The sequence below is a fragment of the Schistocerca piceifrons genome, chromosome 6 (genome assembly GCF_021461385.2).
Source record: "Schistocerca piceifrons isolate TAMUIC-IGC-003096 chromosome 6, iqSchPice1.1, whole genome shotgun sequence".
Classification (NCBI taxonomy): domain Eukaryota; kingdom Metazoa; phylum Arthropoda; class Insecta; order Orthoptera; family Acrididae; genus Schistocerca; species Schistocerca piceifrons.
The window spans coordinates 299422529-299494617 of NC_060143.1; the positions used below are offsets into that span (position 1 = coordinate 299422529).

The following is a 72089-nucleotide window of genomic DNA, read 5'->3' on the forward strand; positions in this document are numbered from 1 at the left end:
AAAGTCATAGGAGTTATACCTTGCATCTGTATGTTAAAAAAAGACAAAAATGTTTGTAGCCATATTTACAAAATAATTTTTAATTTGAATATAAAAAACTTGTTCGAGATCACTTTCATTTGTCATTCAGATGATCTATGGAACATGAAATTAATTAATTAACTACATAATCCCTCCCCCTTGTGGGGGAAATTTTGCTTCAACTCTGAAAAAAGATTCATTCCTACCTATCACCTAGTCTAATAAACAGTTTGGAACAGTTTTTATTCTCTCTACCAATTGATAATTTCTACTAGTTCATGTGTTTGAATTATTCTGCTGCTCGTTTCTTGAATATTTACTGCCGACTAAATCTGTACTGTGTATTGCAGTATTTTTTAGGAAATTTTTGTCAAGAAAAACTGATATTTTCCTAACAGAAAACTACTGAAATAGAAGGCAAATGACATTTATTTATGTACAGAAATTAGTTATTCTCTAAGTCATACCCAGAAGATTGTAATTGAGATGTTATTTATAACTGTATGATCTAAAATAGCTGTGAGTGTTATTTTGTGGGAAAAATGGACCAACTTTGCACCAATGACAATGTGGGTCAAAGTAGTTCCAAAGGATTTTCATTACTTGTTCTAGACCTGATTCAGCTTGGGATGAATCTTATTATGCTGAAATTGAGCAATGCTTAAAGATTAATGTTGTTATAATATGGTATGTGTGTAAACAGAAGTTAGGACCTCCCTGCAGTTTACACCATAGAAAACCTGATAAAAAGATGGAAATCGGTTAGAAACGGAACACTTGCTTGAGATGTCACAAAACTCTTCTAATCCAATGCTGGTACTAGTGAATGACCTAAGCAGAGGATATCCAGGCAGTGCTTGATTCTTTAATGATGAAGACCTGTTAAAGAACAAATTCTTCATGAAAGTTCAGACAAAGATTGGCAACCATACAAAAGAATTCAAATGGAAGCTCAGCAACATCTACTGATAATGCAGAGAGCCTCTCAAAAGTGCAAAACTGAAATCAATTAGCTAGCAATTGCCCTATTAATGGTTATTCAATACGAAAATAAACATTACCCTGGTGTTATTGCAAGTTTTATCGAAGCTGGTGCGATCATAAACATCTTGATGTCATGTCTCGGCAACTGGAAATAACGTGTAAACAAAGATATACTTTTTCATAAATTGGGTAGTATAGTTAAATATATGACTCTATCAAAATGTTTAAGCGAAAGGGCCATTTTCTCAGTGCCAGAGTTGGTCGATGGTGATGAATTTTGAAAAATATTTTCCTGTATTTCTCTGGTATAGATGCTGACATTTTGTCAGACTAACATAACTTATGAAGCTTTTTACTTTTCTTTGATAACAAAAAAACCTAAATTTTGTTCACGTATTGCTTTTGTCCTTTTAATACCAAAAATTACATTAATGTTGGTTTACTATAAGGTAAGACAATAAATTTTAAAGAGGGTAACATTGCCCAAACTACTGTCCTGTATCAAAATAGTGTATATATTAAGTGGAGCAAAGTAACCCACACCAGGGTTTGCTTTGCTCCAATTTTTAGAACTCTATAAAATGTGAAAAATAAATCTTTGGTATCTTTGTGTGGTACTCTAAGGGTTTCCACGTCAATCTACAATAGACTAACCTCATTTTCAGAGTCCTTTTACGAAACTGTTATGAATTACATGATTTTGTTTGAAAAACTGTCCAAAATTGAAGCAAAGTAAATGCGATTTAGAGTAACATTTCAGTAGTAAAAACTGGAAGATTGCAAGAAAAACTATAGACTTAAAACTTGACTTTGAGAGGTATTTATAAGATTTATTTTTTAAGAAATCGAAGATTATTTCAGCAAGCTAGGCTAGTTGTATTTTATTTTTTTCCCCTAGGACTCATGGATGTGTAAGTCAGAGATGCTAGCATTAAGTCGATAAGTGGAGACGACTGATGCCCGTAAACTTTGTGGTCATGTGATCCTTGTACATGTGGTTGCGTCATGAGTGTCATGTAGATGGAAAAGGTGATATTGGCAGATAGTAAACAAAGTTAAGTGAATAGTGAAGAAACGGATTGCGACATCTATACATATAGTTTTCGATATGGAAGAATACAATGGAAATGGAACTGTGAGTGCTACGTACTGTCATCTCTCCTGAAATAAATTTATTGCGTCCTACGGTGATGGCGTTACTTGTGCAGAAGTATTATATTCTTCTGACATTTTTAGGATCTCTACAGTCACCACGGAGTGCTGTTGAAGATTCATGGAAGTCATGGAAAAGATGATGACGGCCATAGTTTGGGCACCTTGAGTATTGTGGAATTTGTAAGTGTTACAGCTGGAGTGTAATAGTTAATGCACGAAGTTGACAAGGCTACTACCAAGTTACATGGTTGGCACATTGCACTGTTAGTCCATAGGCTAGTGATATGTTCACCAGAGGTCACAGGTCGTTTGTACCAAAATACTCAAAGGTCACTGAAAAACTTGATAAATTGTGTCTGAGTGTAAAGAAAGCAGATCTGTGTATAGTATTACGTTAGATCAACCTAGCACTCTAATACAAAAGTACAGACACTGCAACTTATGTCTTCTAATTAGTCAACGCTGTTGTGGTTTCTTAGTAATGGAGTCGTTCAGTTACAAAGAAAACAAATTGACCAACATGAGTCCGAAACATTGTTATTATGGAGACTTAAAATATTTCGTTGACATGTCGTCATACTTTTTGCTGACTGGTACACCGTATATTTCCATTGTTCATAAAACTTTTGACAGCTTGCGGTGAAAGCCAAGCAGGTACCATTTTGACTAGGGGAAATACAGTTTCTGTGCTGCGGTATTAAATATTCAAAGCTGTGCATTCCACTTCCTGAATACAATGACTGAAAGAATGTTAATGACACTGCCAGCATATCCTTTCTCTTCTTTAATTGTTGGTACACATCCTAACCCACAAAAACAACAGTTAAAACCTGGGCATCATTACCACATTATTTACATGGTCACTAATGCAGTGCTTACTGGAGTCATTCTGAATCGCCATTTTCCTTTCATTGAAGATATGGGAAGGTGTATCATTAATTTGTATCGTTTTTAGCACAGATAAATAGAACTTTAAAGGTGGGTTTGTATTCAAAATGAGACAATCCCCTCTCACTAAAAGTGAAAGTTGAAACCTGTGAACTGCCATTAAATTCTTCCCATACAAAGTTGCACTAGGTAGTCTGACACTAGCTGTTCTGAAGACCAAGTCAGCCTGTTTCTCGAGGCAATTGATCCCAAAATTATTTGTATTAGTTTGTCTTTTTAAGCTTATCAGTATCTTAATTTGTTTGATCAGTGTAAATTCTTTTAGAGGTTCTTAAGTTACACAGGTGTTTATGCAGGCTTCTAAAATAGTTAAAAGGTGATGATTCAGTTTTAATACATGACATGTCATTAGTTAATAGACTGTATTAGATTAAATATAAAGCTGTGAGGAGATACCTGCAGTTATGAGCTATTGAGACCCATACAATAAGCCACTTCCTTGCAAGCTGCTAATTAGGTAAACTTCTAATGGTTTGGATACTTTTTTTTTTTTTTTGAAATCTTGGATACTTTGGTTAAACCTGTAAAGCATAACCACGTTCTTTCTCTCATGTTGATCAGTTGACTACTCAGAAATGAACTCTTCAAAACAACAGCCTTCATAAACAGATTACAGGTATTCCTATATTAAATCATAGCTTTTACCTGTTTGCAGCGTGTGGGGACATTGTTTACAATCATGTAGCTCTAAATTGTGATATAATTTGATTATAATTACTACTACTACTACTACTACTACTATTTGTTTCTGGGAAATCCCATAAGACATTGGATATTGTATTCTCCTTCCGCCGCCCCCTCCCCCAATCCCAATGGCAATGGTCTTAAGCGCATTCCCTCACACCACAACCAGGTTGTTTTAGTATCAAATGCATTGGCTTCGCCAACTCACAACTGAACTCTTCCCTTCCAACCTAACCTATACTTTGGCTTAAGCTACAGATCAGTGTATCACCACGATCAGTGTATAGATATTAAATTTGTTGGCTTTGCCAGCTAATGACAAAACTGTGAATATATGCACCAATAGGTGAGGTGATAGCAGCTATTATCATTGTCACTGGCCAAAGCCAATAATTTGCGTTTTACCTGAAACATCTTTGAAATATGACAGATTGGGTCGACAGAAGCGTCCGATCCAACGCGTCGGCTTTGACCCGTGACGTAAGGGTGTTGTCGTGTGTGACGTCATGACGACGCGGAGTTTGGTTTGAGTGTGGCTGTCTCCAGTACTGTTTTATCTTATTTTATTTACTTTTCTGATCTGTTCGTTCTATTTCGTGAGATTTTTTTTAAAAAAGACAAAAAGCACTAATCAGCTACTGAAGCATCTTTATCTTCTATGGGTTGCAGGGGTTACGACCCCTGGGGAGGTGGGTGGGTATTCATGCATGGCTGTCTTCACTTACACGTTGTAGCTACGCAAGGCGTCTAAATTTGTTTATATTTAGTTTGCCCTCACCCAAAACCCCCCATTTCCCGCGCTTGTCCCGTTAGTGTCATTAGGCTTCTTGTGGAAAGTGTGTGTGTTTGTTTTTGTTTCCGCCATATTTGTGACGTCATGGGTCAAAGCAGACGGGTGGGATCGGACGCTTCCGTATTTCCGACAGATTTTATCACTTTTCAAATAGAGTATGCAAGGATATTTGCTAAACCATATTTAGTCCTTTCTTTGCAAGCAGTGCTCCCACTAATGTGTAGTTAGTGATGCATCAGACCCCGCTATCTGAGAGAATTGTGTACCTTAGCAAAGTGTTTCAAATGTTACATAATGATTCACAATAGTATGTCATCTCCATTAAATACTCTGTTCATATATTATTTTGCAATGCCCTTCTCTTCACCCAACCTTTCAGCCATAATTTGGTGATTGCACCTGACCATTGAAGGGCTGAAAGAATGAGCAGAAGAAGAATGATGTCAATTTCTGGATCCACATACTATGTACTCCATAAGGCACTGTGTGGTGCATGGCAGAGGTACCTGGGGGCGAATTTTTGACAAATGTGGGTATGAGACCAGTAATATGTAAGAGCAAATTTCATAAAATCAAAGATCTTTTTAAATGCCACAGCAGATGAGCACTAGGACAAGTCCTCTCTGATGGAATTTTATAAAGTATATTTATAAGGTGCTTAGTACGCTGTGTCAGCATTATTTGTGTATTAGTATCTGAAGGAGTTATTTCAATGTTGTTTCTTGATTTTATTATATGTATATTGTGTCAAATTGGAGGGATACACTCAAATTGTCAACTGTTTTCTCTGGTCACGATTTCGGATTTCTGCTTGCCCAGCAAGTAACAAATTAGTGCACACTCTTAACTTACCTGGAAGGAGTGAGAAGCCGTCACTGTATCCCATAACAGCAGTGTAGCAACTGAACCCACCAGGAGAAAGTAATTCCGAATATCCAAAATGCTTTGTAGTAGATAAAAAGAAAAGGTTAACATGCTACTTGGTAGTAGGAATTCAAAATGTCGTGTGCAATCCCACAACATTCTATCAAATCACTGCCTAGTAGTAGGATTGTATGTCTCTGGGAAACTGGTTGGAAGTAGCAAAAAACAAGCTGCAGGTAGTCAGCAGAACAATTGGGTCTGATAAGTGTTTCACCAATCCTAATAAATTATAGTGCCAGACAGAGGGTTAGGATAGTGCTCTTTTATACACAAGTCCTTTAGTGTGATGATCAAAATGGTATATGAAGGAAATGGTGTATCACTTTAAATACCATATATATTTAACTGGGTGTCTTTTATTTACTGACTAAAACATTCTCAACTTATCTGGGGATTTACTCTTGTCTCTGTTTTAGAAGAGGATGGTTAAATGTAGAGTATATTTTGAATTTTTTGAGGTATCTGACTTCTTAAAACATTAAGAGATAAGTTCCTTGTTTGTTTTAGTAATAAGCCAGCCACATCTAGGTTAAACAGGTTTATACTTCTAAAGCTCCTGTTGTTAATTAGTTTTGTACAGGCAGTTTTGGTTTCGTTTTACAGAGACGATGTGTGTGTCAACAAATAGGTAGTCTAGTGATAGTTATTTACTATACCAGTATATAAGCAAGTAAAGTCTTAAGCAATGTAGTCTTGCTTGTCCACATGCCTAGAGTATCCTAGCAGTTTGCTGCTCTTGTTAGATAACCAGCAACCATCCATTTTAGTAACAATCTGATGAATATTGTAAGCATTCTGCAGTTAAGAGAGGTTGCTGGATGCCCAAAACACTAAGATTTTCTTGTTTTAATAGAATGCTGATCATTCCAGTCTGTCAGCAGTCACACATTTCTGTTATTTTTTCAACTTTGTACTAGTTTTACCTGTTTATAAAGTTGAAAGAAGAGTACAGTTCTATATAGTGGTGTGTGTTGGTGGGGCTTTGGGAGGGTTGGCTCTTCCTGCATTTCTGTCCTATAAATACACTGGCTTGCCATCGGAGATGTAATAGTCATACAGCTGTTTCTCGTTTTTCCAAATGTGTCTAATTTTCCTATAGGCAGCACTTGTCTTTTCCTTAGTTGTGTGTGCATCTGTATAGTAGCGTTTCCCTCAAGCCATTTCTCGTTAGCTGTTTTGCAGTCTCGGTCAATCTCATTTTTTGGACATCTCCATTCCTTTTCAATGAAATTCAGTATCTTATGAGAGATACAAGAATTTCTATTAGGCCTCATCTTTTTTACCTGTTTGGTCCACTGCAGCCTTCACTGTTTCATCTCTCAAAGTTACCTGTGGTATCATCTCTTTATCTTGCAACCTTTTGCAAATTCTTTGCTTTTAATCTGCAGTTCATAACCAATAAATTACGGTCAGTGTCTGCATCTGCCCATGGAAGTGTCTTCCAGTTTAAAATCTAAGTGTGAAATCTGTCTTGCCATTATATAATCAACCTGTGACCTTAGTGTCTCCAGGTCTCTTCCATTTAAAGAATCTTCTTTCATGATTCTTAAATCAAGTATTAGTGATGATGCCCTGAGTAAAGTTCTCCCTGGTTAATTTCTTTCTCCCAGTCCATATTCTCATACTATTTTTCCTTCTCTTCCTCATGTTAATATTGAATTCCAGTCCCCCTTCGCAAACTTTGGTCTCCCTTAACCACCAGTATAATTTCATTTATCACGTCATAGGTACATTATTTCAATGTCATCTGTGGAACTACTTGACTTGTAAACTTGTAGTGTTACAGCGTGTGTTAGTTTCATGTCTGTCTTAAAAGGAGATGTCCCCAGCTGTGCAGTTGACTGTTTGCAACCACCTATAGGGTGGTGTAGGTTAAGAACCCAGGTATCTCTTCCTAAAGATGTTCACCTTGGTGGGCCCTTGTTTATGAGTAACAGCTGAAAAACAATTTATCCTGCTCCTCTAGAATATTAAATTAATGCCATATGCTCGACTGCCGTTGTAGCATAATGGATAGCTTGGAAGACTAGGAAACTGAAGTGGCGGCTGGAATTTTGTCACATTCATTAATGATTCTTTTTTTTTTTAAATTTCTAGTTTCTTCAGTATTTGCTTCAAATGTAAATCTTTAAATTTTCTAATCCTTTGTAAAGTCATTATAACAATTGTATTCTTTATTTGCTCTCATATTGTCTTCCTGCCATTCTTTTTTCATTTGGAATCTTTGTCCATATGGTTTTAATTCTTTTTTATTTATGTGTTGTAATATTTAGTCATTTAAAAATACTGATCAAGCAACAGAAAAGTGAAATAGTTATTAGTATTCATATTGACAGTGTAACAGTCACAAAAATTTTCCATTGTGAGATGTACAGTTTTTTGGTTGGTAATTGTCATACAAACATTTGAAACATAAATTTTTCTTGCACAATGGACGAACTATAAAAGCTATCTCTCTGCATTTACATAGTTCTTTCATCAAATTCAGTGGGAAGCACACTTCATTCATGTTATGAAATAATGTCTTTTCACTTCATCTTTGATCCATACCAGGCATACCTTATGTTTCGAAAGACTGGTGCACAAAGAATCCGATGAAGAGTGGAATGTGTTTTGATTACGTCCTCACATGTAGCAATTTCAGATTTACCTTGAAGTAATTCAGGTGTGCTCTGGCGTCTTTTAATAATATTTTTCACCTGACAATAAAAATATACGTCACATGGCTGACACAGGAGTACACTTTTGAGGAATGATTTTGACAGTGCGTGTAGCATTTCCAACACTGTTCACCAATATTTTGTTGTATAAAGTTTTGACCATCTTACCACTCCTTGAATAAACTAGCAACAAAGTCATTTTCTTTAATGTATGGTTTCATTACAGATTGCACATATTGTCTGTACAGCTTTCGTTAATTTTCCTGATTTTGAGCAGGTGACGGCCACGTTTCAGTATTCTGACTCCAAATTTTCAATTTCTTTAGCAACTTTCGGTCTAAATTTATTTCTGGCCTCCAGCATATGTAAGAACACTTGTGCCAGCAATCCCCTTGTGAATGTCAATGTATATTGCGGTGTATATGAATGTGTAGCTTTCGCCAAATCTTTCTTGCATTACACTGTTTTTGATCCCAGAAATTCCAGTGATAGATGATACGTTGATTTGTAATTGCAACCCATTTGATTGGTATTATTAAGTATGTTTGGATAGTAATTGCCTCTTATCAGTACTATTTGCTGCAGACTTGCAAAGCAAATGTGAGAGGAAAATGCAAAAAAATAAACAAAAAAGAATTGATTTGTGATTGGTAACTGCAAATCCACCAATGATTTTGAGCCCAAGGGAGAAATGAGAACAAATAAGAAAGTTAATACAATGGTTACAATAACTTGCTAAAGGCGTAGAAAATTTAAAAATAGTACATTTGAAGCAAATAACTGAAGAAAAATAAAAATTAAGAAAAAAATTTAAAAAAATATTAGGGATGTTAAAATAATCGAACCTGCCGCCTCCTTTATCCAGTCATTTACACTATCCATTATGCTACAACAGCAGTCAAAAATGAGGTGTTAATTTAATGTTCTAGAGGAGGAGGTTAAATTGTTTTGTGGCTTTTACTCTTAAACAAGCACCCCCCCCCCATCTGAAGTATACTGTTTAGAATTAAAATGCAGAGAACTGGCAATACACAATTCTTTGAGTATAAATGTGGTGGATGATTGCACTGGTACTCTCTTAATAATTTTTTATCCTTTTTTGTGTAAGCAAAATTGTTCTGTGAGCAGCCCACAAAAATGGGGGGGGGGGGGGGGGGGGGAGGTGTTGGCTACACTGGGGTCCTGGACAACAGTTGTTGATTTTTCCTATAGAAATTCACAGTTCTGAGATATTTCAGTTTGTTCCATTGTGCCTTACCACATAAATTCAAGCAGTGGCTGCCACTTCTAATACAAAAGAGAAAGTCTTGTTGAAAGGTTCATTTTCAAAAACTCTATAGGAACTTGCATACTTCATTTGCAGTAATATCCCCTTAGTATATTTCTGAGACTGCTTCCCGTAATCTGTAAAAACAATACGAAAAAAGGGAATTAACAAGAGTGTTCTGTTGGAAATCATTAAATTACTTAATTTTGAAGGATCATAGAAACTGTTACCAGTAACAAAGAGTCCATTTATTATCAAGCAGTGATGACTGTAACCCATAATAAGGGGAATAATTTTTTTTTTCACTGAATAGTTTTCATAAAAGGGCATGAGAGATAATGCGTAGCAAAGAAAACACACTAATTCAGAAACAGTGTTTCTTTTTGTGTGTGCGCAGAAAGTAAGATGCTACTCAGAACACGAACTTCAGAAATGGATGTAGTTGAGCTTCATTTACATAAAACTGTGGATTCCATTTAGTCCCAAATTATAGGTGCAGACATGCTAAATACATATCCAACAACTGAGAACTGTATTCATATAGTTCACATATACAATACTTCTCACTTGCGTATTAAATTTATTTTGGTTTTCAAGAAGAGAATTCTTGATCTGCCTGCTGCCCCCTGCACACTCACCCAGTATAAGGTGACCCAATGATTAAGAAATTTGGCTTACAGAATTACTGGTTTCTGAACAGTATTTGGTTTTTCATGCTTCACGTAAATTGCTTCAACTACCCTTATCCAACTGAATTAGTGCATTGTATATAGTGATGGAATATTGAATCAAATCATGACAGAGGCTTTCCCAGCTGGTGAACACAGCCTTGGGTAAAGTGAGTGAACGAGTAATCCAAAGGCTCAGCAGTAGATGGTTACTACACATCAAATATTAAGTATGTTAATATTTTCATAAAACATTTTGTTCTGTCTGTTTTGAGCTGTGGATTTTCATTGTATTATTGTGACAATTATTATATTATTGAGAGATTATCTTTGGATGGCTAAAGATAAAACAAGAAAATAAAAATAAAACTTGTCCAATATACTACACAGAAGTGAGTCTAGATGATCTTTGAACATATTCATTTGTCAAGTAATGTGTTTAGATAGCTTACAGTTGGTCAGCACTGTGATGTGAACTATATCAGTATAGTATTACCTTCAATTACAATTAACCTTATTGTTAAAAGAAGTAGTCATTACAGTTGCAAAGATTACAGTAATGTAGAAATTACAGTGAATTCCTAAGTGTATATCCCCTTGTCATGTTTTAGCGTTTACTGTATTATGAGGATCATACTGAAATTAGTGTGCTAACCTGTTTTTAGAACTGCAATTCTAACAAACTGATAAAAATATCTAAATTTTCGTAATCTACAGACTTTCCACTGTGTTGATATATTGTGATGTCATTAACTTATTAAGATTTTATTTTATTGTGTACTGTCATTAAATTCTTCATAAAAGGACAAAAGCTGCTTTGGAATTTCTTCTAAGACTGTCTTCACATTCGCCATAGAAGTGCCTGTGCAATACACAACAAAACATTTGTGTCCATAGGGCATTTATTGACCCAAGACCACAAAGTTCAGGGAAGAACCATCATGTTAAAATTTCATCAGAGTTTTCAAAATGGAGGAGGAAGTTTTTTTAGCAAATACGCCAACAGATGATAAAAACTAGTTCTCGTTACAAACCTGAAAGAAAACACCCGAGTATAGAATGGTACAATTTTGATTCTCCATCAAAATCGAAAGCAAGAACCATATGATCTGCTGGGAAACTAATCGGTGTTGTCTTCTGAGGTGCAGTGTATTGCGTTCTGTTTGATCTCCTCTATTCTGGACACACCATAAATGCCCTCCACTATGTCCAGGCATCTTGGAACCTCCATAATATATCATACCATAAGTGCCCTGGGAAGATAGTCATCTTGAACCATGGTAGTACATGATCTCTCACTGCTTGTGTCATTGTGAAGAAAATTAGCCTTCCATACCCTACCTTTTTGTCCCAGTTTGTCATTATACCGTCTTTATGCTTCTGTGAGAAAACAGCTGTTAGTGCAATACTATGAGATGTTGGAAGACATCCAGAAGCAGTACATCTACAGAAAAGGATTTTTTTATACATGGATAAGTGTGTGGAAAGTGTGCAAAGAAATGGAGATTGTTGAAAAGTAACAGAAAATGAAAAGTAATAGAAAAGTTTGTAGATTATGGTGATGTACATGCTTGCTCTAAGATAAAATAAAAATTATATCAACTGTTTGCTCATGACTTTCAGTACAATCCTCATATTTCAGGGTGCAGCAGCAAAACTTGATTACTCAAAAGATCAATGAAACAAAGCAAAAAAAAAGTGCACCACTTATTTCTTCTTATGTTTCTACCTATTTGGGAAATCAGAATTATACATTAAAAAAATATCTAGTAAATACCGTGTATTGTCAGTACATCGATTTCATCAATTTCTTAAGTATATAGACTCATTTAAAAAAAGAATAGCAAAAGGCTATATTGAGCAAGTGCTCTGATCTCAGAAAATAACCTATCAAGATCCAGTCTCCAGAGAACTTCCCTTTAAAACATGCATTGCATTTCTCATGTCTCCATTTTGCTGAAAAAATGCATTCCCAAAATCAATTTGTTAAAGACTGGGTAAGTAGTAGTTCTCAGATTGTTAACAAATTGCTAAGACTTCACAAAGCTCATCACAAAAAACACTAGCAAGTTCTGAGGCAACTTCTCAAGCAGCTCTTTCCATGCATTTTGCCGTGCAAAATAATTGTGTAAACTGATTTCTTGCTCAACATCCAACTTTTGCCGATGGAGACTAACATTATCATGAAGATAGACCTCAGAATGATCAGAAAGTTGGCGGTCAGATGTATGCTTACATACTGAGTGCCAATGAATTTTAAAAAATTAGTGTCTAACTGCTTCGATGTTTTGTAGTGAACACGTGAGCTGAGGTACCTGAATTTTTCCTCTTTGCACATTCCCAGTTGACTTGAAGCTGTCCACCCATGCAAAAACTGATTTTCTGGCAGAAAGAAGGGGTTTGTGAGGAATATTGCAGTGTGCACAAAATGAATGCTGCACAGTGACAATCAACTGGTATTTGAAAAAGTAGACCTCTGCAACAAACACCTGTGTTGCACATTTGGCCAAGGTGGTTTTGGTGCTGATGCAAGTGGTAAACGAAGTTACTAGTCCACAGCTTTGAATGAGACCATCCCCACTCTTGGCCTACAATATATCCCTTTACAGCACCCCATTCAAATCTGCAAGTTTCATTGCTGCACCCTGTAGTATTCATGCACTATACTACTTTTTAATACTGAGTATGAAACTTAGCCCACAGGAAAGGCTATTGAGTGGAAAACATCAGAGGTGTCTGTTGATTCCGAGACTCATGACCAAGATTGGTCTGTTGTACATACTGTCGGGAACCGTACTAGAACAGTGAGCTGTGAGTGTTACTTTTATTCTGGTTATGAAACTCTTACTTTTAAATCTCGTTAGTATGATCTTACGTAACAGTGTAGTTTTTCATTATTTGTTATAGCTTCAAGTGCTGATAGTCAGGCACAAAGCAGATGTCTTCGAATTCCTTTATCAGATGTCAAAAGTTTCAGAGTCACAAGAAATAAGCAACAGCTCACTGTAATGCAGAGAGATGGATCAGTACACAGTTCATTCTTCTTTCAGAATGGAAATGCAGATTGTTTTGTAGATGCGTTGAAAGGAAATTTAAAGACTGTGAGGTAAGATAACCTTTTTCTTTTATTTGTGAAAAAATAACTGTTGCTTTGTAGTTCTTTTCTTGCTGGCAACAGATTTGTGATTTCCATGTATGGTGAAAATCATGTATCACCATATGTTTTAATTATCTTCTTGCTATAATTATTATTGAAGTTTAAAGTATTCTGCAAAGATATTTGTGGAATTGAATTATGAATATTTGTCGGTCATGACAGATGCTTTGTAATTGATAAAATGCCTATAAAAGTAACCATAGGGATCAAAGAAGATTGTATGAACACATTGTCATAGTCACCTTTTTCCTAGACCCCATTTGCTGATTCCTATGTAATGCACTATTAGCTTTCAGATCACGAAGACATTGTTCATGAATATGGGGATCAGAAATGTGCAAAACTTGTAATTGTACAAGAATCTATGCAATACCTGTACTACTGACAATATGCTCAAAGGCAATAAAAAATATTCAGACAGCAGAAGTTTGATATCTACAGTCAGTGATATTTTGCTTGCAAAGCTGCGTATTTTTCCTTGTAACATTGCACAGCTTTGTAATCTGATGGCTCAGATATGTAAATATCAGCAGTGGACAAAAAAGAGACTGTGGAACTTTTTACATATCTAGAGAGCAGATCTCAGTGAAAATGTGATAGAAACTGCATTATGTGTGAACTTCAGTCATAGAAGACCATACAGCAGCAATGACTCCCAACCATTGTCAGGCTAGTAAAGAGCATGTAATTGCCGAATAACTTCTGGAAAAGATAGAATCCCCACATTATTCACTGCATTACTCACTCAGCCCAAAGACTGTATAAGAGTAAGGTGCTGCATGCTTACACCATGAAAATGGTAAAAGAGTAAATGGTTATAAATATGGAATTATTCTGGGCAGATTAGCTGATAAATGCTTGAGACACTAAGATTGTTGAAGATGGAACCACCATTATCGAGACAAAGGATATGCCTCCAAAGATCGTTTGGCAATGGAGAACCAAGAACATTTAGATTCCATTGAACAGGTATGGGTATTCCACAAACTTCCCATGATTGAATTCTTGAAGTGGCACATGTTCAGTGGTAAAAATGTGTGCAAAGTGCATTGCCCTGGTATGGGACTCTGACAGGACAGAAATGTCTGTGTCCCCCTAAAGTCTTTCACTGCCAGGCCAAGATATTTTCTTTTGCTCTTTTACAGACACGATTGAACAGAAGATACCTATTAATAAATATGAAATAATTTTAGCTAATTCAATTCATTCAATGTAATATGTCTTATTCTCATTAGGGATTGCATGTTGCAAGGTACTACTCCCACTCCCATGACAAAAATAGTGGTTTGCTGATTTTAATGTTGAAGTAGCATGTCTGAAGGTCCCCATAATGGATTATATGAATGATATTGAGCAATTGTGATCTGTACTGGAAGAATGGTTAAGGGCTTGCTATATTTCTTTAGAACCTCTCAAGAAATTATATTATTTTCTTTGCAAAAAAACATGTTAAAATGCCATGTAGTCATAAGGAATTCCAGTCTTGAATTCTGGCAGGTTTTTACAGTTTTGAATTTCAGGCTCTGCCATGTTAGGTTAATATTCATATTGATTTGCCAGACTCCAGTCTTTCCCGCAGCTTCTGTTGATCATAAGTGTAACAATCTGTTAATTCCTGCTTTTTGCTTGCAGAATATATTTCTCACAGTAATGTCATGTTTTTCAGGTCTAAAAAGGATAAGAATCTGTACTTGATTCTGGACCAGCCAGAGAGCCAAGTTCTAGATCGATCCTTTGCCGAGCTGGATCTGTTCACAGAAAATACAACTTATGCAGTATGGAAGTTTGTCAAAAACCTTCACAATCACCCTTATGAGACAACAATGGAAGCATTCAGCAAGCTGACTGATGTTTTGTGTATGTAATTGAGAAATTCTTTATTATTCCTCTCAATTTATATGAATACGTAATGACAAAAGGTAATGCCTTTTAAGGTTGGCAAAGCAGATATTTTTGTGTCTGTAATTCAGTCTCGTTCCTGGTGAACACAGAGCGAGGTGGCGCAGTGGTTAGCACACTGGACTCACATTCGGGAGGACGAAGGTTCAATCCTGCGTCCGGCCATCCTGATTTAGGTTTTCGGTGATTTCTCTAAATCGTTCCAGGAAAATGCCGGGATGGTTCCTTTGAAAGGACACGGCCGACTTCTTTCCCTAATCTGATGAGACCGATGACCTCGCTGTTTGGTCTCTTCCCCCAAACAACCCAACCCAACCCTCTTGGTGAACAGTTAAACATAATCACTCGTGTGTTGAAACACAAGTCAACAAAAAGTTTACAGAACAGTTGCACAACAAAGATCTACTCAAAATTGCTGTATATTGCATAGATTACTGCACTCATTTAACAATTTTGTTGTTCTCCATTTAGTTCACAAGTGACTTGTTAACAGATAGTGAATACAGTTACCACAGAATAAATGACACATTGTTTATAAGTTATGTAGCATGTGAATTCTCGAGTACCAATAAGAACAATTTCGAATTAAAAAACTTGAATTTAGGGTGTGGGAACCACTCGTGGTCAAGGCAAAAATCACTCTCTTGACCAAATGGTATTACAGTCAACCAAAGTAGAACTTTTGATGGTAATGGGTGGAAGTCACTGTATTCAGATCCCAAGTAGCCCTAGTCATCATGAAGGCACAACAGTCAGTCCAGAGAATATTCAGATATAAGAGATGTGGTGCAGTGCTGTCTTCAGTCCATTAGCTAGCCGTGGAGAGGAACACATTAGCTATCAAATAGAAGTGAGAATGGGTCTGTGACCACGTGACCGTTTTGTCGTAAATCTACTGGCTGATAGGCCCATGTGACCTGCCACCCTGTGGTGCACACAGCCACGCCACCAAACATAGATGAGTCAATAGTATGGAGTCATCCATGAATACATCCTGCGGGATTACAAGAACCAGACTAACATTTAAGTGCCTGAATCTCAGGTGGTTGTTAATGATAACTCCACACACACACACACACACACACACACACACACACACACACACACAGACAAAACTTTTTTTAAGCATTTGCACAGGAAGTTTAATGTTAACGACTATGTGAAATTGGAAAGGTTATTAAGGACTGTTAAATGCGAAGAAAGCTGGGGGTATTGATGTTGCTTTTGGTACAAACGTTCATTTAGTGAATAATATTTAGTAAACTGCAAAACGGTTTAACATTTTCAAAAATGTATGTTAATGATATTGACAACCTTTTTTTCCTTCCACGGGTTTGAAGTAGCACCTTATATTTGTGGACAATATGTTGCTCAGTACATAATCAGTTTTCTTTTGTACTGTGATGCAGAAGTCAACAGTGAAGGCTGTTTGATTAGTGAAAACCAAAGCTAATCAACTTAGCCATCTTCCAATCTGGACCAAATGATATCCACTACTAGTAACACTTGAACTCACTTCTGAATGTTGATGATTTAAAATACTAGGATGAAAACCTGCTTTTGATTATCTCATGTTTTGAAATTGTTTCCTGTACTGGTCACTGATTTGCTCAATGAAAACGCAGCAGCCATACCTTGTCATACATTATTACTAGGGACAGGAATAAAGTTTCATTTTTTCGTCATATTTAGCATTACTTTTTACTAAATTGGTGTTACTTTTAGCCATGTTTTTCAAATTTTGTTACTTTTTTTGCCAGAATCGGTGTTGTTTATTTTGCAAAACTCAGCCTTTCTTTCTTTTTTTCCTTAAATTTTGGTGTTTTCTTGTCAAATTCATTATCTTCATTCTGACTTCGATGCTTAGTTTACAGAAGTCAGTGTGTGTTTTTTTTAAAAAATATCGGCGCTGTTCTGGTTGTCACATGAAAGTTAGTTATGTGGGAAATGGATTGTCAGTTTAAGAGTGTACACTAACTTCAGATTTGGGAGATAAGTCAAAATGGAGTTTTAACATTCTCTGCCAGTTAAGAGTATTATTAAATTGCCGTCCTCAGATTTAAAATGTGTTTATATGGAAAAATTAAAATTTTTGTGATATATATGACTGTAGGCTTTCCCAGCATAAACTGTTGATGAAGGTTTCTCGGGTCTCCAGCCGAGTGATAGCATTGATATCTCATGACGTTTCGGGAAGTGTCGTACTACCCATCTTCTGGCAAAGTGTCGAGATTTGCAGAGAGCGGGCTTTTTATATGCGCGGTCACCCCCCTCTACTAGACCTCGGGTGGCTGTGGTGGACCAGCAGCGTGCGCGCAGTGGAACCCTGTGATAGTGGCAATCCATCAGGAGCACGCCCGTCAACGTCCTCCACCACTGACGTAGACAGAATGCTTACACCGAGAACCAAACATGGCTGCCGGGGGTGACTGCTATCCCCACCACCGCGCGCGCACAACTGGTCCACCACAGTCACCAGAGGTCTCGTGGAAGGGCGTGACCGTGATATAAATAGCCCGCTCTCCGCGAATCTCGACACTTCGCCAGAGAATGGGTAGTATGACACTTCCTGAAACGTCACAAGACATCAATGCTACCACTTGGCTGGAGACCTGAGAAACCTTCATCAACAGTTTGCGCCGGGAAAGCCTACAGTCATGTAGACGACACCTCTACAAGGAGGAAATACTCTGCAGCTTCAAACGGCTGCAGAAAGAACGCACCAGGAGAGCGAAACTTCTCAGCACACTGGCTTTCCTACAATGCTGTCGAGACAAGAACATTTTACCAAGGTTTGCAGTGATTAGATATCCAGTAAAATCTAAGAGGACCGTCCGGATATTATGACAAGCAGGCATAGCCTTAGTAAGGGAGCGCATTCATTTCATCGGAAGGAGCTTGACAGGAATGTGTGCATCCTCCTCACATGCCACCAACAACTGGCAAGGACATTACCAGCCTATCTGTGGGAATGGGGCGACTGCAGCACGTACTCCAACAGTGAGGTGCAAAAACGGGGCTCTAAATCTAAGCAACTCAGCAAATTCGGCAGACTAGCAGGGACTTAGACGACAAAAAGGGAGATGAATGACAACAGAGCTGTGGTCAATTTGATTGGAAAACAACTGGATGCTGCCACAATCGCAGTCCTCAAAAAGGACTGAATTTCGCCCCCATTCCCAGAATGATCCCGAAATGAGACATTATCAGCAGTGTGGATGAAGCAGTACGAGGGCTTCCAAAGAAGGAAGCAGAGGAAGTTAGACGGGGAACTTGCAAAATAATCAACAGATCTTGATTATCTAAAAATAATGTATCTGCAGAAGAACGAGCAGCTCTCCGGCCCTTAGAGATGATCCTGATAAGAGATGACCCTGATATAACGATCCCACCAGCGAACAAAGGGAACGCTACAGTGCTATTAAGCACTGCCAAGTACTGACAGAAAATAAACCTGCTGCTACAAGACGAGGCCTACAAGAGGCTGAAGAAGGATCCAACCCTGATGATGAGTAGAAAGACGATAGCTCTGCTGACTTACCTGAGCCAATGAAGAAGCAGCTGTACCCCAGAGCGCCAGCGATACCATGCCTCTATGGACTCCCCAAGGTCCATATGGAAGGGGTACCTCTGAGACCAATTGTGGACTCTCGGGACACTGCTCAAACCCCTTGTGGGACACTGCAGCACCATGTGAGAAACTCAGTCAAATTCGTAAAAATACTCAGGGACATGTGTCTACAAAGGGAAGACCTACTCGTGAGCTTCGACGTGACGTCACTTTTCATGAAAGTGCCCCTTCAAGATTCCTTGGCACTTTTAGGTCAGCACTTTGAACCACAAACAGTCAGCCTCTTTGAACATGCACTAACAAATACCTACTTTCAATGCAACCGGGAATTCTTCTAGCAGATCGATGGTGTGGCCATGGGCTCCCCACTGGCTCCTGCGATTGCAAACCTCTATATGGAACATTTCGAGGAGGTGGCCCTTCAAACTGCCAGACAAAAACCAAAGCACTTCTTCCACTATGTTGACGACACTTTTGTCGTGTTGGGACTTGGCAAACAGGTGCTAGACGAGTTTCTGAAACACCTCAACAGCATCCATTCGAACATCAAATTTTGCAATGGAAATGGAGGAAAATGGATGCCTCCCCTTCCTTGATACAGGGTGTATACAACCCAGGAAAACTGGGAGATCCAGGAAAAACCCGGGAATTTTTTCATCCGGGAGAAAACCAGGAAAAATCCGGGAATTGTTTAGAATTCTGGGAAGTTTTCATTGTTTTAGTTTTCAGTTAAATTTTTGTGATTTTGATTGGTAAGAACCAATACTCTAACAAAGGATATTACTGCATCCTGCTACTGCAGAATAATACTGTAGCAACAAAACATGGACAAGAGAGAGAAAAAAGAAAATAAAACTTAAGTTTCAAAGGAAATGCGCCATATACAACAGCAAAACAGTGCTCATACAAGTGTCTGCCAACAGCAGATTGTGTCAGAAGCTGTAGGAAGACTATGCAATGCTTTGTAACAACAAATTGCCTCCGATAAGCGTGGCGTGACAACTGTTTAAATTAGATTCGTTTGAGCAGTTGCGGTCGGGTTCTTGTGCATGCGCAGTTGAGTCACGTATGAGCAATACCTTCTCCTGCTTCTGGTTACAGAAGTGTGGCTGGGCGCCACTACTTAATATTGCCCCGGTTCAGAAATTAGTAAATCTGGGGCTGATGCACAGAGTAGTCTGGCTTGTGGTGGGGAGGTGGTCGTCTCCACGTGACTTGTGTTTACATTTAGTGATTTTGTTGTTTTCTCTTCCTTTATTGCTCTCACGTTAAACGATAACAAAACGGATTTTTGTGGCCGGGTGCTATCAAATGAATTAAAATACGTTCATGTTATTACGGAAGGCTAAAATATGTTGTTAGTTTTAGATTTTATTTCCACCTTTCTGACAGTCAAACATTAATCACTTTACAGAACAATGAAGCTATTTTTTCCGGTTTGCTAAAGAGATTTGGCTTTTATTAATCTTTTCTGTTGAGGCAGTCAATTTATTTGAAACTAAGTGTTTAATTTCACACTATTGGCTAGTTTCAACTGTTCACTGCATTTCAAGTGCATGTATGGCATTATGCCATAATAAAGAACCAAACATGTGATAATACAGTACTGGTACTCCAAGAAAATTTACATATGAATGTGCATTTTAAACCGAATTATGCGTTTTAGTATCGTTCACCATATTCCAAAGCTCTTGAAGTATCCTCTGATGTCTTGTTTCTTTTATGACATAATGTAAGATCTTTTAATGTTTTACACGTACGAACATATGGGCTTCCTGCTTCATTGTAGCTGTGCAAGTGCGGTGACGCTTGTTACCTGGCGCTCTCTTAAAACTGCAGAAATGAACCTATTTCTAACAGGTCGCGGGAAAATATTAGGAATGGTGGTTTGAAAAGCGTTACATTCAAAGCAGATTTCCTTTAACTTTAGATGAGCTATGTGCAAGAATGTATGATTAATTTCTTAAATCACAAAGCGTTTGACTCTCATTTAAAAATCAACTCTTTGAGGATGACCATTTAGAAGAATTTAGAGCCCAGATCAGACATTTATGTCGTTGTTAAAAATTTTACTCATTTGTGTGATGTATACTAAAGTGTAACAAGCACAAAAAAGATAATCATTATATGTAGAAGCTTAGCTTCTCTTCCAGCTTATTAATCTTCGAGACCAGTATTACATGTGAATGCTATGTATATTAATTTAAACCATTAACTTTTCTTATTTGTGTGTTTGCGCTACATAAGAGTGATCTTGCTATTTGCTGACTACATCACGTGTCCTATGCTGTCATCAGCTGGCGAGATCATGCGACATTAGCTATGACGGGCTTACAAGAGCCCATCGCAATCTCGATTTCAGTGCTTCGGAAAGTGACATGCAGTGTTTGGTGAATTCGAATTTATAGCTTCATGATACGAAAATATGCGGTGTACATGTTGCTGCACATCAAAGGTCTTTCAAAATGTGTTTTTCCCCCGTGAGTTTCGTTTTCAAAAGTGCCGAGAAATTCTACTCCGGTATAAAAACCGTAAACATTTAAAGGGTTGTTGAGTATTACAGTGCCAAACAAGAGTATACTGCCACTTAACACAGAAAAAGTGTATCTTCAACCGGGAGAAAGTGTATTTTTAACCGGGAAAAATCCGGGAATTTTTTTTCCTTATCCACGTATACACCCTGTGATATTTTAATTAAGAGGAAGGCAGATGGTTCACTATGCCATACAGTACATAGGAAGAAGACACACACTGACCTACACCTTCATGCAACAAGCTGCCACCATCCAGTACAAAGACAAACAGTGCTGACTACCCTGGTACGCCTTATGCGACAAAGACAGCCTACCATCCGAGCTGCAATACCTGAGGGAAGTCTTCCACCGAAATGGCTACAGTAAAACACAGATCAACAGCGCGCTTAAAAGGAAGAAGGAAGCAGTGAGAACCCCAGAAGAAGAAGAAGAAGACAAACATAGCATCTTGTTACAGTGAATATTCATATGAGTAACTGTAAAATATAAGGAATTACACTTTCCACATCATCAAAAAGGAGATTTTTATTAAATAACAGTTCACAAGAAGTACTCCAAAAATTGTGAATTTCAGATTTGAATTAAATTTGAAATATTTTGCCAGTATTTTTTATTTAAGTAATAAGACATTATTTAATCTTAAAAGTTTGCACACAAATAAATATGTTATTTTCAATGTTTATCACAATTTTTGATGGCCAAACCAGTTAATTTAATCTTATTTTAGGGCTTGTTTGAAAATATCTGTGCTTTGTATCTGGAATATTTCTTGTCAAATATGTTGTCCTTTATCTAATGTTTTGCAATTCACTTTGTTGTTTGATGGTACATTGAAATGCCAATTTGCCTGAGTATGTTAGATATTTTCAGTTATGCATGAACATATAAAACAAGCATTTTCTTTTAAATGCAATAAAAGTACTAAATGTGTAAAGCATGCTCATCATTCAGGTTCCACCACTGAAAAGACTGTTTGGGAAAAAATATAATAAAACTCTAGAAAAGTCCTGGAAAATTAAAGAAATTTAATCAGCCAGTAGAATGGCAACTGTGGTGGTGGTGGTGGTGGTGGTGGTGGTGGTGGTGATTAATAATAGTTAATATTATTATCTTCTTTCCTTTATCAGATCTTAGGTCTGGTTAAAAATGGAAAGTGACGCGGACCTTGATCAAGCGTGACTTCCTTTTAACTGTACGGTATATGTTACATTGCATTTAGGAACTTTCGGGTAATTGAACATATATCAATAATTACAGATTTCTGTAGTTGTATATATAAGTTCGGATGTAGCTGTATTGCATTGATGGACTGGTGGATATTGTGTGGTATGACTCCTGTAGTTGATAGCATAATTGGTATAATGTCAACTTTATCCTGACTTCCTCAGCCAGTTGGATGTATTTTTCAATTTTTTCTCCTGTTTTCTTTTGTATATTTGTTGTATTGGGTATGGATATTTCGATTAGTTGTGTTAATTTCGTCTTTTTATTGGTGAGTATGATGTCACGTTTGTTATGTGGTGTTGTTTTATCTGTTATAATGGTTCTGTTTGTATTCATCATTCTCCAGTACATTTTGTGGTGCATACTTGTATGTGGGAACGTGTTGTTTTATAAGTTTATGTTGTAAGGCAAGCTGTTGATGTATTATTTTTGCTACATTGTCATGTCTTCTGGGGTATTCTGTATTTGCTAGTATTGTACGTCCGCTTGTGATTTGATCTACTGTTTCTGTTTGTTGTTTGCAAAGTCTGCATGTATCTGTTGTGGTATTGGGATCTTTAATAATATGCTTGCTGTAATATCTGGTGTTTATTGTTTGATCCTGTATTGCAATCATGAATCCTTCCGTCTCACTGTATATATTGCCTTTTCTTAGCCATGTGTTGGATGTGTCTTGATCGATGTGTGGCTGTGTTAGATGATACGGGTGCTTGCCATGTAGTGTTTTCTTTTTCCAATTTACTTTCTTCGTATCTGTTGATGTTATGTGATCTAAAGGGTTGTAGAAGGGGTTATGAAATTGCAGTGGTGTAGCCGATGTATTTATATGAGTGATTGCTTTATGTATTTTGCTAGTTTCTGCTCGTTCTGTAAAGAATTTTCTTAAATTGTCTACCTGCCCATAATCTAGGTTTTTTATGTCGATATTATTATTATTATTATTATCATCATCATCATTCAGTTGTAGAGGCAAGTCACCTGTAGATCGCATAGCATTTGCAGACAATTTAGTGATATTAACTTGCGACATTTCCCAAAATCAAATTGAACTTTCCAAAGAAACTACGGAAATGGACCGTCTCCAAATTTCTTTTGATAAGACAGAGTATGTGACCTGCAACAAGGACAGGCTCCAAAATTTGATACACAGCAAAACTGAACAAGTTACACAATTTAAGTATATTGGTGAAACAATTAGGGAAAATGGAATCAGAACAAAAACAAATAAAATTATATACCAAAAGATGGAACTGGATACCAGTCTACCTAAAATATCTACAACAAGAAACGTATCCCCAAGCCCACAAAATTAAGATATTACAGTACAGTAATTAAACCAGAATACATCTATGGATCATAAAAACTTACTTAAACAGAAAAACACATTGAAAAAGTTGAGAAGGAAGGAAGGAATGCAAAGTCATGAGAGAAATTCTAGACCTAAAACTTGAGGCTAAACAATACTGATTCAGAAGCAGTCAAGAAATAAAACAATATACAAATATCTGTAGTGACATTAGAAAATGTTGCTTAAGATTCTATGGATACAATAAAAGAATGAACCCAAACAGAGTTACTAAACAGACAGGTAACTTTTTTGATGCTAGTAGCCAAGCTGAAACAGACATGATAAAATGGATTGGTGAGATCAGAACTGATCTGACATTGGCAAGAATTGCTTCTGGCGATATCAAAAACCATGAAATATTCAGGTCCATAATTTGCAAATGGCAAGGTAACAAAGAGGAAAAAACCAGGGAAGAAGACTGGAACAACATAGTCTGAAGAGAGAAAGGAAGTTCACAGGAAGAGAATGAAAGAAATGCAGATGCAAAGAAAGGAAGATATCCACGACAAAGTACTTTTCGTAGTCCTGATGGGTGTAATGACTACTTTGTCACATCAGTCAGAGAACTTTTGGATAAAATTAAAGCCACTGTCATATCTGCAAGGGATCTGCTTATTCTCCCGCTGTCTGATGGTCTACGGTTTCATTTGGATGAAGTCACTTCAGATGAGTTCTGTAAAACTCTTTCCAAATTGTCTAATTCCAAAAGTATCGACTGCTACTTAATTTGTAATAATGTTGTTAAATGAACAATCCGCTTGATAATTAAGCCACTGAGATTTATTTTTAATGAATTTTTAAAGTGCGGAGTTTCTCCAGATAACTCAAGATCTCTTGTTCATCAGACTTTCACAGCTTTCAGAAGTAAGAAGGTGGTGTCACTTACTGATCTAAGTAAAGCATTCGTATGCATTCCTTTAAACAGATTACTAACAAAATTGGAGTGTTATTGTATACACATGTTTACATTAACAGTAATTTGTTCCTACCTGAACAACAGCTGAAAGCTTCTTAATTGTAAATACACTCCTTGTTTGTAGAAATTGCTTTGGGTGTTCCACAGGGCTCTGTTATTGGCCTCCTTTCTTCATTGTGGCTATCAATGTCCTGCTCCATTGTGTATCACAGTCTGTATTCGGCTATGCTGATGAGACAAGTTTACTTACTTTGAATCATGATTTCCCAAATTTTGGTAGCATTGTGCAAGAGACAATTGACCCTGCATTAAATTGATTTGCAGCCAGTAAACATTTTTGTAATCATGACAGAATCAAAAGAATATATTAGGACTGTCTAAGGAATTCATATTGGCACCAAATTCTATTGGGAAGAGCATATCAATCAAGTCTGTCAAAAGATCTCTCTGTGTCGTACCTCATCTAGAAACTGAGATATGGTCAGTAATAATTATCTCTGTTTGACAAATTTCACACTCACATATGGGGACATTCTCCTCACATCAGTAACATTTGAAAAGCACAAAAAAAAGTCCATGTAATATGGAAGGCTGATAGGCTGATCCTTCTGGGGTTAAAATACAATATCAGCTTATTGAATGTTACCCACAAAGCTTGCAGTTGAACTCAGTGACAGGCCCTTTATTGGGTTGAAATGTCCGGTACCAGTCCTAACAGAAGATGGTTTTATTTGACAAGTGACCAGTTTCATGCTTGTTCTCATGGTCAGGTGGTTTGGTGAGCTGCATGTTTTCCTAGTCAATGTTGGAGATCACAGATTAAATAAAAAACCATTTATTGAAAAATATTAAGGTACATAAATGTAGCTGAAGTATCCATATCATTGCCACATTACATTTATAACAAAAATATTTCAATTTTTACTCATTAACTGTATATTAATAACCATTGTAATTAACGGTAATTCCATATTTCTGTGATATAGTAGGTGACACTTTAAATGTTACTGACTTCAGAAGCACATGCATTTACAATATCCTGTGTGTTGGCACAGGAGAACAGTGGTTGTGGTCTAAGATCATAGATGTATGAAATACAGAGATGTTGCACACAGAAATTTAAGATGTCAGAGGATGAAAAGGAAATGTACACAGTTGTGGAACCACAATTTCATGTATAATATGTAGAATGGTTGCTGGCAATTTGTATGAGATTAAATAGTCACTCAATTCTGGTTTTTAATTTTTGTAATAAGGGTTGCGAGGGGCAATGAGATACAGTTTTTGTTCTTAAATATTTCATTAAAGATGTGTAGAAATTGATTTGTTTGCAATGTCTACTTGTTCAATGAGAATGAGATGTGAGTTGGAGTTACGGGTGTAAATTTAGAGTTCTTATGGAAGATTGTCTCTCTTGTTTGCTGACAGTGTTTGTATCTGCAGGTTGTCTATAACGACTGTGGCTGATGGCTGTGTTTTTCTGATATGTTGCAAAAGTGGATTTATAAAAGTTATTTTGCCATATGGCCTGCAGTGTTCCCAGTATCTAATAGTGAAATTCCATCCTGTCTGGCCTACATAGAACTGTGGGCAATAATTGTCACATGAAAGTGTGAAAATACACGATTTGCAATGATGCTGGATAATTGTCTTGCAGCAGTGAATGATGTGCTGTTGTAGCTTATTATTAATGCTGAATGATATTTGAATACAACAAGGTTATCAACTTCGTATGAATTTTTTCCTATAAAGGGGATGTGAGCAAATGTGTTTTTTGTGTTTATGAATCTGATTTAGGTGGTGTGCCTTCTTTCATTTTGATTTTGCTCTGAAGTTTAGGGGCTGTATCTGGGTTGTATCCATTCTTGTATGCAATTCCTGTAATAATGTTAATTTCTTTTCATTCATCAAAAGGACTAAGTGGAACTTTGTGTAAGCAGTTAAACATAGATCTGAAAAATGCCATTTTGTCTTGTGTTGGGAGACCGGAGTTGTTATGGCAACATCACTGGTGGTTGGTTTGTGGTAAATTTGAAACACACGTTTGTCACTTACATTAGAGATTGTAAGATCAAAGAAATAGATTCCTTTTATCCGCTTTATTTGACAGTGAAGTTAACATTCTTCTGCATGCTACTGAGAGAATTCGCAAGTTTTTCAACCTTCTTAATTGTACTATTGTACAGGATAATGGTATCAACATGCCTCATGTAATGAATTAGTTAATCATTAAATAAATGTTGTGCCTTGAATAGTTTTTCTGTGTATTTACCGTGACTATCTGCTATGATTGCTGCCAAACTGCTGCCCATTGGAAGACCATCTTCCTGCTTATAAATTTTGTTCATAAAAGAGAAACAATTGTGTGAAAGTAGTAGTTCAATCAGATGAAGGAGTTTAAATATCGCAGCCTTAGATAACTTTTTGTGTTTTAATACAACGTTTTTAATTATGTGGATTGTCATAAATAGGTGTGTTGGTGTAAAGGTTTACTATATCCATCGATGCAAATTTGGCACCCTCTGATATGAGCATATCTTTGATATCTTCTATGTGATTGTAGCTATTCTTAATTGAGAAATTGCTGAGAATATATTTCAGGTTGTAGCTGATAAAATATGCTGCACTATTTCCTGAGTGGACTTCAGGACATAACAGGACAATTATGCTTATGAATTTTTGGCTGTGAATGTAGTTTCGGTGCTGGCGGGTTCTTGACAAGGCATGAAATATGACAAAGGGAAATCAGTTATTATGTATGAATCTGAGTATATCAGCAAAACTTAGGGATGTTTTCATAAACGCAACATACATGAAATACAAAATGACCCCACACCCAAATTTCAAACCCAGCTAAGGAAACTACTGAAATCCTCTGATTTCCTGTTATCTGACTCTGATGTCTGAAAATGTCTCTTCATGAACCCATAAGCAGTGATGTTGCTATAAATAACTCCTCCTCTCGCTCAGTACAACATAAAATGGCATTGCTTAATTGTATACCCTACCGGCCGTTAAAATTGCTACACCAAGAAGAAATGCAGATGATAAACGAGTATTCACTGGACAACTATATTATACTAGAACTGACATGTCATTACATTTTCACGCAGTTTGGGTGCATAGATCCTGAGAAATCAGTACCCAGAACAACCACCTCTGGCCATAATATCGGCCTTGATACACCTGGGCATTGAGTCAAACAGAGCTTGGATGGTGTGTACAGGTACAGCTGCCCATGCAGCTTCAACACGATACCACAATTCATCAAGAGTAGTGACTGGCGTATTGTGACAAGCCAGTTGCTCGGCCACCATTGACCAGACGTTTTCAATTGGTGAGAGATCTGCAGAATGTGCTGGCCAGGGCAGCAGTCGAACATTTTTTGTATCCAGAAAGGCACATACAGGACCTGCAACATGCAGTCGTGCATTATCCTGCTGAAATGTAGGGTTTCGCAGGGATCGAATGAAGGGTAGAGCCACGGGTCGTAACACATCTGAAATGCAACGTCCACTCTTCAAAGTGCCGTCAATGCAAACAAGAGGTGACAGAGATGTGTAACCAATGGCACCCCATACCACCACGCTGGGTGATACGCCAGTACGGCGATGATAAATATGCGCTTCCAATGTGCGATCACTGTGATGTCGCCAAACACGGATGCGACCATCATGATGCTGTAAACAGAACCTGGATTCATCCGAAAAAATGACGTTTTGCCACTCGTACACCCAGGTTTGTTGTTGAGTACACCATCGCAGGCACTCCTGTCTGTGAGGCAGCGTCAAGGGTAACCGCAGCCGTGGTCTCCGAGCTGATACTCCATGCTGTTGCAAATGTCATCGAACTTCTCGTGCAGATGGTTGTTGTCTTGCAAACGTCCCCATCTGTTGACTCAGGGATCGAGATGTGGCTGCACGGTCCGTTACAGCCGTGCGAATAAGATGGCTGTCATATCGACTGCTAGTGATACGAGGCCGTTGAGATCCAGCACGGCATTCCGTATTACCCTCCTGAACCCACCGTTCCATATTCTGCTAACAGTCATTGGATCTCAACCAACTCCAGGAGCAATGTCGCGATATGATAAACCGCAACCGCAATAGGCTACAATCCGATCTTAATCAAAGTCCGAAATGTGATGGTACGCATTTCTCCTTATATGAGGCATCACAACAACATTTCACCAGGCAACGCCAGTCAACTGCTGTTTGTGGATGAGAAATCGGTTGGAAACTTTCCTCATGTCAGCATGTTGTAGGTGTCGCCACCGGCACCAACCTTGTGTGAATACTCTGAAAAGCTAATCATTTGCATATCACAGCATCTTCTTCCTGTTGGTTAAATTTCGTGTCTGTAGCACATCATCTGCGTGGTGTAGCAATTTTAATGGCGAGTAGTGTACATGACATGTGACAGTGCTATTCAATTATCCTTCAGCACTAACAATAAGCTATAACACATCATTTATTGCAGCAAATCAAATAGCTAGTGCTACAACAAATCAAGTATTTACAAACTTTCATGTGACATTTGCCTACAGTCCTCTCTTAACATACCAAGAACACATGGATGCCTTTCAGCTAAATAACTTACATAAATCCTCTTTTTGCGACTCATCTGAAAGAAAGTGACCACACCGCTGCACTCGTTGAAGGCAACCTGCAGATACTACACGCAATCAGCAAACAAAAGAAAATGAATCTACCTAAAGAACTTGGAATTTACATCCATAGCTCCAGGTCACAACACTTTATTCTGAGTGAACAATTAGGGCTTGCAAAAAAGGTTTTTCTACACGTCTTTAATGAAATGTTAAAAAACAAAAACAATAAATCATTGCCCCGTCACAACTAGTATTTACAAAAACAAAAAAGCAAAATTGACTAACTACTTAACCATACTATACAGGATGTTCCAAAATTATTCATTCAAATTAATCCAGGAAATAGACAACATCAAAACAAACACATTTGGACATGGTACATATGGGAACCATTTGAATGCATGACCATGGCCCATATGTGTGCAGTACATTGTCAGACCATTGTTGTCCCTTCGAAGATTCCGGAATGTCTGCAATGTTACCAGCAGAGATGGAAATTCTAGGCATGAGATTTTCTTCTGTTTTCGTAATGGTTTCATACACCAGCTGTGAATGGAAAGGGAAGAAGCCCTAAAAAGTGGGACAATGAAAAGTACCCTCCGCCATGCACTTCACTGTGGTTTCTAAAGCATGGATGTAGATGTAGACAGGAACCACATAGACTGCTTGCATTTCTCTCTGTACCATTGGGATATCTCACGAGATGGTGCAATGTTTTATACAATGGGGGCAGCAGTCCTCAAATCCGTGTGTAACTACCTAGATTTAAGTGTGCCATGGTTTCTCTAAATTTCTGAAGCTGAATTCTATAACAGCTCGTTTGAAATGTAATTTTCTGGTTCATTATTGTATCCTTATTCAAAATGACCTTGCTGTTCCGCCTGTAACTATATTAACCTTTCTTTCAGTTTTCATTTCTACTGCCATCATCTGTTGCCTCTACACGTGCTCTCTCTCTCTCTCTCTCTCTCTCTCTCTCTCTGGATGCAGTTTCATATTTTGATTTATTGGCTATTTTTTCCTGCTTATTTCTTCTGCTTCATTTTTTATGTTTCTCCAGTTTCCATTTGCTTTTAAGCACTGCCATTTTTTTTTTTGGTTTCATGCTCATTCTCTTAACCACTTCAGTCTTCAAAGCTTGAAATTTCTGACATAAATTCCATGTTCTGTATAAAGTTCCACTTCACAACTGTGTCCTTGACAACTTGATACAACTCAGTGTTTGGCTTATGTAAAACATTTCACTGTCTACAAAACACGAGAACTGATATCAATCTCTTGAAAATCATTTCCATATTCTAGCTAGAAAACACTGGTTACTGTCATTTGAAGTATCGCTGTAAGTGCTCTCATCAATAAAGAGATAACAAATAGTTGACTACAGTGTGCAGCTGGTTCTTAGGGTATGGGATTATGAGAAAATGACAAATTGAGCAGAACTACTAAAATAAAATTTGCTTTTTCTTAGCACATGATTTGCAGTAAATTGTGTTACATTGTTCAGATGGTTTATTAAGGTTATTTGCAAATGAGACCTTAAGAACTGTTCAGCTCCCGAATTGAAAGCAACTACATTTCAGTATTATTAAAACAGTTCGTTAGATAGGTATATAAATTGTGCACTTATTTCAGTTTTGGCAGTTGTGTGGCGAAGTGTTTCACTGTGATCCATCAATGTGTATTTTGACATAAATTTCGTTTTCAAATTGAGTTTTGTACATTCTCATTATTGTGATAATAGAAAAGAAAATAAAAAATTAGATTTGCTTGCTTTTCATGGGTTCCCAGCTTACACCTTTTTTCTGACTTACATTCACAGTGTACAAACCAAATGAGCCTGAGGAACAGGAAGTAGCAGAATTATTAAATCGAAGTCTGTCACTGGAGGGGACACCATCTCCACCACCAGGAGCAGCAGAAGGCTATGAAGTGATTGGGCGTGTGCTACCGCCTCGCCAAAGTGTTCGTCGGGGACCACCACTGTCGGCGGAGGAATGGTCAGCTTTTATCACTGCTGACCCCTGCCATCGAGATGTTGATAAAATCAAAGCTACCATTTTCAGAGGGGTTAGAACTTCAGTACTTGATAATACTAAGGTCATTTAATAAGTAATGCAACAGATTTTTCTGAAAGGTTGGTTTTATTCAAGATTCCAATACACCGCATTATTCCCCACTCTCTTTGTTACAAATCCCTATTTTTCAACATAATCATCGTTCAATGCGATGGCTTTACACCACCTTACTGGGAGGGCCTGCATGCCCACATGGTACCACTATACTGGCCAACGTCGGAGCCAATGTCTTGCTGCATCAATAACCTCCTCATTAGCCATGCACTGCTTGTCAGATTGCATCCTTCATTGGACCAAATAGATAGAACTTGGCAGGTGCGAGGTCTGAACTGAAAGGTGTATGAAAAACAACAGACCACACCTTTGAGTGTGCCATCTGGTGGGCGACTGTGTCAGCACTACCAACAGAGACGTCCACTTGTGTAGCAAGGTGTTTGACTGCGATCTATCAGTGTGTCTGCACATTCCAACGTTGCAGCAATCACAGCTGTGTGTGGCTGGCTGGCATGCAGGAGATTGGACAGGTGTGCCTGACCTTGTTGCGATGATGAGAGGCACCTCGCTGAATGACTCGCTGTGCTTTTGTTCACTGCCAGGATTCCATAGACATTCTGCAAGTGTCTAGGAATGTCTGTGATGCCCTGGTTTTCCTCCAAAAGAAACCAAATTGCAGCTCTCTGCTTGGAACGTACCTCTGTTAGAGACCTCAGTTTGAAAGCTAAGTATAGTGCCTCCACCTGTTGGAATTTCATGAAACTATAGGGGCTGAAGCGGGAATATTCCATGATGTCCCATAACAAATTACACATTTTTTTCAATTGAAACTGGCTGAGAAAAATTTATGTGTTGCATTACTTATTGAATGCCCCTTATATTTAACATCGTAATTTGTGATGTTCGAAGAACTTATGGTAGTGACTTCTGCTGTTTCCAATTGTGTTTTCAAATGATGATTTCTTGAATAAAGCCACTGCCATTTCCTTTAGGCATTGTCCATAATGAGTGTCTGGTCTGCAGTACTGTTCGTGCTACCAGAACATGAACTCCTGCCAATAAAAGTAGCTTGCTTTGGAAATATTAGATTCAGGCTACAGGACTAACTTGTAAAAATTAGTAGTAGCTATAACAAAACCTTGAAAACCTTATGAAGGGATCTTCTGTAGCGTTTTATGAATTTATTTTTGTGCTTCAGAACAATAAGATAGGTATCTAACTGAAGAAGATTCTTAACCAAATCCTTCTGAAGACATGTTGTGCACCTAGCTTCATGTTAGCCACAAGTTGATGAATTTATTAACTAATCTAATTGAAATGTTAGACATGGTCATGGATGTAAGCTTTATTTTTTTGAGGTTTAATTCTCCTCCAGTTTGGAGACTGGGGTGTGTCTTTACTAATTACAATAGAAGTTTGCCTATGGGTGAATGTATATTTGTGTGTGAGTGGGTGTTGGGTGCATGCACTCACTAGTGTGTGTGTGTGTGTGTGTGTGTGTGTGTGTGTGTGTGTGTGTGTGTGTGTGTGTTTGTGTTTTTAGGGAAGAAGGTGAACATTGGACAGGAGCCTAGTGGAAAGTGGGGCCAAGAGGATTACAGGATTGGAGGATGTGTTCAAAGAACAAATCTCATCTATTTAGAGACACTAGTGTTGGGGTTTTATCCGAAAGAGAGTTCTGCTACTGGGTGGTCAACTTTGCTGTTGGCCGCAGTTGATTTTGGATGAACAGCTGGTTGGTAGAGTTGCCCACATAAAATAGTGTGCAGAAATTACAACAGAGCTAATACACTGAAGAGCCAAAGAAACTGGTACACCTGCCTAATGTCATGCTGGGCCCCCACGAGCATGCAGAAGGGACGCAGCACGATGTGGCGTAGACTTGGCTAACATCTGAAGTAGTGCTGGAGGGAACTGACACCATGAATTCTGCAGGTCTGTCCACAAATCCGTAAGAATACGAGGGGTTGGAGATCTCTTCTGAACATCATGTTGCAAGTCATCCCAGATAAACTCAATAATGTTCATGGCTGGGGAGTTTGGTGGCCAGCAGAGGTGTTTGCACTTTTATAGTGTGTTCCTGAAGCCATTCTGTAGCAATTCTGGATGTGTGGGGTGTCGCGCTGCACAATGGACATGAACATACGCAGGTGATCAAATAGGACACTTACTTATGTGTCATCTGTCAGTCATATCTAGAAATGTCAGGGGCTCCATATCACTCCAACTGCACACGCCCCACACTATTACAGACCCTCCACCAGATTGAACAGTTCCCTGCTGACAAGAATTCATGAGATAGTCTCCATACCTGTACACATCCATCTGCTTGATACAATTTGAAACGAGACTCGTCTGACCAGGTAACATGTTTCCAGACATCAACAGTCCAAAGTTGGTGTTGACAGGTCCAGGCAAGGCGTAAAGGTTTGTGTCGTGCAGTCAGAAAGAGACCACGAGTGGGTCTTTGGCTCCGAAAGCCCATATCGATTATATTTTGTTGAATGGCTCATACACTGATACTTTGTGAATGGCTGAGAATTGAAATCTGCAGCAGTTTGCAGAAGGGTTGCACTTCTGTCATGTTGAATGATTCTCTTCACGCGCCATTGGTCCTGTTTTTGGAGGATCTTTTTCCTGTTGCAGTGAAGTCGGAGATTTGATGTTTTACCAGATTCCTGATATTCACGCTACACTCATGAAATGGTTGTACGGGAAAATCCCCACTTCATCGCTATGTCAGAGATGCTGTATCCCATCGGTCGTGTGCCGACTATAATACCATGTTCAGACTTGCTTAAATCTTGATAACCTCCATTGTAGCAGCAGCAACCGATCTAACAACTGTGCCAGGCACTTGTCTTATATAGACGTTGCCGACCGCAGCGCCGTATTCTGTGTGTTTATGCATCCCTGTATTTGAAAAGACATGCCTGTACCAGTTTCTTTGGCACTTCAGTGTATATAACAAGGCTGCTTTTGTAAGTAACCCTACCATATAAGACATGCATGTGATCGGACTGGATTAGGATGTTTGGTGTGTGTACTGAACAGGTATTGCACCTCTTTGTCTTCACTGAGGTACGAGCCTTGTTGCAAGTGTTTGAGTGTAGGTGTGGCATAAGGAGAAACTAGGATGTTGTGTAGATTGTGGGAGCAGTAGAATACCACTTTTGGAATCTTCCCTTCCTCTGGTCTACTTCCCCTCCCAATCCACCTCTCAATGTCATCATGTACTGCACACAACTCCTTATCTGCAATCAGAATGAGTTCACTGGTATCACATTCCTAATGTGGCCACCTTGTGTCGAAAAGTTTTTAACATAACTAGTTTCCAGGCCGTAAAGTTGTATTTGTGCTCATATCATCAAGTATTTCCTTTTTCTTGGAACGTTTTGCAATCAGCTGTACTGTTCTGTTGCATATTAAAAGTCAACCAGTTGCACATAAATGTTAGGTACATTGATGTAGATTTTGACACTTATTAGGAGTGTCTTCATCAGATTGAACAGTTGCTAAATCATAAAATTACATTGCTAAAAAGCAATAGTCAGAATTTGGAGCAGCTATGCTCAAGTCAAAAGTGAAACAAAATGTAATAACCTTTGCCTCCTGTACCCAGCTGGGAACATCAGACACGTGTCCCAGCTGGGTACATGTTGCAAGGCTACACCATTTTGTTTCACTTTTGTCTTGAGCATAGCTGCTCCACATTCTGACTATTGCTTTTTAGCAATGTAATTTTATGATTCAGCAACTGTTCAATCTGATGAAGACATCCCTAGTAGGTGTCAAAACTTAGGACTACGTACTTAATGTTTATGTGCAACTGGTTGGCTCTTGAATCCTATATTGAAACTAGTATATAGTTGCTGAATAACAGCCATGTTCAAAACTGTAAGCCTTATATATGTTAACAATGAAGTAATTATGATTGGTTCCCTTTTATAGGGTGTTTTACCAAATATCCGGTTAGATGTATGGAAATACCTCCTGGGATACTACCCCTGGACTTCTACAGAAGAAGAAAGACAGCAAATAAAGAGAAATAAAACTGATGAGTACTACCAAATGAAACTGCAGTGGCGGACCATAACACCATCACAGGAACTGAGGTTTTCAGACTTTCGGGAGAGGAAAAGCCTCATTGGTTGGTGGTTTCTTAACTTTTGTTATAAATGTAGTTGCCCACAGTCCCTTGTATTTTTGCCATTGTTTGCTATATATTAAATTCTAGTACAGGTTATTCTTGTTTATATAACTGTTCTTTTCTTTTTTTCCTTTGAATGTTCTTACATGAATAATAATTTGTGGTGCTTTATTAATACTCTTTCTTTTATTATTTTCTTGGCAGAGAAGGATGTCAACCGTACTGATCGTACAATACAATTCTTTGCTGGTGATAACAATTGCAATCTTCAAGTATTGTCAGATGTCCTGATGACATATGTCATGTATAATTTTGATTTGGGATATGTCCAAGGAATGAGTGATCTCCTGTCGCCAATACTTGTCATTATGAACAATGAAGTGGAAGCATTCTGGTGTTTTGTGGGTTTTATGGACAAAGTGGTAAGCTTGAGTTTTATTTTAGATGTTGGTACCACAGAAACATCGTAGTGTGTCAAATTGAAGTAAAATGGCACTTTTAAAAGTGGAAAATTTACATGTTGCAGTAGTTCCTCAGTTCCCTTCAAATTTTCTCATGAATATGTCTATCATAAATTTGAATTAGTATATGTTACACTATGGATCTGTGAGATCAGTTTACTGCAAGATCAATGTTATTCACGGTGAGATAATCGGGCAGTCCATGTGAACTTTCAGTGCTTACCCTATGTCCTACATCCATGCGGAAGCAGGAAGTCCAGAATGGAATAACAATATGAAAACGATAGATTGCTACACACTACATGGAGAAAATGTTTTCACAGACAAGCACAATCAAAACGAATGTTAGAAATATTGCAGCATTCAGACAAAATCCTTCTTCAGAAGTAGGAAACCTACATTGACACAACTCGTACACACATGGTCACTGTCTGTGGACACTGAGGACCTTTGTGCCTCAAGACAGTGTGTGTGTGTGTGTGTGTGTGTGTGTGTGTGTGTGTGTGTGTGTGTGTGTGTTGGGGGGAGAGAGGAGGGCGGGAGACCTGCTGTTGGGTGAAAGTGTATATTTTTATTTACACGTCAAGTTCCGTAGGACCAAATTGAGGAGCAAAAGGTCATGGAACATGTCAGTACATGAAATTGCAACATAAAAGTATGTACAGATAAAAATAAAATGTTCATGAAACCGAAAAAAGTCAATCCACAACTTTAATTAAACACAGTCTACAATACAACAAGAATAAACTTAATTTTTCAAGGAACTCCTCAACAGAATAGGAGTGACCCACGAGGAAACTCTTCAGTTTCGATTTGAAAGTGCGTGGATTACACCTAAGATTTTTTAAATTAGGTGGTAGCTTACTGAAAATGGATGCAGCAATAGACTGCACACCTTTCCACATAAGGATTAAGGAAGTCCGATCCAAATGCAGGTTTGATCTCTGCCGAGTATTAACTGAGTGAAAGCTGCTTGTTCTTGGGAATAAGCTAATATTGTTAACAAGAAATGACAGTAAGAGGGAAACATTCCACGCAGGAAAAATATATTTAAAAACAAAGATGATGTGACTTACCATACGAAAGCGCTGGCAGGTCGATAGAAACACAAACACACACATACATACACACAAAATTCTAGCTTTCGCAACCAACGGTTGCGTCGTCAGGAAAGAGGGAAGGAGAGGGAAAGACGAAAGGATGTGGGTTTTACGGGAGAGGGTAAGGAGTCATTCCAATCCTGGGAGTGGAAAGACTTACCTTAGGGGGAAAATGAGAAGAAAAGATACTTCTCACCATAGAGTGGAAATGCTTAGTCGCATATAGGCACAACAGAAAGACTCTCACAGTTACAGCTTTCGCCCATAAAGGTCTTGGTCAACAATAGACACACGAATGTGCGTGCCCACACACTTACACTCGCTCAAATGCAATCCCCACACACGACTGCAGTCTCAGGCAAATGAAACCACTGAAACTGTGGTTTCTGTTGCCTGAGCCTGCTGTCAAGTGTGTGAGTTGAGTTTGTGTGAGTGTGTGCGCATGTGAGTATATGTGTTATTATTGTTGACGAAGGCCTTTGTGGCTGAAAGCTATAATTGTGTGTCTTTTTGTTGTGCATATCTGTGACTAAGCATCTCCGCTATATGGTGAGTAGTAACTTTCCTTCTCATAGTATTGTTACATTCCATCCTGGATTTTCCATTATTCTAGTTAATGCCATATTTATCAATGAACAATGCAGCTTTCATTCTCACATGTATAAAAATACACCTTGACTGTTATTGTGTGCCCCAATTACACTCTGAAATTATTGAAATAGAGAGAAGGTAGTTTATCTTTTAAGCAGCCTGTCCCTCAAAAAGAAGTGGCACGTTCTGAAAGGAATTGTTGGCATCAGTGATAAACTTCATATTGTAGGAAATATGTGATGGGGTAGATGAAACATTTTATTCACCAAGCGGCAGCAGAAGAATGCACACATAAAAGGAGGTTATACTTAAGCAAGCTAGAGGAGCCACTGGTTCCTCCTCCTGGCAGAAGGATTGAAGGGGAAGGAAGAGGGGTGGACAAAAAGGACTGGAGAGATTTAGGAAAAGGGGTAGATTTCAGAAAAGTCACCCAGAAACGTGAGTCTGGGGAGACTTACTGAGTGGGATGAGAAGGAAGTCTTTCCTTTTCATCCCGTCCAGTAAGTCTCTCCTGATCTGTGGTTCTACCTGTTTTCCTAAACCTCTCCAGATCTTTTCCATCACCCCTCTTCCTTCTCATTTAACCTTTCTCCCAGGAGGAGGAGCCACTGGCTCCAAAAGTTTGCATGAGTATAACCTTCTTTTATGTCTGTTCTCCTGCTGCTGCAGTGAGTAGATATTTTTATTTATCCAATTGCATTACGTTGTTGAAAACAGATTATTTTCGTTGTTATAGGAAATGTTGCATTCATATCCTGTACAGTAACGATTTTATGTAAGGTTATAGTATCCTTACACCCTTGACACTCATACTGCATTCCTAAGGCCACCACTAGTGGTGCCTTGCCAAACATAACTTTTGCTAGGAAGCAAGTCATATATGTAACAAATTTGGTAGAAATTGCTTAATTTCTTTTAGTGTATTCTTTATGCAAGACCTTTACCCCACCTCCACAAATAAGAGGGTGTCTTGTCCAGTTGTAATTGTCTCCCCATGTTGTGCTAGGTTAAACGTGCCAGGTTCAGTTTAAATTCTTTCAGGCACTCTATAGTGCAACAGCTTGTTAATATTTTAAGTTACCTCATTGTGATCTTAAGCTCAGAGTAGTCTGCAAACCCCGGCTTGTTAAATATTGTTCTTATCCATAGAATAACTTAATTTTTACTAACAACCAGGACTTAGCAACTCCAATCTTTTAAGGCTTCTATTGTGCTTTTAAATAAAACTCATTAGCTGATAAATATGTTGTTACAGGAGACCTTCTGGGTAATGTATAAGTAGTAGTTTTTCAATAAATAAATACTCTTTATTGATCTAAACTTCTGGTCATTGGTATTCCTTGACAGTGAGGCTGGTGCAGAAGGCTCTTTGCTACCTTTGACTACTTCGCACGTCAAGATTTCACACACGTCTCCAACTCTATTGGAATGGCACAAAGACCAGGTGGAATACCTCATGCAAATAATAAAATACACAAAACGGGACTTGTCCAATAATAACTCTTCTTACGTAACAGTTAAAACTTTGTATTAGCGATGATTATTCTGGATGACAAAATGCATATAGTTCTACTAATAAAGTTTGTTCATTTATATTCAAAATTAGTACAAGATTTCACTTCCATTCAACAAATTATTTCTTTCCAAACTTCGGCTATAAAATACCTGGAAAATCTTGTACTGCTGCAATAGCTTCGCTGGAACATAAGCATACAGCTAAACAGTGAACTGTGAGTCAGTGGCAGGTCTAGGGATGCTGAACAGAGAAGACAGAGTGCAGGGGGATCTCAAGATGCTATACTTTCCCTCTTACTTACATCTACATTAAGTTTATACTCCACAAGCCACCCAATGGTGTGTGGCGGAGGGCACTTTACGTGCCACTGTCATTATCTCCCTTTCCTGTTCCAGTCGAATATGGTTCGCGGGAAGAAAGGCTGCCAGAAAGCCGCGTGCATGCTCGAATCTCTGTAATTTTACATTTGTGATCTCCTCGGGAGGTATAAGTAGGGGGAAGCAATATATCCGATACCTCATGCAGAAACGCCCCCTCTCGAAACCTGAACAGCAAGCTACACCGCGATACAGAGCACCTCTCTTGCAGACTCCAGCACTTGAGTTTGCTCAACATTGCTGTAATGCTATCATGCTTACCAAATAATCCTGTGACGAAACGCGCCAGTCTTGTTTGGATCTTCTCTATCCCCTCTGTCAACCTGACCTGTACGGATCCCACACTGATGAACAATACTCAAGTATAGGTCAAATGAGTGTTTTGTAAGCCACCTCCTTTGTTGATATACATTTTCTAAGGACTTTCCCAGTGAATCTCAACCTGGCACCCACCTTCCAACAATTAATTATATATGATCAATCCACTTCAAATCGTTCCATACGCCTACTCCCAGATGTTTTACAGAAGTAACTGCTACCAGTGTTTGTTCCGCTATCATACAATCATACAATGAAGGATCCTTCTTTCTATGTATTCGCAATACATTACATTGGTCTATGTTAAGGGTCAGTTGCCACTCCCTGCACCAAGTGCCTATCTGCTGCAGATCTTCATGCATTTCGCTGCAATTTTCTAATGCTGCAACTTCTCTATACTGCAGCATCATCCACGAAAAGCCGCATGGAATTTCCAACACTATCTACTAGGTCATTTATATACACTACTGGCCATTAAAATTGCTACACCACGAAGATGACATACTACAGATGCAAAATTTAACCGACAGGAAGAAGATTCTGTGATATGCAAATGATTAGCTTTTCAGAGCATTCACACAAGATTGGCGCTGATGGCGACACCTACAACGTGCTGACGTGAGGAAAATTTCCAACCAATTTCTCATACACAAATAGCAGTTGACAGGCGTTGCCTGGTGAAGCGTTGTTGTGATGCCTCATGTAAGGAGGAGAAATGCGTGCTATCATATTTCAGACTTTTATAAAGATCGGATCGTAGCCTATTGCGATTGCGGTTTATTGTATCGCGACATTGGTGCTCGCGTTGGTTGAGATCCAATGACTGTTAGCAGAATATGGAATTGGTGGTTTCAGGAGGGTAATACTGAATGCCGTGCTGGATCCCAACGGCCTCGTATCACTAGCAGTCGAGATGACAGCAGTCTTATCCGCATGGCTGTAATGGATCATGCAGCTACGTCTCGATCCTTGAGTCAACAGACGGGGACGTTTGCAAGACAACCATCTGCACGAACAGTTTGATGACGTTTGCAGCAGCATGGACTATCAGATCGGAGACCATGGCTGTGGTTACCCTGGATGCTGCATCACAGACAGGAGCACCTGCGATGGTGTACTCAACGACGAACCTGGGTGCACGAATGGCAAAATGTCATTTTTTCAGATGAATCCAGGTTCTGTTTACAGCATCATGATGGTCGCATCCGTGTATGGTGACATCACAGTGAACACATTGGAAGCATGTATTCGTCATCGTCATACTGGCGTATCAGCCACCGTGATGGTAAGGGGTGCCATTGGTTACGTGTCTCTGTCACCTCTTGTTCACATTGATGGCACTTCGAATAGGGACGTTACATTTCAGATGTGTTATGACCCGTGGCTCTACCCTTCATTTGGTCCCTGCGAAACCCTACATTTCAGCAGGATAATGCACGACCGCATGTTGTACGTCGTGTACGGGCCTTTCTGGATACAGAAAATGACTGCTGCCCTGGCCAGCACATTCTGCATATCTCTCACCAATTGAAAATGTCTGGTCAATGGTGGCCGAGCAGCTGGCTCGTCACAATATGCCAGTCACTACTCTTGATGAACTGTGGTATCGTGTTGAAGCTGCCTGAGCAGCTGTACCTGTACACGCCATCCAAGCTCTGTTTGACTCAATGCCCAGGTGTATCGAGGCCGTTATTGAGGCAAGAGGTGGTTGTTGTGGGTACCGATTTCTCAGGATCTATGCACCCAAACTGCGTGAAAATGTAATGACATGTCAGTTCTAGTATAATATAGTTGTCCAGTGAATACTCGTTTATCATCTGCATTTCTTCTTGGTGTAGCAATTTTAACGGCCAGTAGTGTATATTGTGAAGGGCAGTGGCCCCATAACACTCCCCTGTGGCACGGCAGAGGTTACTTTAACATCTGTAGACGTCTCTCCATTGAGAACAACATGCTGTGTTCTGTTTGCTAAAAACTCTTCAATCCAGGCACACAGCTGGTCTGATATTCCGCAGGCTCTTACTTTATCAGGCGACAGTGCAGAACTCTATCGAACACTTTCCGGAAGTCAAGGAAAATGGTGTCTACCTGGGAGCCTGTATCTAATATTTTCTGGGTCTCATCAACAAATAAAGCGACTTGGGTCTCACACAATTGCTGTTTCCGGAATCCATGTTGATTCCTACAGAGTAGATTCTGGGTTTCCAGAAATGACATGATATGCGAGCAAAAAACATGTTCTAAAATTCTAAAACAGATCGCTGTCAGAGATACAGGTTTTGCGCATCTGCTCGATGACCCTTCTTGAAAACTGGAACTACTTGTGCTCTTTTCCAATCATTTGGAACGTTCCGTTCCTCTAGGGACTTGTGGTACACGGCTGTTACAAGGGGGGCAAGTTCTTTTGCCTACTCTGTCTAGAATCGAATTGGTATCCCATCAGGTCCAGTGTACTTTCCTCTGTTGAGTGATTTCAGTTGCTTTTTTATTCCTTGGACACTTATTTCGATATCAGCCATTTTTTTGTTCGTGTGAGGATTTAGGGGAGGAACTGCAGTGTGCAGTCTTCCTCTGTGAAACAGCTTTGGAAAAAGATGTTTAGTATTTTAGCTTTATGCATGTCATCTTCTGTTTCAATGCCATAATCATCCCAGAGTGTCTGGATGTGCTGTTTCGAGCCACAACTGATTTAACGTAAGACCAGAATGTCCTAGGGTTTTCTGTCAAGTCGGTACATAGAATTCTACTTTCGAATTCACTGAACGCTTCACGCATAGCTCTCCTTATGCTAACTTTGACATTGTTTAGCTTCTGTTTGTCGGAGAGGTTTTGGCTGCATTTAAATTTGCAGTGAAGCTCTCTTTGCTTTTGCAGTAGTTTCCTAACTTTGTTGTTGAAGCGCTCACAGTTTTACTCGGCACGTACCTGTCTAAAACGCATTTTACGATTGCCTTGAACTTTTTCCATAAACACTCAACATTGTCAGTGTCGGAACAGAAATTTTCGTTTTGATCTGTTAGATAGTCTGAAATCTGCCTTCTATTACTCTTGCTAAACAGATAAACCTTCCTCCCTTTTTTTTGTATTCCTATTTACTTCCATATTCAGGGATGCTGTAACGGCCTTATGATCACTGATTCCCTGTTCTGCGCTTACAGAGTCGAAAAGTTCGGGTCTGTTTGTTATCAGTAGGTCCAAGATGTTACCTCCATGAGTCGGTTCTCTGTTTAATTACTTGGGGTAATTTTCTGATAGTGCACTCAGTATGATGTCACTCGATGCACTGTCCCTACCACCCGTCCTAAACATCTGAGTGTCGCAGTCTATATCTGGTAAATTGAAGTCTCCACCTAAGACTATAACATGCTGAGGAAATTTATGTGAAATGTATTCCAGATTTTCTCTCAGTTGTTCTGCCACTAATACTGCTGAGTCGGGAGGTCGGTAAAAGGAGCCAATTATTAACCTAGCTCAGTTGTTGAGTAAAACCTCCACCCATAATAATTCACAGGAACTATCCACTTCTATTTCACTACAGGATAAACTACTACTAACAGTGACAAACACGCCACCACTGGTTGCGTGCAATCTATCCTTTCTAAACACCATCTGTCCCTTTGTAAAAATTTCAGCAGAATTTATCTCTGGCTTCAGCCAGCTTTCTGTACCTATAACGATTCCAGCTTCGGTGCTTTCTATCAGCGCTTGAAGTTTTGGTACTTTACCAACGCAGCTTCGACAGTTTACAATTACAATATCGATTGCTGCTTTGTCCCCGCATGTCCTGACTTTGCCCTGAACCCTTTGAGGCTGTTGCCCTTCTATTGCTTGCCCGAGGCCATCTAACCTAAAAAAACGCCCAGTCCACGCCACCCAACCCCTGCTACCCATGTAGCCGCCTGCTGTGTGTAGTGAACTCCTGACCTATCCAGCGGAACCCGAAACCCCACCACCCTATGGCGCAAGTCGAGTAATCTGCAGCCCACATGGTCACAGAACCGTCTCAGCCTCTGATTCAGACCCTCAACTCAGCTCTGTACCAAAGGTCCGCAATCAGTCCTGTCGACAATGCTGCAGATGGTGAGCTCTGCTTTCATCCCACTAGCGAAACTGGCAGTCTTCACCAAATCAGATAGCCGCTGGAAGTCAGAGAGGATTTCCTCCGATCCATAGCGACACACATCATTGGTGCCGACATGAGTGACCATCTGCAGATGGTGCACCCTGTACCCTTCATGGCATCCAGAAGGACCCTTTCCACATCTGGAATGGCTCCCCCAGTATGCACATGGAGTGCACATTGGTTTTCTTCCCCTCCCTTGCAGCCATATCCCTAAAGGGCCCCATTATGTGCCTGACGTTGGAGCTCCCAACTACCAGTAAGCCCACCCTCTGCGACCACCCGGATCTTGCAGACTGAGGGGCAACCTCTGGAACAGGACAAGCAGCCATGTCCTGCCGAAGATCAGTATCAGCTGGAGACAGAGCTTGAAACCGGTTCGTCAGACAAACTGGAGAGGCCTTCTGTTCAGCACTCCGGAATGTGTTTCGCCACCTGCCACACCTCGAGACGACCTCCCACTCTATCACAGGTGAGGAGTCAGCCTCAGTGTGAGCAGTGGGCAGTATCCTGGGCAACCACAGCCGAAGTCAGATTGGGGCATTCGTGGGACGAGCTGGCTGTCCCCGACAAACCGCCATCCGGACCCCCACAGTGATACCTGTTGGCAACAGCCTCAAGCTGTGTAACCGAAGCCAACACTGCCTGAAGCTGGGAGCAAAGGGATGTCAACTCAACGCGCGTCCGAACACAGCAGTCACAGTCCCTATCCATGCTAAATACATCGGAACTATCTACAGAGAGCACAAACAATTTGACACAAAATTTAAACGGTTATTGAAATACAAGACTGCCTAGTAAATGCAGTAATGCTGCTGCTTGCGCACCGCTGACACACTGCTCGGTTGCAGAAGGCTAACTGTACTGTCTGTAATGTACAAAGACTATTTGAAAAAAATAAACAAATGACAGACGACTATGCGACTTTACACGTCACAGATATTAAAATGCAAATCTGCCTCTGCTAAATACGAAACTACACAATGATGTGACAGATTTAACTAAACAAGTGCACTAAGAACACTCAAACAAATTTTCAACTTGACTACAGCACTTATATGAACACGAAATATGCCACTTGCTGCTACTTGCGCACTGCTGACACACTGCTCAGCGGCAGAAGGCTGAGATGTATCTCCAGCTAAAATTTAATCATACTAAGCCAGTAAGAAGCTTATTGTCTTTTCAGAGAAAAGCATTCAAAGTAGGATCACCATGTACATGAAATGAATATGCCTATGGACCTCATTCAGTACAGTGAAGAGGATGTTCCAGGCATCATTTGAGAGAGCAAGGTGCACCCAGCTGCATATTGTGGCACAAATAGACAGTGCTTACCTCTTGGGCTCAGAGGTCACACTTCGGTCATTCCAGCAACTGTCGGAGAAGATTGAGAAGACCATCTGTGCTCACAGAAATTCACCAAAGCTCTCAATATGCAGCATTGTCTCTGGAACTGGTGTTAAAGAGTGGGCTGTGAAGTTCTTGGTGTGCATCACAGTGTTTATATCTGTAGGGTCTCTCTAATGGATCAGGATGACTGAACATCAGAAACTGCTCACCACATAGCTGACTGTGTGGAGTGCACCCAATGTTTCTTACATCAGATTCCCTATCCTGTCCAGGCAATTAAGTGTTAAAGATCCCAAAGCATTAGTATAGGGGGTCTTACAGTACCAGATACAGAAAACTGGCTAAAACATGAAACTGACTACCGTGAGATTTTGGAAGTACATCTAAATCTTTTATCCACTGCTATTAACCAATAAAGACTCAAATGTACTGAGGTAGTAAATGAAGTTTCAGGTGAAGTTGTTTGGATGAGACTCAGTATAAAGAGTGGTCATACTTACATAACTGGGTCCTCCAATTGACTTCCACATTCACTCCCAGATGTAATAAATTACTTCAAAGAAAACTTCGTCTCAATAATACTTATATTCTCTAGTCATACTGTCATAATTCAGTAATTGATTAGGATGATTACAGTTCTATAATCATTCTTAGGATTCTTTCTCTCACTTATTACTTCCTTCTCCTATGAGAATTTTTGTTGGCGTGAAAAATGCCAGAGTTGCATCGTGGTTTGAAGGTCACATCATAGTGTCCCTCTATAACTGGCTGCGTAAGTCAGTTCAAAGGTCAGAGGAAGATAACAGCATATTTCCTCTACCAAGATCATACCTACTAAAGCACTGTGGTGTTCAAACTAGTATTTGGCTTGATGACAGCTTTACTTTTTAAATGTTGGGCCTGACAAGCAATCCTGTATTCTCTAAAAAGACTTAGAACTGATAGTTCAGATGCCTGTTCTTGATGGAAATTTGTTAGATCTAATGGCAACAAGTAGATCTTACCTTTTGGAAGATGTCCACATTGAAACTAGTATCAATGACCTCAAGGCAAAAGTAACAAAAGGCAGTTAAAACAAGAGGAATGATTTTTGTGCTCAGCTCCCAGCATTCACCGCGGGACACAAAGATATTGAGCATCTTCGGTCGGAATTTAAAGGTATTGTCCACCATGTGCTAGAGAAGTATGTGCCTAGCAAAAGTATAGGGGAGGGAAAGGATCCACCTTGGTACAACAAACATATTAGGAAGTTGCTGAGAAAGCAGAGAATTTTGCACAGTCATTTTAAACGTAGTCACTGCCCCGCTGACAAACAGAAATGATGCGAAATGAAAGCAGCCGTCAGGAGGACAATGAGAGACTCTTTTAACGAATTTGAAAGCAATATTTTATCTGCAGATTCTAAAAATAACCCCAAAAAATTTTGGTTGTACGTAAAATCTATGAATGCTACAAATAATTCAATCAATACCTTCTCTTGCTGACAGTATGGGTAATGTAACTAATGATGATAAACAGAAGGCCGAAATTCTAGACCTAGCTTTCAAAAACTTGGTTACGATAGAGGACTGCAGCACCATTCCTCCTTTCAATTATCAAACAAACGAAAGAATGGCTGACAGTGTTTAGTGTATCTGGGATTGACGCCAGAAAGGCATCTGGCTCAGACGGTATCCCTGTAAGATTTTATGTTTATGCTACAGATATAGCACCATTCTTACCCATCATCTATCAGAGATCATTGGAATGGCGGAAAGTTCTATGGGACTGGAAGAAGGCCCAGGTCATAGCAATCTATAAAAAGGGTAGAAAATCGGATGCACATAATTACCGGCAAATTTCACTGACATCGATTTGTTGCAGAATCATGGAACATATTTTGTGTTCAGACATGACGACCTTTCTAGACTCTGAGAAGCTCATCTGCAGAAACCAGCACAGTTTTAGGAAACATCGGTCATGTGACACACAGCTGGCGCTCTTTGTGCATGATGTACAACAGACTCTAGATACCGGAATAAGACTTATGTAAGGATAAGACCCTTTATTGGTCTGTACAGCAAGAAGATAAACAGCTTTCATCACATAATATACTATTATTGTTCAGCTGCTTATTTTCTGTACCACACATCTGCCAACCTCACACTCTTCGATTCTCACGCTGCGGTAGGTAGCAATATACCATATGCTGGAGTGTGGTCTTTCCAGAGTCGGGACTTGGTGAGATTGCCAAATGATAGGTGTGGAATGACCTGCAAGCCGAGGTTGCTGCACTACACCTCCACAATGAAAAGATAAAAAATTTAACCAATTTGAGCTATGGAATGTCTGTCAGCTCAAAACAGAACTACTCTTTCAATTTGTAAATGGCTTCTGTTGTGGCTGGATGGTGAGTTTGCGAGGTGACTGCTGCCTGTGGGTGGTGGTTTCCGGATGGACCGCAGTGTTCTGGATGATGTTGCAGTATAGTGGCTGTGACATAGTATGTGTTCACTTAGGTAGGCTTGTTTGCATCAGTTGATACACTCTACTTTGTATACCCCTTTAATGTGGAGAGTGTGTGTCCTGTTACTTCATCCTGTAGCTGTGGATAGGCTTTGGTAGGCCAGCTGCAATGATCTGTGCAGTGGACTGTGACGAGGAAAACATGTTTTGTCATTGCCTTGTGTTTGGAAACAAAAATACCATGTTTTCCATGCCGTGTAATTTTAAGCAGTTGCGCGGACTCCATTTGCCTCTGGGGATCCAGTAGGAAATCTTGAGTAGAGTGCATGGGCTAGGTTGTTGTCATTTGAAAAACTATCCTGGTAGACACAGAGGTTTGCCATACACCAACCTTACTAGGAAGAGCTGCAAGCCTTCTTAACACACAGCTTAATCACAACAGCACTACTTTTACGGTGTCAATCCACAAAGCACTCATGTGGCATGTTATAGCAGCCTTCAAGGAAGATGTAGGAGCTCCACAATGCAGTATGATATGGGAAAGTCTGTGTCATGTGTGTTCTGTCTGTGAATGGAGGTACAGCAAATAATGTAAGGTATGAGTAACCAACACAGTTCATTCCTCAAGAAACAAAGACAAAAACAGAACTATACAGAACTTCAATGACTGGGCTATTGCGGCAACAGGGACAGCGATTAGCGAAATTTGTGGATGAGACCAGTGGTCAGAGTGCTGGGTAAATGAAATTTCACAATAGTTCAGTTCCAAGCACTCAGAGTCCAGACGAGGGCGTGGTGTCATGTTAACAGTTTTGGCATAGTCCAGCAAAAGACTGCCTGAATGTGGTGTTACGTGAGCTTATGAAGGCATGATGGTGTAGGAATATGCCCACCATCATTGAGTCTGCAGTAGTGTAGCATGGGGTGATTGGGGCAGTGCTGTTATGAAGCTATTTTGTGATAATGCACTGGTTAGGTTTTGCTATGATACTACGGAGGCAGCTATGTGCAGGGGCCATGGCTGCACTGTCCGGGTGGGTGGTGATCCTCATGAGCTGGAAACTGCTGGATGTGAGAGCCACAGCCATGTGGCAGCAGGCACCATGATGTAGGCATTGATGAAAACACAATATGTGTCCCATACAATCGAGTCATTAAATAAAATATTTCTGCCTGCCGCAGCTGACCCTGGCCATAAGTCACTTGCTAGGAACAGCCAAAAATGTGAAATCCGATCACAGGTGAACACATATGTCACATTCTCAGCAGTCTGTTTCCAGTGGGAATAGGTCTCGCCACTTAGTTGTATCAGTAACTGTGACCCAGTAGCAGTAGTTACGTGCGACTGGGGGGTGTCCTACAAAATACAGGTGGATATGTGTAAACGTTTTTGAGTGGAACTTGTAGGTGCCATGTTACTTTGCACATCTGGCAGGGAATGCATGTCTGAGTCCATGTACATCAGTCCTCCTTAATACTGGGTCACATAAAATTGCGTTACTAGTGCCCTCATAATGTGGATTCCTGGATAGCTGAGTTAGTGTGAAGTAAAAAAAATCTGTTGTTGTAACGGCAGTACATACAGCCACTGTTGACCTGCTGACTCATTGCAGCAAATTGACTCTTCAGTGGCTGGCAGTGGCATGTGATGCAAGTGCAGGGCCATCTTGCCTTTCAGAAGGTCCTTTAACTCTTCATTGTTTTGTGCTGTCACCAGCTTTGTGAAATCTGCAGTTGTGGAAATGCTTTTCTTTCTATACAAAGCATTGGCGTTGAAATTTTTTGAACCACGTACCTGCCGAGTTTCTAGTGTTAGCTACAAAATAAAATTTAGTTGGCTAATTTGCACTGGGAGATTTCTGGGTGTGAAAATGTGAAAGGCAGTGGTCGATGGTCTGTATATATAGTGAAGGAATGCCCTTCAGCCATTCTTCCTTGACTGCTAAACGTCTGTATAAATGGTTGTTAAGGTCACTATTTCTGTTGTATTCTTGAAGAAACTCAAAGACTGCCAGTGTCCATTTACATTCTGTTATAGCATGGCACAAACAGCATAGGATGAGGCGTCTGAGAAAATCGCTAGTGGACCAACGGTGTTCATATGCAAGAGCAGCATGGCTTGCATGTGGCTTGTATGGCAGGCTTCAAATGCTCGCTGTATTTCATTAGTCCAAGTAACAGCTGTGGTACCTGGTATTTTGGTGCCGGCAGTGGTGGTACACAGATACCAGACTGCAGTAGTGAGCTGGTAGAGTTATCTTAGTTGCCACAGGTGTGCCAGCCATCTGGGTTCTTTGGTACCAGGTGAGGGGCAGAAGCCGAATTGATTTATAACGGTCTTGCCATGCCTGCTTGGAGCATTGGATCAAATTATGCTTTTGCATTGTATAGTTTGTTGAGGGCCAGCCATCTGGGACATGAGGAAGTAAGAGGACAAGGCAAGGTCCTGATGTGATTGATTGTTGAGTGCTGGAACAATGACAGCACCATATCATCTTGAGTGAGTGCTAAGAAACATTTAGCAGGCACACCTATAGCTATGGTGAGATCAGAAAGTGTACCAAGGGATGGAGTGTGAATGATGTGACCCCCTCCCTCCACCCCCCTCCCCCACCCCCTCCCCCGGCCCCCTCCCCCACTCCCACCCCATCCCCCTCCCCGTCCCCCTCCCCTGTCCCCCTCCCCCTCTCACCCTCTCCCCCTCCCCCCTCTCCACCCCTCTCCCCCCTCTCTCTCCCCCCTTTCCCCCCCTCTCCCCCCCTCTCCCCCCTCTCCCCCTGACCTTCCTCCTGAACATAAGGTCTGGTAAACAGTTGTCTCATAACTTTGTAGACTTTTCTTTTTGATAAAATGGGATAAATTAAAATGACCCATGGCTTTCTTACTCCAACAATAGGATACTCTCATGTGCTAGTAGCATACAGACTAGAGCAAACTGCATTTAACTAGTTACTTTTTGTACTGGAATAAGATGGTAGATGTTATTTCACCTGCATATCCACCCCATGTTTTTGCAGAAAACTTTGGTGCAAAATTTAAGGGCCAGTGAAATGTAATTCTGCTCCCTAACATACAGCACATATGAACTGGGCTAATTGTATCTTGTGTGTCTGAAATACCTATTTGCAAGAGTACACTGTGTCATAGCTCAATTTGCAATTAATATCTAATTATTTATAATTGACATCTAATTTGTGTAATTGATGTATTGTGTAGTAATGGTTGTTTTTTCCTCTCTCAGTTCTCAAATTTTGAGTTGGACCAGGCTGGTATGAAGCTGCAACTCCAGCAGCTCCACACTCTTTTAGCTGCTGCAGAGCCTCAGTTAGCAACATACCTTGATCAAAATGATTCTGCAAATATGTTCTTCTGTTTCCGTTGGCTACTTGTTCTTTTCAAGAGAGAATTTCCTTTACATGATGTCATGCGTCTATGGGAGGTAAGCTGAGAATGTCTCTTCGGAACTTGGGGTGATATTGCACTATATTGACATTACTTCAGAGCTATTTTCATTAGTTTTATTTTTCTGTAGTTTGATATCTGACTAGTGCGCATAAAGTAAACTCTGTAATGATCTTTTCCAGGTACTATGGACAGATTTGCCATGCCCAAACTTTCATCTTCTTATCTGCGTAGCTATTTTGGACACAGAGAAAAACAACCTTATTGGCAGCAGATATGGTTTTACTGAAATATTGAAGGTAGGCTTGGCTAATTTCACCTCATTTTTCATGATTAGGTTCGAAAAGGAGCAACATAATGATTTACCATTTAGCCATGATACCTGAAATGCATGGAAGTTACATAAATTGCAATGCCTGAGTCTGGAAACTATGCCTGTTTCAGGGGTGAAAGCAAATCTCATCTCGTTTGTAAAATTCCTCCTTTGACTTTATTGCTGGGATTTCCTATCCCTAGACACTCTATGGTGACAAATCTTCTGTATCTTGATTCAGTTTGGGAGTTTATTACCCTTGGTAGTTCATTGGTTAGGTGCCAAACTACAAATTAAAAGATCTGGCATTTGATTCCTGCTTAGTCCAAGGATTTTTTTCTGTCACTAATCACTTTCTTCATCTCTGGCAGTATTTGTTAATATGAAATATTGCAAGCTGCACTGTCATTTAGAGTTAAGGCAGTGGTATGTCAGTTCCAGTAGAACCGTGCCGTTTACGTTTATTTCATTGGCAGCTCAGCAAGAGCAGCTGGAGGCATAGAGCAGTGTTTCCACAACCCATACAGAAAACACAAGTAAGCTAACATTTCATTCAGGTTGCTTGAACTTGCAAACTATTCAGTGCACAAATGAGCTTGGCTGCAGTGTGTTCTGGATGAGCTGCATTAAGTTTTAATGTTAGTTTTATTTGTGGTGGCAAATTAGGACATTGTAACAGCAGTTTACGAAAATACACTTCCGGCCAACATTATGAAATTTTTTATAAGCAAGAATTTTTTTTTAAATTTTTATTTTACTGGAATTAAATGCATTCGTCTTTTCAGTGATCAGTCCCTGTAGACCAAGTGCTGTATCAACGATCTGCATCCATCTTCTGTATCTCACTATCTCTCTGCACTGTGTGGGGATTCCTAATGCTGTGACGTCCTTCTGCCATCTTTCAACTGTTTTCGAGTTTGGGCCAGTGGTCTAGTTGCTTTGAGAGTGCCCTAAGATGCCTTCTTAGGAATTCTGTTGCTTTCCATTCTAGCCACATGCCCAGCCCATTGCAGTCTCCTACTTTCTGATTTCTAGACGATAGTTGGTTGCTTTATTAACCCATACGTTTCAGTCTTCTTTCAAATTCTCCAGATGTCATTCTCTGATGCAGGTCCCCAGATTTTTCTCATCACTTTTCTTTTGAAAACATTCAGTTTTTCTCTCTCTCTTTTGTGGTAAGCTTCCAGCTTTCCAAACCATACAGTACTACTGGGCAGATGGTGTTATATACGGCATAACAATTATTGAACTATATGAAAAAAACCAGTTAATTAGTTACAAACTATCGTGTGCACACACTTTATTCAACATGTAAACATCCCTATGGGTATTTGCATTTAGGTTATGACCTGTTCAATATGCCTGCTATCATTGGTTATGATGTGGTGCAGATGAATAGCAAAATTCTGAGTAACCCGCTGAAGTGTCGGAACATCGATGCTGTCGATGAGCTCCTGAATGGCTGTTTTCAGCTCAGCAATGGTTTTGGGGTTATTGCTGTACACCTTGTCTTTAATACAGACCAACAAAAAGGAGTCACATGTGTTCAGATCTGGAGAATATGGTGGCTAATTGGGGCCCATTCCAATGGCCTCAGGGTACCCCAGAGCCAGAATGCCATCCCCAGAGTGCTCAGTCAGGACGTGAAACACACTCCTGCTTCGATGGTATAGAGCTCTGTCTTGTATGAACCCCATTTTGTCAAAATCAGAGTCTCTTTGGATAATGAGGATGAAAATCTTCCAGACCTACATGTACCATTCGGTAGTCACTATGCCATCAAGAAATATTGCACCGGTTATTCTGTGTGGGCTTTGCACACCACAAAGTCATCTGTTGAAGGTGAAAAGACTTCTCGATTGAGAAATGCGGATTCTCAGTCCCCCAAATGTGCCAAATTTGCTTATTGAAAATGGGCTTTGTTGCTAAACCAAACCATCATACCCCACAACCAACCATGCAGTTTGAATGTCCTAATGCAAACTGTTGAGAAGTTATGACAATTTTATTTCATTTAGGTCAATAATTGTCAGCCTGTATCTTCATCTTTGTCGTGACTGACAAAGCTTTACTTTTGAGTGGGCTGCTTACAGACATCTTGATCCTGAGGAAATTCTCTCATTTATATCCAGTGTTATGATATTTTTATTGCTGAAGCACGACCTGAGGTGTTTAAACTGATAATCTTTTCTGAATCTAGAATGGTGGTCAATTTCAAAGTGTGGATTTGGGTTTATGACTCAACCTATTTCCATATATTGTGTTTTCTCTTGCTTTATAAAGCCTCTTTTTGCTGGCACTGTGTCTGACAGATCTGTATATGTCCTTCAGTTCTTCTGCTGCTTTACTGATTAAGACTACATCATCTGTGAATGCCAGGAGTTTTATTTACTTCACTGTGTTCGAATCTGAGACCATTGTATGGATGTAAATTACTGTCTCAAACAACTTTCTCCAACGCAAGGTTGAAGAGAACAAATGAAAGAGCATATCCTTATCCCAAGCCTCGTTTGATTGGGAAGTTGGGGGATGTGGATCCTCTGAACTTCAGTTCTGCCTGTAAGCCATCTGTGTATAGTTGTATCATTCTGATTATTTTACAAGGTTACTAAATTTTCTTAGTGTGTTGTAGAGGCTACTTGAATACATTTTTGCAAACAAAATGTAAGAGTACACCAAATTTTCACCTACTCGAAGTTAGAATTCTGTCAGAGTATTCTAAAATGAAATAATTTCAATGAGATATGAAGCATAATGGTCCATTCGCGCATATTAAGAAGTCCCTCTGCATGGTTTTGTTAAGAGAAATGGGTTGCTGGGTCTGCAATTAATGTATTAAGTTATCTGATTTGTCTATTTGTTTCTAACATAACAAAAAAATAGATTTACACATCTTTACAGTGGTACAAAATGTATTTTAAATAGGCCAGCTGGTGTTGGGAGAAAGGATGAAAATGATACAAAAAACAGCAACTCAGTTTTGCTACAAATTTTATATAGTAAACAGTGACATATGTTTTGTGTGATACAGATTGAATTCTTGAAATAATCTGCATTTGGAGTCAGTTGCTAATAATTTCCTTTTTATTGAAAAGTCAGAATTAGCAAATTATTATTTTATTTTGTTATTGAACTTCTTGCAAACTGCATACTTCAAACATTCAGCAGAATCTGCTCCATGGCTTGCCAGATTTCACGTGGGTCTGGTGTGCAGGCCACATGTGGGCCAAGTCTCAGCCTGTCTTGTTCCTTCTCACAAGCAGTCAGTACAGTGCTACATTTCATTTAGTACTCCAGTGTGGCATTTTTCAGTCGGAAAATTTCTCTTCAGTTTGGCAGAATCACAGTGGAAGCACTGTTTATCCATCGCGATTTGTTCTGGTACAGATGTTTGCAGGTCCAGTGGCTGTTTGTACAAAAAGAGGCAGGCTTGTGACAATAGATCACTAGGCTATTGATCTATCATCACAAGTTTTTAGAACTGAATGGGAATGACGGAACAGAGGGATGAGAATTCTCAATATCCATTATGCAGTTGCATAATTGACGGGTACTACAAATTTGCTATGAAAAATTACAGTACCATGCAAGAAGAATTTAAAGATTTAATTGGCAATGAGAGAACAAAAAAACTGCAGTGATCAATGGACAAGATTCATTGTTCTGTACATCAGGAAGCACTTTGTGCTAAATTTGCAGGCATCAAGCTCGTGAAGAAATTGGTGGTATGAATAGCAAATTTTCTGAAGTCACAGGCACTATTCTTCTATTAGTTGGAACTGTTTTCCATGGAACTGAACAAAAAATATGGAAATATTATATATAACTACAAGGTACATTCATTAAGATAAAGGGCATGCCTAGAATTATTTTTTGATTTAAAACTTGCTGTTGAATTTATTATGGAAAAAGAAGTGTAGTAACGAAAATTAGAACATGTGGAATGAATTACAGACCTCTGATTCTAAGAGGGCTTGACTGTGTACTGCCTGCAGCAAGACATTGCAAGCCGAGGAACAATTTCTTTCTGGTTAGGGATGCATTTAAAAAGAAAATAAAGTTGTAAAAGGGACACATTCTTACAGACACAGGTCTTTTTCCTAAGGTTACTGCCATTAAAGAAAATGTGACATCTATAGAATTCATTGTGGCCATGAAAGAATAAAGAGTATAGTTTCCTAAACATTTTGAGGACACTGCCAGTCTTACTTGTTTTGAGCTGTGTTTAAAGACCATCTGCCATTTCAGTTGAAACCTCCTGTGTGCATGTGGAGAGATAACTGACTGACCTGCAAGGTAATGCTTGTTTTAATGAAAAATCCTTTGTCAACACTGTCCAGGACATATATTTTGCTTTCCACAGGTAGAGTTTTCATGTCTCCATAAAGAAGTTACAAAACTGCTATGATATTTTATCGACCTATTTATGTGAAGGATCTTTCTTGATCGTGAAACTAAATAAGTTATGATTACATTTCAACCTCACTGCGGAAATCTGTGAAATTGTCTGCATCTGTCTGTATTATGCCAGTAGTGTGAACCAGATAAAAATTGTGTCTTAAGTGCACCAAAAATTAATGGCCGCCCCTGATCTAGAAAAACTGTTGGTGATTTCCCAGATTTGATATTAGTGTGTCCATTAAACTCATGGTAAATATGACAGGTTTCATTTCTCCTTAATAATATTGTGCCTTAATTGATTTGAGAAGCAGGAGATCGTTTGAGAGAAAACTCTGTGAAGGCAGATGAATATGTTCGGGCCCTTGACGGAAAGCATTACCATTGTTTTTTCCAGTTGTCTGTCCAGCACTGCTTGACATCATGTCAAGAATTGACTTGTATTTCATTGAGCCACATCACATTGTTCAGTACCACACAACAAAAATAGTAATAACAAATAAAGCCTTAACTCCTACAACAGTAAGAATTAAAACAAACAAAATCACGGTGCAACAATCACATGGGACAGCAATCTGCCTCAGTGTGGCAGAAACTGAAACTGAAGCATAGTGCAAACAGGAAGGGTTGTTTTTTGGGGGGAGGGGGAGCGCAGTTGACAGTTTCATAACCACAGGGGCTTCCTACTTCCTGCAGCTAAAAGTCTCATAAGATTGCTGGAATGTTTGTTGTGGTTCCCACATGGACTTCATCCCCCTACTTCTGTTACAGCTGTTAACTCTAAATTACTTTAAATAGACTGTAGCTAAGCATAGTGGTGTTGAAACCCACTGTAAGAGTTCATGACAGCTGTATCTTTCTACTAGAGCAATTAATTTCATCACAGCTACATATTCTGGAAAGATGAACTTGAATTACTATTTGAACAGAGCAAATGTTAGCTGTCCATGTCAACAATAACAACAATTTTTCCCTGCGACCAGTTGCTGTCTTTTTCCAAGTTCGAAGGAATCTTGGCTACAAAACACTGTTGTTAATGGAATTTTGTTTGTATATGTGTCTGCTGTTGATAAATGTCCTTTATTAAACTGATATGCCATATTAAGCTGATGTAAAATTTATTACTCTATAGATCATCAGAGTTTTCTCTTAAGCCATTTTCTTGCTTTTTGTCCTCATTTAAGTGTGTTAAATTCTATGTTTTTCGCAGCATGTAAATGATCTGTCCCTGCATATTGACTTGGAGCTCATTCTGTGTAAGGCAGAAAGTATTTTTCTGCAATTGTCTGAGGCCACAGAACTCCCTGATGCTGTCCGCAGGATAATTGGACTTGCACCAATAGAAACCAATGGCCATGCCACAGACGGGGGCAGCGATGATGAAGCAAATCATGTAGCTGATGGTCCAGTTCGTGAGGGTCCACACTCAATTGACTCAGTCACATTAGTGGCTGGTTTGGGAGAAGCTGCTTATGAAAAAGGACTTGATCTGCACTACACTTAAGACTGAGGACTTCACAGTTGCAAGCTGTTTGTTTGTTGTTGTAATGCTGAAAATTCAAACCACTGAAGGTGGATGGAATAGCCGGAGATATAACTGACTTTGAGGAATAAAATTAATGGATAATGTACACACTTACTGAAATCAACTTTTGATTTTAACTGCAGAAATGCAAGGAAAAGGTAATTGCTACTTACTGTAAAGAGGACACGTAAAGTTGCAGACAGGCGCGACTAAGACACTTATACATTAGTTTTCAGACACGGTCTTTGTGAGGAGGGAAAAACACACACACACACACACACACACACACACACACACAAAAAGCAAGCACACTTCATACACATATAACTGCCATCTTCGGAATCTGACCCGAGCTGCTGGGCAAGTTTGTGAGATGTGCTTGCATTTGTAGATGAATGTGTGTGTTTCTTTTTCTGACAAAGGCTGTGGTTGAAAGCTAATGTGTAAGTGTCTTTTAGGTCTGCCTGTCTGCAACTTAATGTGCCATCTTAACGGTAAGTGGCAATCCACCTTTTCCTTAAATTGTTGGTATTCCAACCTGGAGTTTCCATTGTTTCAATTTTAACTAGTAATTTAATTAGTAACGCCAATTTCTTGAGTCTGAGAAATTCTGGAAAGAATGACATTTGGTCCTGATGATGTCTGTGAGTATTTTAAACTGTTTGTGAGTATTTTAAATGCATTTTTTTTATTAGGCCCAGTTACATAAAATTTGTCCAAGAACTTTACAGTTTTGACCTCACTGGCCATGAGAAGGTCTGCAGAATTGTCTATCACGTAGATCTTAAGATAGTGATGATGGCTGAAATTGGTAATTTCTTGTGGCAAGTTAATGTGGCTGCTGTAGAATAACCTATCTAAAACAAATAATTCAGACGTACGCACTCTACCATAGCACCCCTAAAATACCATGATGTCTCCAGAAAACTATTATTGTTAATTTTGTCATCATTGATTGAAGGGTATATTTACCAGAACTGTTGTTAGTTATGGCTAGGATCTGCATATTATATTGAGAAAGTGTCATAGCGGTAATTAAATGTGAAAACTTTCTCGAAGACACATGACTTAGCCTTTGTAAGGCTGTGGAGAATAATCAAATCTGAAGTTCTTCATTGGAATCATGTATTGTAAATTAATTTTAATTTAGTTGTATATACATTTGTACCAAAAAAGAAAGACTGCTTTTAATATTGTGCAGTTAATTGAACCAAGTTATTTAATGGTCCTAATATTGTGCACTCTTCTGCAGTATCTGTGGGTAAACCTCAACGTGTACAAATACATTTGTAATATCTACATAATGCTGTTCCTGAAGTATCTGCATGAGTTTCTTAATTCTGTCACTTCATGTTAAAGAAAGTATATCTAACTTTTGTAAATTTTATATATATATAAACAATCCATTTCATGAACATGACTCAGTTATACAGTTATTTTAATGTGATGACATACTATACTTAGAGCAAGATTTCTTGCATGGTGACTAGGCTATTCCTTCTTTCACAAAAGGTTTTTGCAGTTAAGTGAAATGAGGTATTAGTTTTCCTACATGTCAATGTTATAATAGATTGTAGAATTTATTAAGAATATTACATATTTGTGTGCCTTCTTGTACACTTAGAATTTTGTAATGTTAGTGAAATTTATTTTGAGCATTGGTTTCAGCAGTTATAAAGATTATAAATTGTAATTATACTGTGTAACTATTGCCAGTATTGGACATGTCTCTCTGCTGCCTTAATTTGTTCTGTGAAACAGAGCAATCACAATAAATGTGCTTGATTATTTGAACACTCATGTACACATAATCATATGTTGAATATAGAGTGAAAATTATATTTTATGAGCTTCTTTCAAATTATTGTCTTATTTTAGTTTAAATAGTAGTCCGTTCTTTGAGAGATTGCCAACAGAACTTGTGTGTGCGTGTGTGTGTGTGTGTGTTAGAGAGAGAGAGAGAGAGAGAGAGAGAGAGAGAGAGAGAGAGAGAGAGAGAGATTTCACCCCAAATGAATGAAAATGATAAAACTGACACTCACAATTAGTCCGGCCAATGAAGGAAAACTACTCAAAAAAGTAAAATCGTGTTGTCACAAATTTTCACATGGTACTAGAAAGGAGTGTCCTGAACAACATACTGAAAATCCTGATTCCTACAAAAAGGTCCTATTCTTTTTTTCTCTGGGGTAATGTTTTGCACATTGCAGGGGATGGAAAAATCGCAGGCTATTAAAAAAATTGCCATTGTTATAAAATTGTTTATCTTTAAATGAAGTGAGCTGATAAGAAATGTTAACTGTGTGACCAACATCTGAAGTGCAATAAAGCCATATTAAGAGATAAATTGTATTTCGTTGGTGTAACAGGATGAAGGGGGTGATGTGTGGAGTGGAAGTGTGAGGGAAGGTTGTTGCTGGATTGTGTTCATGCACTTGCTCCTACATAAGTCTGCAAATTAAAGATTGAGCAGGTGATTCCCCACTCCACAAGAGCAACTTCAGGCTGTTTCTCAAAGTTACATCGTCTCTCCACAGTGCGCCTTTTGAGGCACTGGTGACTCAATGTGGACAAAATGCATTAACACTGCCTGGAACATAAATGCATTGAAGAGCCAGAGAAATTGGTACACTTGCCTAATATCATGTTGGGCCCCAGCAAGCGCACAGAAGTGCCACAACACGACATAGCATGGACTCGACTAATGTTGCAAGGCATCCCAGATACGCTCAATAATGTTCATCTCTGGGGAGTTTGGTGGCCTGCAGAAGTATTTAAACTCAGAAGACAGTTCCTGTAGCCACTCTGTAGCAATTTGGATGTATGGGGTGTTGCAACGTCCTGCTGGAATTGCCCAAGTCTGTTGGAATGCACAATGGACATGAATGGATGCAGATGATCAGACAGGATGCTCACGTATCACCTGTCAGTCATATCTAGATGTATCTGGGGTCCCATATCACTGAAACACCATTACAGAGCCTCCAACATCTTGAACAGTTCTCTGATTATACGCAGGGTCCATGTATTCATGAGGTTGTCTCCATACCTACACATGTCCACCTGCTCAATACAATTTGAAAAGAGACTCATCTGATGAGGCAACATGTTTCCAGTCAACAATAATCCACTGTCAGTGTTGATGGGCCCAGGTGAGGCATAAAGTTTGTGTCATGGAGTCATCAAGATACACGAATGGACATTCGGCCCTGAAAGCGCATATTGAGATGTTTCATTGAATGGTTCACACACTGACACTTGTCAGAAGGGTTGCACTTCTGTCACATTGAATGACCTCTTCAGTCGTTGTTGGTCCTGTTCTTTCAAGATCTTTTTCTGACTGCAGTTGATGTTTTACCAGATTCCTGATATTCACGGTACACTCATGAAATGGTCGTATGGGAAAATCCCCACTTCATCGCTACCTTGGAGATAATGTGTTCCATCACCCCTGCACCGACTACAACACCACATTCAAACGCACTTAAATATTGATAACTTGCTATTAGCAGCAGTAATCGATCAAACAACTGCACTAGACACTTGTCTTATAGAGGCATTGCTGACTGCAGCACCATATTCTCCCTGTTCACATATCTCTGTATTTGAGTACGCAAGCCTGTACCAGTATCTTTGGTGCTTCAGTGTATATACTAATAATGCTAATACAAGTAATACTTATGGACAGAAACTCTGTAAATTCTGGCACACTGTTCTACACTGCTACAAGGAAAATTGATTCTTAGTCATCCTGTGTGACAGCTCTAGTGTTACTCTAGGAAAGGCAATATCCCCCACTACAAGTGCTGCTCAATTTTCACTTTACAGACAGACTATATCTTACAGCATTATCTGCCCAGTTCTCTTATGTGGGTAGAAAAAATAAATTCAGTGAGCTATTGTGTTTATATTGTGGAGTTACTTCCAGGTTATTAAATGAATACGTTCGTGTCTTATGTGAGCTACTAGGTAAAATACATTTCTGCAAACAATGGATGATAAGTGTTTCATTTCTAAGTGTGATTTTATTACTGAGCTATGTAGTCTTGATGGGGAGAGGGTAGGAGTGGTAAGTGTGACATCTTGCTGCTGTCTGTTATTGACAGTGTATTTTAAAGCTGTGTGAATGTGTTGTCACTTTCTGATAGACCAGAAAAGTACTACACTTCTCTCATCATTAATTGTTGCTGATAGCTTGCATAAATCTCCTCCATTGAACAATTGCTGGCATTTGTAGAGTGGGCCACACTGAGGAGGAACCACCTATCACAGTATACGCTCCAACAAGGGTGTGAATAATGGGACTGATGGTGTTCTCAATGAAGTTTGGAAAAGGTATTTTGTTTTTTAATTTCATTCTTAGATTATGGCGGAGTACTTCATATGGTATGCACAGGTGCGTTACAATGATGGGGTGCTAGTAGTGGTGAACAGTGGTAAGTCCCTACACTCTTGCTCACATCTGTATCTCTTTACTTCACTACTAAGCTTGAATCATGAAGTTTGCAATTTTTTCTTAGCCGTAGCTAGTATGTTTTGAAAGTCAACATAGGTTTTTAAAACAATCACATTTTGGGCTAGTTGGCAATTTACTTCATTACATTAGATGTTGCTTTACATAGAAAATTGAATAACCTTGGTAAGTCCTATCCTCATATGGCTCAGTTATCGTACAGATTAGTATGCTGAAGAAATTTTTTGCTTGACAGTAGTTACTTTGCTTCGTCACTCACAGAATCCAAAAGCTGTTTTATTGTACCACACCAATATTCTATAATCTGCATTCCTTAACACATTCATTTACATGTATCATTGTCTATATCTGTCAGTATTTATCTGTTAAATGACGATCTGTCTTAAGCAAGATTACGCATTTCTCAACCCTTTGTATAGGACACGAGGGAATTGCACGCCAGTTTTCCACCAGTTTACGCTATGTCAGCCTACTGAGTTCATTACCCTTATTTCTCTCTAATTTCACTTATCCATATATTTTGATGTTTCTTTCTCCATTTCATCTTCATCATCCTATTGACCTCATTATTTACATATATATTTGGCGTGATCTTTACACTGCTTCCACACATTTCCTTTAATTTCCAAACGCTTTGGCATGCATCTACCGGCAATATTTTGTTGCCCTTTTTGACCTACAAACAATCTTTCTTCCAACTGAAAATTATTATTTTATGTAGAGTTTATTGTTTCAGATTTTAGGAAATTCCAGCCACAAGTGCTTCTCTTTGACACAAAGTATCTGTACTCTACTGCTACTAATCCTTTTTGTGGATCTCATTTATTATTTGTTTACTTCAGTCATTATTTTCCTGTCATTGGTGCTCAAATGTCACCCATTTTTATTTTAATATTCAGAATTTACTACTGCAAACTACCTCTCATATTCTCTGCTAAGTCAACATTTGGGTTTAGTCATTTTCAAAAATCAGTTCTTACTTACTGTGAAGATATTAACTAATAGTTTATGCACAACATGAAGACATTTATTCCTAACTTACTGTATTTAGAATAGGAGAAGAGAATAAACTTAGAAGGGAAATAGTTTCATCCAGCTGAGACTGCACAGTATGCCCAACTGTCTATCTACTAAAGAGTGGCAGACTTTCTACAGCATTTAATTCCAGTTAGTTTTGAAGCACTTCAGGTCTATTTTGTTTCATAGACCTAGTTTGTACTTACTTTTTGGGTATTCCAAACGCTACTGGTTTGCATGAGGCTTGCCTACTGTCCTCAATAGTCCTTGATAAACATTCATAACTTATTTGTTTCTACTGAAATTCTCCTAGATTTTTCTTTTGTTTAACTAATGCTAGTTCACCAATGCTAAAACTAGTGGGGAAGATTTTGCATCATGCCTTCTTTTTTTGTTTAAGGCTCTTTCTTGTATGTTTGCTCTTGCCTGTCTCTTCTTTTCATCTATATAGCTGTGAGGCAGGCCTGAAAAATCAGCCATGTTTGGGAATATGCAATGGGGTTCCAGATTAAACATTACTTCACAAGGAGCAAAGCCTGTTGCATCTTGTTTAAGGTTGTTGAAGATTTCTTCAAAGTTTTTGATATGATTGGGCCAAGGTGAATGCTTCCTGGCACAATAACTTCTACACAATCTGCTTAGTTCACCCATAACCATTTTGCTCACATTTCTCTGTGAAAAATACACCAAGATCTTTATATGGTGAATTTTGGCTTTTTCTAGACATGCTTAAAGTTTTCCAGATAAAAGCTGCAGACCATTATCCAATAAGAGACTCTTAGGCTTGCTCTAGCTTGTCTACCTTGTCTACCAGTATTTTGTCACTGTTGTTGTTGTTGTTGTTGTTGTTGTTGTTGTTGTCTTCAGTCCTGAGACTGGTTTGATGCAGCTCTTCACGCTTACATACAGTAAAGCTGCATGTCCTCGGAAAAATTATGGCTGTAGTTTCCCCTTGCTTTCAGCTGTTCGCAGTACCAGCACAGCAAGGCCGTTTTGGTTAGTGTTACAAGGCCAGATCAGTCTATCATCCAGACTGTTGCCCCTGCAACTACTGAAAAGGCTGCTGCCCCTCTTCAGGAACCACACGTTTGTCTGGCCTCTCCATTGTGGTTGGACCTATGGTACGGCTATATGTATCGCTGAGGCATGCAAGCCTCCGCACCAACGCCAAGATCTATGCTTCGTGAGGGGGATTTTGTCTCTAGCTCTCTTTGTTGGATACAGTTTGACATACTTGCTAAAACTGTCAGTCACCACAAAAACATGGGTACATCTTCTTTGGATGCCATGAGGGTTCAAAAGACATCAGCTGTACATAATTCCATGGATTCACATGGGTCAGTATTGTGCATATCTGCCTGCACTATACTATTTACTGCACACACTTTCTGATACACAACTCCTTGCTACTCTACAATACATGTTGTCAAAGTCACCTTCTCACTTTTAGCAATGCATTTCTTGGCTCCATAATGGCTATGTTGTAGATGCACATAATCTAGCAGCAAATCCATATGTTTCAAAGGAAAACAGATTTTCCATTCTGTTGAATCTAACTTCCTTCTTTGGGATAAAATCCCTTTGTACTGCACTATTTTTGTGTATTTAAGGACCCGTAAGTGGCTTTTGACTAATCTCAACTGCTGTTCCCTTCTTAATTTTTTGCATACTGTTAAGGCACTTTACTTCTTGAGCTCATGTATGGCTAAGAGGCACACTTCATTCCTATCTGCTAAAGGAATTTCTGATTCCCTGCATAACTCAGCACTTCTTGATAGCCCATCAGTTACCCGATTATTCTTCTCAGGTACGTATTTAATACATTGACTGCCACGATGAAATTTGGACCATACGTTGCTATGCCACATTGAAATCACGAATATTACTACTGAAGCCAGATTGATTTTTTGCACCAGATGTCTTCTTTTGAACATGTAGAATGAAGTTAATTATGGCAGTTTATGACTGATCTGGACTGATAAGCTGTATATGGCTCACATGCCCCAATAACAAAATTTTAACACAATTATAATCTGTGGCCACACAAGCCACATGTGGCTCACATGATTTAAAACAAAAGGTATAAAAAATTGTTTTGCAAGAAATGATTCAAGCACTTAGTTTATTTGGTTATATTAGTGTATATAATATTATTATTTACAATTTTTTACTTGATCTGACAATGTTCATGAATAAAGATCTTAGAATATTCTAATTCTTCAACACAGCACTGTGACTGTCAATAAAACGCTCATTGCAGCCGGCCACTGTGGCCGAGCAGTTCTAGGCACTTAGTCCGGAACTGCGCGACTGCTACGGTCAGAGGTTCGAATCCTGCGTCGGACATGGATGTGTGTGCTGTCCTTAGGTTAGTTAGGTTTAAGTAGTTTTAAGTTCAAGGGGACTGATGACCTCAGATGTTAAGTTCCATAGTGCTCAGAGCCATTTGAACTCTCATCGCACATAAAACTGTCACATTCATTGCATTTAGTGCACACCCTCTTCACTTTCTTAGCAGCATCCTTTCTTTCTTGTGTTCTTTGCAGGTGCTTATAACAGCCTGAACATTTTCTTTGACTGCTCTGCTTTGGTCTCTCTACTGTCACAAGGCGAAGGCTGTTACCTTCGTGGAATGGTTTTAGTGTTGCTTGTGGTTGTGGGTCTTTGGCATTCAATAGCAGTAGAGTCAAGTGCTCCCTGAAAGGAATTATTTGTATGTGAGACTTGGATCCTTTGCTTGCCAAGCTGTACAGCACTTGAGCATTTACAGCAGATGTTCCAACAAAGATGTACAAAACAGATCTTTCTGTACCCTTTCACCATACGCCAAAGGTTTTTTTTGAGTATGAGCTCCTCTGATTGAATACATCAATAAATGATTGCTTTGGGTTTCAAAACTTCCACATCATTTTATGTTTTACTGGCACTCTATCATTGTTATGTTTGGTAGAAATCATAAAACATTGTGTTCATCTTTCCATTTGATCACAGAGATTTTTGTGTTGTTCTGTGAACATACTTGTGGGTTACCTTTTCTGTTACTCCTAAGGTTGGTAGAGGTATTCATTAGTTCTGTAGCCAATGATAAACTACTGTGCTAACTGTCACAATACAGTGTCCTCCCATTGTGGAACACAAACACCTGTAGTTGATTCCTTATTGGCATAGACTTTGAGGTTCCATGTATAGCCAGATGGAAGGCAAAGTTTGAAGACTTTTACCCCATACCTATGCCATTTGTTGGGTATGTATTTCCGAAATGACAGACATGTTTTAAATGGGATAATAATGTCATGAATACACATTTCCTCTTGAGAACAAATTGTGTCCTTGAATTTTGGTACTATCAGGTCTAAGAGATTGTGTATTCATGGAGTCTATCCCCTTCAAGTCTAGTTTCATTATTATAAGCATGAAATAATCTGAGGAGTATTTCAAACTGTTTACAAGACATAATATAGGTAGCCTTGTTAGAGTAAAGCATCAACTTGATCCAATAGCAAGCTAAATTTGGCATTTTTACCAAGCCCATCCACATTATAGTGCCACAGAAACATTTCATCTCTGCTGTATTTATTTATTTCCATTTTGTTAGCCTGGGATTGCAACTGAGTTGTTGAGAATCAAGTTTTTGTTGTGCATATCGATTTGTTTCAGCCACAGGAAACTCAAACGCATTACTATCAATGAAATGAAAATACACTCAACATATCCAAAACATCATATGATGAAGCAGGGGGAAAGTGTGTAGGAAACATCTTTGGCTCCTCAGTAGCATCTGCCCATATTAGATCTGTGACACTGGTAATATTCCCATCTGGTGCTTCATAGGCGTCATTTTCGGAATTATAGCCATCATGTATAACACTCACATCCTCATCATTTTGCAGCAATGGATGTATTAAATAATCATGGTCTGTAGAGCAGGAAGGGTCTTGTGGGCATAATGATCTTGGGAAGAGCTAGACATGATAAGAAAAATATTACCTGGATTAGGCATATCTCAGTACTCAAGTGGCCCACAGTACAATGTATACATGAGCCAAATACGGATCACATGGTGTCACAACCTGTGTAACTGTGAGCCAACATTGGCTCATGTGTCAGTCAGTGTATTAATCTCAAGGTCTAACTGCTGAAGCTACATAGCCCACCTGGTTAGTCTTGGATGTCTTTAGTTTGCAAGTTTTTGAAAATGCAAGTGCTTTGTGATCACTATATACCATCACCTTGTGACCTAACAAATAATGCTCAAAGTTTTGCATACCAAACACAATAGCCAGTGCCTCTAATTTCGAAATTCCATAATTTCGCCGAGCAGGTTGCAGTGAATGACTAGCAAATGCCATTGTTTTATGTACTTCTTTGTCACCTTCTGTTTATGTTTGAAACACCTCTACTACAATCCCAAAACCACTTGTCAACCAATATGCAAAAGAGATTTGAAAAATCTGGATGGTGTAATAGCAGACTATTCATCAAACAGTTTTTTTTTTTTTAAATTCTTCAAAAGTAGACTGGCACTCTTCAGTCCAAACCCATGGGGTATTCTTCAACAAGTGGTGTAGACAAGGTACATAAGTCTAGTAGACAGGTATGTTCTTCCCATTATGGTGTTGCCAGCAGTGTATCATCTACGCAAATAGTCATCTGATATAACAATTCCTGCCCCAATACATGAGCCATCACTCTTGCAGAGGCACACACAGAAATATTTAATCCACATGGGACTACTTCATAGTGGTAACACACTCCTTCATACAAGAAGGCTATATATTTACATGATTTATCACCTGGGGCAAATTCCACTATCCACAAATTACGTCCATTGACGTAAAGTACATAATCCCTCAGAACTTTTGTATTAGTTCATCCATATTTTGAGGAAGGTCACTCTCCCTTAACACAATTTCATTTAGCCTCTGTCCAGTAGTAATCTAATGCTTTCATCAAGCTTAGGCACGACAAGAGGATTATTGTATTCACTATTTGTTTGCTAAGTAACACCCCAAGCCATCATATGTTGCATATCTTCTTTAACCACTTGCTTTCTTGTAACACGTATCTGATAAGGTTTCTTGAAAAATGCCTGCCCAGGCTTCACATTCAAATGGAATTCATATTCACCATGTGTATTCGAGAATACATTGTGATGAGTGGTTAATACTTCCCTTAATTCTCCTTTCTGTTTATCAGAAATTTGATTTGTTGACTGTACCTTAGCCTCTATCTCTTCCAAGATACCGTTCTGTATTAATATTGAGTGGATGTCACCTGAGAAGAAAGTTTTACTGTGGCATAGTTAAGTGTACAAACTGAGACTTCATATTACTCAAGAAAACACGTGCTCAGATGAATGAGGGCCCAAGATAAGTAGCATTAATTTACTCACTGAAACATTGCTTTTTAAGTGCAATATTAAAGTAGGAGAGAGAAGTGGTGTCATGTCTTGACACTGCTGGATATAAAACCACCACCACCACCACCACAAAGAAAGGACACTCCAAAGAACATTTTCCAGATACCTGTTGGTAACCAAAGTTGCAACAAATCAGATACTCCTTCAGTTACTATGTTACCCTTGTTGCATAATTGAATCGGAGCTGAGAAATTTTTTCTGCAGCAAATTATAGTTTTAATTACGAACCTAAATGTAAGCAGCCATAAGTTACATATTTTCTCAAGTTTCAAGCATAGGTTTGTATAAGATTTGCCCAGTGAAAAATGTAATTTACACAATGGAAGATTTTTAAAGACATTTGTGAATGGTAATAAAAATTCAGTTTCACAGCCAGCTGGATTTAGGTTGTTGAGAGAAACTGTTGATCTATGGGCTGGGCAAGAAAGGAGAAAATTTTACGTGTTATATTGGAAATCACAGATTAAAACATGTATTTATGAATGTTGTGTAACTCTAAACAGTGATACAAATAACTGTATTTTATATATGTTTCATATCGTTATTTATTAGCCATTCAACATGTTTACCATGCAGTTGATTTTGTCAAAATACATATTACATATTTTATAAAAGTATAGTTGTTGCTAATTTTTACATTATACATTATGCGTACATATACATACATGAAACTTCCTGGCAGATTAAAACTGTGTGCCCGACCGAGACTCGAATTCGGGACCTTTGCCTTCGCGGACAAGTGCTCTACCAACTGAGCTACCGAAGCACAACTCGCACCCAGTCCTCACAGCTTTACTTCTGCCAGTATCTCGTCTCCTACCTTCCAAACTTTACAGAAGCTCTCCTGCGAACCGTGCAGAACTAGCACTCCTAAAGAAAGGATATTGCGGAGACATGGCTTAGCCACTGGCAGAAGTAAAGCCGTGAGGACCGGGCATGAGTTGTGCTTCGGTAGCTCAGTTGGTAGAGCACTTGCCCGCGAAAGGCAAAGGTTCCAAGTTCGAGTCTCGGTCGGGCACACAGTTTTAATCTGCCAGGAAGTTTCATATCAGTGCATACTCCGCTGCAGAGTGAAAATCTCATTCTGGAAACATCCCCCAGGCTGTGGCTAAGCCGTGTCTCTGCAATACCCTTTCTTTCAGGAGTGGTAGTTCTGCAAGGTTTGCAGGAGAGCTTCTGTAAAGTTTGGAAGGTAGGAGATGAGATACTTGCAGAAGTAAAGCTGTGAGTACCGGGCGTGAGTCATGCTTCGGTAGCTCAGTTGGTAGAGCACTTGCCCGCGAAAGGCAAAGGTTCCAAGTTCGAGTCTCGGTCGGGCACACAGTTTTAATCTGCCAGGAAGTTTCATATCAGCGCACACTCCACTGCAGAGTGAAAATCTCATTCTGGATATACATACATCTTTTTAGTAGTTAGTTATTTGTACATTTTACTCACGTCATCATTTTATATGTACATAAATACATATAAATACATAAACTTCTTACTAATCAGACAATTTCAGCAATAATCATTATACAGTTTATGTTTAAAAATTAATTATATGGTTTTATACATTTATAATAGAGGGAAACATTCCACGTAGGAAAAATATATCTAAAAACAAAGATGATGTGACTTACCAAATGAAAGTGCTGGCAGGTCGACAGACACACAAACACAAACATACACACAAAATTCAAGTTTTTGCAACAAACTGTTGCCTCATCAGGAAAGAGGGAAGGAGAGGGAAAGACGAAAGGATGTGGGTTTTAAGGGAGAGGGCAAGGAGTCATTCCAATCCCGGGAGCGGAAAGACTTACCTTAGGGGGAAAAAAGGATGGGTATACACTCGCGCACACACACACACGTATCCATCCACACACATACAGACACAAGCAGACATATTTCAAGACAAAGAGTTTGGGCAGAGATGTCAGTCGAGGCAGGAGTGCAGGGGCAAAGATGTTGTTGAATGACAGGTGAGGTATGAGTGGCGGCAACTTGAAATTAGCGGAGATTGAGGCCTGGTGGATAACGGGAAGAGAGGATATATTGAAGAGCAAGTTCCCATCTCCGGAGTTCGGATAGATTGGTGTTAGTGGGAAGTATCCAGATAACCCGGACGGTGTAACACTGTGCCAAGATGTGCTGGCCGTGCACCAAGGCATGTTTAGCCACAGGGTGATCCTCATTACCAACAAGCACTGTCTGCCTGTGTCCATTCATGCGAATGGACAGTTTGTTACTGGTCATTCCCACATAGAATGCGTCACAGTGTAGGCAGGTCAGTTGGTTGATCACGTGGGTGCTCACACACGTGGCTCTGCCTTTGATCGTGTACACCTTCCGGGTTACAGGACTGGAGTGGGTGGTGGTGGGAGGGTGCATGGGACAGGTTTTACACCGGGGGCGGTTACAAGGATAGGAGCCAGAGGGTAGGGAGAGTGGTTTGGGGATTTCATAGGGATGAACTAACAGGTTACGAAGGTTAGGTGGACGGCGGAAAGACACTCTTGGTGGAGTGGGGAGGATTTCATGAAGGATGGATCTCATTTCAGGGCAGGATTTGAGGAAGTCGTATCCCTGCTGGAGAGCCACATTCAGAATCTGATCCTGTCCCGGAAAGTATCCTGTCACAAGTGGGGCACTTTTGTGGTTCTTCTGTGGGGGATTCTGGGTTCGAGGGGATGAGGAAGTGGCTCTGGTTATTTGCTTCTGTACCAGGTCGGGAGGGCAGTTGCGAGATGCGAAAGCTGTTGTCAGGTTGTTGGTGTAATGGTTCAGGGATTCCGGACTGGAGCAGATTCGTTTGCCACGAATACCTAGGCTGTGGGGAACGGACCGTTCGATGTGGAATGGGTGGCAGCTGTCATAATGGAGGTACTGTTGCTTGTTGGTGGGTTTGATGTGGACGGATGTGTGAACAGGTGGACAGGTGGAGGTCAACGTCAAGGAAAGTGGCATGGGATTTGGAGTAGGACCAGGTGAATCTGATGGAACCAAAGGAGTTGAGGTTGGAGAGGAAATTCTGAAGTTCTTCTTCACTGTGAGTCCAGATCATGAAGATGTCATCAATAAATCTGTACCAAACTTTGGGTTGGCAGGCCTGGGTAACCAAGAAGGCTTCCTCTAAGCGACCCATGAATAGGTTGGCGTACGAGGGGGCCATCCTGGTACCCATGGCTGTTCCCTTTAATTGTTGGTATGTCTGGCCTTCAAAAGTGAAGAAGTTGTGGGTCAGGATGAAGCTGTGTAAGGTGATGAGGAAAGAGGTTTTAGGTAGGGTGGCAGGTGATCGGCGTGAAAGGAAGTGCTCCATCGTAGCGAGGCCCTGGACGTGTGGAATATTTGTGTATAAGGAAGTGGCATCAATGGTTACAAGGATGGTTTCCGGGGGTAGCAGATTGGGTAAGGATTCCAGGCGTTCGAGAAAGTGGTTGGTGTCTTTGATGAAGGATGGGAGACTGCATGTAATGGGTTGAAGGTGTTGATCTACGTAGGCAGAGGTGCGTTCTGTGGGGGCTTGGTAACCAGCTACAATGGGGCGGCCGGGATGATTTGGTTTGTGGATTTTAGGAAGAAGGTAGAAGGTAGGGGTGCGGGGTGTCGGTGGGGTCAGGAGGTTGATGGAATCAGGTGAAAGGTTTTGCAGGGGGCCTAAGGTTCTGAGGATTCCTTGAAGCTCCGCCTGGACATC

The 72089-nt window shown here is 39.4% G+C and overlaps 1 protein-coding gene across 2 annotated transcripts; it reads left to right on the forward strand.

Moving 5' to 3' along the window:
• Positions 1-1988: 1988 nt before the first annotated feature.
• Positions 1989-59361, forward strand: LOC124802657 (TBC1 domain family member 15). Of its 2 annotated transcripts, XM_047263562.1 has the most exons (11): positions 1989-2140; positions 2242-2340; positions 12801-12915; positions 13012-13210; positions 14928-15118; positions 31182-31429; positions 35383-35581; positions 35786-36003; positions 51104-51301; positions 51447-51563; positions 57186-59361. In XM_047263562.1, the coding sequence occupies exons 1-11, from the start codon at positions 2114-2116 to the stop codon at positions 57477-57479; spliced, it is 1905 nt and encodes a 634-aa protein (XP_047119518.1). In that variant the 5' UTR covers positions 1989-2113; the 3' UTR covers positions 57480-59361. The 2 variants fall into 2 exon arrangements, with proteins under 2 accessions (XP_047119518.1, XP_047119519.1); XM_047263563.1 differs by lacking the exons at positions 1989-2140; positions 2242-2340 and having other exon boundaries at positions 12798-12915; positions 12992-13210.
• The last annotated feature ends 12728 nt before the right edge of the window (positions 59362-72089 follow it).

Excerpts from the sequence above, each read along its gene's own strand:
- LOC124802657 (XM_047263562.1), top strand. The coding sequence starts at position 2,114 with ATGGAAGAATACAATGGAAATGGAACT. Across the intron at positions 2,341-12,800 it reads CCTTGAGTATTGTGGAATTT|CCCACAGGAAAGGCTATTGA; the intron begins GTAAGTGTTACA and ends TATGAAACTTAG. Across the intron at positions 12,916-13,011 it reads CCGTACTAGAACAGTGAGCT|CTTCAAGTGCTGATAGTCAG; the intron begins GTGAGTGTTACT and ends TATTTGTTATAG.